General features: G+C 43.0%; 5 protein-coding genes across 13 annotated transcripts in view; 1 reads left to right on the forward strand and 4 right to left on the reverse strand.

Annotated features, from left to right (window-relative positions):
• Nucleotides 1–1,908: 1,908 nt before the first annotated feature.
• Nucleotides 1,909–13,203, reverse strand: micall2a (mical-like 2a). Its single transcript, XM_029438748.1, has 17 exons — nt 12,829–13,203; nt 12,479–12,527; nt 10,212–10,353; nt 9,887–10,053; nt 9,579–9,709; nt 8,987–9,496; nt 8,373–8,557; nt 7,625–7,679; nt 6,987–7,180; nt 6,704–6,811; nt 6,444–6,508; nt 6,137–6,260; nt 3,982–4,084; nt 3,656–3,729; nt 3,467–3,581; nt 3,304–3,350; nt 1,909–3,229 (listed from the first exon to the last, which is right to left on the reverse strand). The coding sequence occupies exons 1-17, from the start codon at nt 12,969–12,971 to the stop codon at nt 3,150–3,152; spliced, it is 2,292 nt and encodes a 763-aa protein (XP_029294608.1). The 5' UTR covers nt 12,972–13,203; the 3' UTR covers nt 1,909–3,149.
• Nucleotides 13,204–15,685: 2,482 nt separating this feature from the next.
• On the reverse strand, nt 15,686–17,460 carry LOC115011748 (visual system homeobox 2). Its single transcript, XM_029436968.1, has 3 exons — nt 17,226–17,460; nt 16,797–16,954; nt 15,686–16,120 (listed from the first exon to the last, which is right to left on the reverse strand). Exons 1-3 carry the CDS (start codon nt 17,458–17,460, stop codon nt 15,686–15,688), a joined length of 828 nt encoding a protein of 275 aa, XP_029292828.1.
• A 6,054-nt stretch (nt 17,461–23,514) lies between these two features.
• ints1 (integrator complex subunit 1) lies at nt 23,515–40,623 on the reverse strand. Of its 9 annotated transcripts, none has more exons than XM_029437990.1 (48): nt 40,465–40,623; nt 40,002–40,127; nt 39,337–39,621; nt 39,048–39,244; nt 38,820–38,957; nt 38,570–38,729; nt 38,355–38,460; nt 38,008–38,194; nt 37,649–37,794; nt 37,346–37,487; nt 37,056–37,232; nt 36,871–36,979; nt 36,638–36,758; nt 36,469–36,546; nt 35,974–36,131; nt 35,697–35,814; nt 35,526–35,617; nt 35,379–35,439; nt 35,097–35,294; nt 34,769–34,898; nt 34,403–34,582; nt 34,110–34,259; nt 33,854–34,033; nt 33,672–33,776; nt 32,978–33,145; nt 32,607–32,718; nt 32,373–32,531; nt 32,141–32,287; nt 31,959–32,057; nt 31,691–31,815; nt 31,338–31,592; nt 31,093–31,252; nt 30,881–31,012; nt 30,435–30,603; nt 29,726–29,849; nt 29,526–29,641; nt 29,351–29,438; nt 29,014–29,264; nt 27,580–27,709; nt 26,703–26,836; nt 26,301–26,493; nt 26,082–26,206; nt 25,876–25,985; nt 25,398–25,511; nt 25,237–25,307; nt 25,051–25,142; nt 24,583–24,692; nt 23,515–24,449 (listed from the first exon to the last, which is right to left on the reverse strand). In XM_029437990.1, exons 2-48 carry the CDS (start codon nt 40,054–40,056, stop codon nt 24,334–24,336), a joined length of 6,573 nt encoding a protein of 2,190 aa, XP_029293850.1. In that variant the 5' UTR covers nt 40,057–40,127; nt 40,465–40,623; the 3' UTR covers nt 23,515–24,333. The 9 variants fall into 9 exon arrangements, with proteins under 9 accessions (XP_029293850.1, XP_029293849.1, XP_029293851.1 ...); XM_029437989.1 differs by having other exon boundaries at nt 29,726–29,852; XM_029437991.1 differs by having other exon boundaries at nt 33,663–33,776.
• Nucleotides 40,624–47,530: 6,907 nt separating this feature from the next.
• mafk (v-maf avian musculoaponeurotic fibrosarcoma oncogene homolog K) lies at nt 47,531–57,888 on the forward strand. Its single transcript, XM_029437278.1, has 3 exons — nt 47,531–47,708; nt 53,366–53,444; nt 53,523–57,888. Exons 1-3 carry the CDS (start codon nt 47,548–47,550, stop codon nt 53,958–53,960), a joined length of 678 nt encoding a protein of 225 aa, XP_029293138.1. The 5' UTR covers nt 47,531–47,547; the 3' UTR covers nt 53,961–57,888.
• Nucleotides 57,889–57,907: 19 nt separating this feature from the next.
• The window catches only part of tmem184a (transmembrane protein 184a), a 15,647-nt gene continuing 3,502 nt past the window's right edge, over nt 57,908–70,052 (reverse strand). The window contains exons 3-9 of the mRNA XM_029437277.1: nt 68,692–68,857; nt 67,820–67,910; nt 65,603–65,678; nt 62,804–62,895; nt 61,396–61,565; nt 61,116–61,313; nt 57,908–59,225 (exon numbers count right to left, since the gene is read on the reverse strand). Coding sequence (XP_029293137.1) covers nt 59,008–59,225; nt 61,116–61,313; nt 61,396–61,565; nt 62,804–62,895; nt 65,603–65,678; nt 67,820–67,910; nt 68,692–68,857 — 1,011 coding nt within the window. The 3' untranslated portion in view covers nt 57,908–59,007. The remainder of the gene's footprint in view (nt 59,226–61,115; nt 61,314–61,395; nt 61,566–62,803; nt 62,896–65,602; nt 65,679–67,819; nt 67,911–68,691; nt 68,858–70,052) is intronic.

Here is a 70,052-nt window from a genome sequence, read left to right on the forward strand (position 1 = left end):
GCAGTGCCGAATCTCAAGCAAGTTGAAAGTTGCTGTGCCGTTAAGGAGAAAGTCTGGCAGAATCCTGCATGCCCGCTGATAACATGGTTGGATTAAGGATGTTTAAGGGAAGTGAAAATTATTCATTTGAGATGGATGAAAGCTGCACTTGTCAAGTCTACCAGTCATGCACTTTATACATTTCATTTCCACTAGCCAGCATGCATAATTTCCCCTCAATGCAAATTTCTACACACCGAAAATTGTGAGCATATTTACCCCGCTCCCTTAACACATTCTCTGACACAGAAAATGGATCATCTCTATTGAACAGGGAACAAAACAATGCAATTTTGTTTGCAGAGGTGTGAGAATCTAATTCTGTGCAGGAAGATAAAGTCACAGGACTCGGTAGAATACAAACAATAGCTTTCATTTCAAATCGCGCCTGAATCCAAAAAGAGACAATGTTTTGTTGCCCTCTGCTCATCACAATGATATGTACGAAAACGACTTTAGCACATGCCCAATTATCCAAACAGACGTCATGTTTGGAGCGTAATTACCGGTTTTAAGTCACAGAAGTCTCGGCCTAAGTGTTGGTTTAGGAGCCTTGTGACTGAGTATATATGTATATATATACACACACACACACACACAGTATATCTGTCTCTCTATACAAATATTATGATCTCTCTGATGAGAATTAAGTCTCCAGCCTGGATGGCCAATAAATTAGAGGCACGCTTCTCGTTTACTCATCAGAGCTAATGAGCCTGATAAAATTACCTCGAGGATCATAATTACAGGCTAGTGGCAGAGACTCTGGCAGGGACTGGAATAAGACGACACACACACACGCACAGAATTTAGATTGTGTTGCAAGTGGCAGCGTACAACAGCTAACCCAAAGCATCACAAAGCACTCACGTCTTATTAGTAGAATAACAGGCTAATATCAACGTGCACACGCAAAGATTATACATTTTCATTCCAGAAGCCTAAAACAATTCGGCTAATGAGACATATAGAAACCTAGAACGTTTGACATCCCCCACATTAAAAACCTTTGATAAAACACACCGGATTAACATAATGCAAAAGGTGCCGAACAATATTACAATTCCCACCTTTCTGTCAGAGTAGTTCAAACTGATTTTTACCACCGTTTCATAAAGATTAAGCACTTCATGGGTAATGGCATATTTTAATGAACGATGGCAGCCTGGACACAAGAGCTCACCTCAGAGGATTCCATTTCATCACACATTCACAGGATGAATTGTTTTACTTATGAATATTAATGTCCCTCTAATTTGAGGCTGTTGTTAATGCTTGTCGCTAGGAGCTTGGCAAATCAGGTCCCATTCCTGTTAAAACCATGTATTAGACACCCCCCTGACACTAAGCCCTCGCCTTTGATTCTTAATTGCAGAAGTGCAAGCATTTGCAGTAGATGGGGCGCAAAGCTTTAATTAACTCCAATATCACACATTCAGTCTCGACTGTCACCCGCATCACGCGTGGCATTTTGTACCAATATCATCCCCAACTCTGCTCAGCTAGAAACACTGTGCTCCAAGTTCATGATCACAATTTCATGCATCTCAAAATGAGGGATGTGTAGTTTGTAAGTAGCTGTAGTATATTGACGGCAGTGAATTATCTTTACGTCGTCCTTATTAAAAAAAATAAATAAAAAAATCCCTTATTAAGAAGCATACATTGATGCAGCTGTGTGATTACCGCTTTAATGCTTTTTAAAAAGGAGTTCGCTGCATTGTTGGTTTCTCATCTTGGCAGTCGTTGAATCAACAGACATGGCTGAAGCTCGTATGGGAAGTGGAGTGATAAAAAGTTCAAGGATGTGTTTAAATAGAAAGATGTGTGCCAAAGCAAGCCGTTAAGTAAATAATTCAACCTCTCATACACACTAATCTTCAAAGGATTTATTGGACTACAGATTTCAAGTTTTAAAAAAAAATAATAATATTATAAATAGGGAGTACAAGTACATTCAGGAACACTTAAAATGCAACGTTACAGTACATTCCTTACAAACACTGCGAATGCCATTTCCACACATGAGCGACTGCACACGACGTTGGAACAGCTCAGGTACGGAGCATTTCTGATGCAGATATTAGTAAAGAGTAATGTTTAATTAAACCCGGTTTGAAGATAAAAAGCTCAATACAACCTATAGTTTATAAGCCTTCCCCGGCCATAAGCTACTGCTCTACCTAATCCTCTTTCACATAACATTATTGCATCAGCACAGCTGAACATTTCTGCAGCATTTATAAAATTAGCAAAGAAATTAACTGTCCGTACTGTGGCAAATTGGATTTCCAAGTTCCTGCCTGGTGATACAGCATACCCAGGCTGCCACCTACAGTACAGAGTGAGAGAGGGAAGTCTGCAACAAGGCAGCTCAACATGTGTGGCTCTGCGTTGTTACACTCCAGACAACATTCAACCGGACAACTTCTCCTGCTAATATCCTTACAGGAAATTTGTTTAGAAACCCATTATTAAATAAAATACTGAAATTATTTCATTTTGGAATCAAAACAGTGGAAGATGCACGTTTATCCTCGTCCCCGTGTGCACGTGGAGCAGCCAGTGTTCCCTGTGTAATGTGTTTTTAACACCCAACATCCAATTTGTTTGACCCAGTGCAAGTCGATTTGCAACAAATTATTATATATTACATACTTCATTCCGATCATTCAATAAATATACAGAATCTTATCATAACAAGGCATTTCTTCTCGAGACGCCTCCTCGACTGAAGTCTAATCAATAAAAGGAGAACGCTCGCAGCTGCCACGTAATTAAACACCATTTTCTTTTGTGAAAAAACTGTGAAAAACAATTGTGAAAAAATAAGGACACCCAATGTGGGAGGGAAAAAAGACTGGATCATAAGCTATTTAGAAATTCAGCAAACAAAGAACCACAAAAAGTGAATATTAAATATAAATATTTTACCTGAACCTTATAATTAGAAATATTTTGAAACAACAAACATGATTTGATCCCCTCTGCGTCCTGATTTAACATCTCTTCATGTGCCTTGTAATAAACTGGAATATAAAAACCTTAAAACATTTAAAAAAGGGTGATAATAATAATACAATACAACAATAAAATAAGTTGCCGTGAGTTCATTGCACTCGTCTTTTACTTCTTCGTCTGAACAGTTTTGAGATGGAGGATTTCCTCTTGTGTTTGGCTTTCTTAACTCCTGTTCAGCAGAACATAGTTTATTAGAAACATTCATTCAAATGAGTAAAAAAAAGCCTCTGGTGCGATACTTACCAAGGTTTTGCATCATTTCATCCAACTGCTGATCCTCCTCCACTTCCCTGAAATGAATCAGAAACTCTAGTTAAGCATTTGGTCTTGTTTGCATATCAAGAGTTTATATATTAGCAGCATCGTCCTGTGGTGTAAAACAGAATGAGAGGACGCATCGTGTTACCTCAGCCTGTCTTCATCCAGACCCTCCACTATTGCATTTCTGCCGTCCACAATCTCCACCAGTCTCTGCATCAACTTCTTCTCCCGCTGCCGCTCCTCTCTGGACTTTAAATGATCTGTGACACCAAGTTGACAGACTGTTAGAAAAAGAAAGAAGTGACAGCGCTGATGTTGACGAGTGAGCTGTTACCTGGCTTCTCCAGCAGCCTGCGAAGTTCCCCCTCCACACCTGGCTGCTGCTGCTCCAGCTCCTGAGTCCTGGCTCTGACATTCAGTAATCATATATACAACAAGGTGAACCGCATTAATAATCACATCTGTTGCAAAAACATGTGTTTGTGCACTTAAAAAGTTTGCATCTTCATTTTCAGAGATGAAGGAAATGTTGGAGAATATTTCATTTTATATAATTAAAGATAAAACAGCTTTAGCACACAGTTAAACACAGACTGCAGTCAGACGCTCTGGAATAGAATCAATTACAAGCAAAGCTGTGAGACGTACGGAACAACTCACATGTACACGAGCTCGGACTCGTTCCTGACGTACATCTGCTTCTTTCGAATCAGGTGGAACCAGTCGACCATCAGCGGGTCCATCAATACGTCTCCGTCGCCCTCTGAGAAACACAACGCTTATTTAACGTTGGGGATATCATTTGCGCTAACGTGTGCATTCATACATGTAATAAACAACTAAGATGTGCGTCGACTTTCTAGGAATCTCTGGGAAAATGTGCATTTAGTAAATTAAATTCTGCAGGAACAAATTAAACAAATATTTAAATATACGTTTGTCTCTGTGCTCTCCTGAATTATTCACATTATATATTCCGGTTGTTTAAAATATAAATAAAAACATGTATTTTAGTTAATCTTCCAATCAAGATTAGTTACACAATAATGCAATTAAGGGAAATAATACATGAGGTGTTTAGATACGTTGACATGCAGCAGGACGGTGACACACATCCTGCGAACATAAAGGGACTGTGGCAGGCAATAATAAACCTGCATCTTTAGTGTCTAACTTTAAATCTGATACTTTAACTTAATGTGAACATTACCGTCATGTGCTGCAGAGCAAAGATATGTTCAACGCTTATGAATTTAATTTAATTTCCTGTACAGTTAACATTATTATTCATCCCTCATGTTGCATCGACGTCCACATGAAAAGCTTCAGTTACACTGCTTTCAATTTATTTTCTAAAATAAGACTGAAATTCTGAAGTTTCTCCACAACAATCATGCAAAACAGAGACTTTACCAGAGATGTGCTCATAAGTTTAATAAGAAATAAGTAATTAAAATAGACTAAATCAATCTTACTCGACTAAGACGACCAATTAACTAAAACTAGTCAATTAGAGCACCAACTATTTTAATTATCGATACCCAAGTTCCTCAAACATGAGGATTTGTTGATTTTCTTTAGTGAAATATAATATTGTTTCATTTCAATGATAATAAGTGTTCTCATGATGTAATCCATAGTAAATACACAGGTCCCAGCCTTCCCATCTGTAATATAATTCCTCATCTAAACCCCAAAACATGATCTTAATATGCACGTTTCTACATGCGGATGTGGAGCAACACCGAGGGAATACATGATGAAGTACACATTTGTCTTCATCACTTATTTAATAACGATTTAGCCAAAATCCAGAAGGGATTAGCTTTGATTTATTTATTTCACCAAAAAGAACAGTGAAACTTTGACAAAGACAAGGATTAATACACACATTTAAAATGTTAAAAGGCTGTTTAAATATTTGGTCCAGCGCGTTATTATGATACGTAACGCTCCACAGCTTTCTGCTTCACCAACTCAGACTGGCATACCCGAGTAGGTGGATCAATAGAACATTTGCCAATCCCAATTAGTGACTAATTCATAAAAAAAACACACACACACCAAATAAGGACAGGGAGCGATGACGAGACAGACTACATAGTGCCATCAAACAAACAAACATGATTTAATTCTGCGTTGGACTCGAGTGCCAGGGTTTAGTTTCTACGACCACAAGTTGAGAAGTAGATGATCTCCTAGGTGGTGTGCAATTGATGTCAAATCCTGGCCAAGCGATTGCATGCTCAGGCTTCCTGGGTGGCGAATAGGGGAAAAAAGTATGCAATCAACCAGAATATATATTACTATACCCAAGTCATGTTGACCTTGAGCAAAGCAATCAGGCCCCCTACTCCCACTACCTCAAAAGAGAAGCAACATCCCTGTGGGCTGTCTGGGCCTCTCACCTCATTTGGCTGCAGAGACAGTAATAGAAATGGCAGGTAAATCCCCACACACACACACACACACACACACACGGCGAGTGAATAGTGTGTGTTCCGTGTGAAGCGACCAGGACACAACTCTGCAGCAGAGATGCTCTCACTGTAGCAGCGGTGGGATTTAGCAGTTTGCACATATACAATGAAATATCAAAAAGCTCGAGTCAAGGTTATTCACTACACGAGAGCGAAGTGGTCGTTGCACCGGCATCTTCTGCCTCCGAATAAGTGAGTTTCAGGGAGAGTTTATTTTCAGAAATCGCACGGCTCGTTTCTGACACGTCGTCATTCAATTTCATGGGAACGTCCAAACAAGGAAAAAAAGGAAGGACGTGGGAGAAATGTGTCGCAGAGGAAGAGGAGTAAAGTACCTTCCTCACAGCTGCGGAGTTTCTTTTCCAGCTCCACACCCTCCTTCTCCAACTGAGCCAAGTTTGTCTCAATATCATCCAGGTCCCTCTCAATCTGCTCCACTGGAATATGATAAGGCTTCACCTGAGATAAAACAAAAGAACGTAAGCGTCTCAGTATAAGTAGAGATCATTTTAATTTGAAAATCCCGACTTTGGACACTTAAACGTAAAGAAGGTCATCCATTTTTTTTACTGGGAATATAATGAAAGCATATTTGTAGAGCTGTTAATTAATCTCTTAAGAGACTTAATGGAGGGAACTTACAGAGGTTGACCTCATTTCAGTCCTGGAGGCGTTGGTGGGTGACAAATACTTTCCCTTTTTAGCACCTAAGAGGTAGATAAAATAGGATTAGATCGTCCTTTCATGGCAGCTTTTCAGAAAAGCATTGTCACATATGACTTCACCTGATTTATTTTCAGAGGAAAATGTCTGCTCATATGATATCAACAAGACGGCTGAGGCCATGTATGTGTAGCTTTTATGATGGCATTTTAAAAATAAATAAAAAACTGGGAACCAACCTGGTGGATTTCTGTGATTGGCTGCGGCAGTCGTTGAAGAGCTAATAGATTCCACAGCTGGTCGTCTGGGTGGGGATTTCACAGTCGAGTGAGTCTCATGTTTAAAAGCTAAAATAAAAGGACATGAAGGTTTACATGCTGTAGATCTGCAGAGAGTTCATTCTGCTAATGCATGTTTCTGTTTTCTGCTAAAAACAAGATGACTTCATCTCATTTAACACTTTCGATTGTGCAGAAATACTTCCAACGACTCTCTTATTGTGACGTACAGAAGAGAACTCACCAAGGTTTTCAGAACCAAGCTGAGGTTTGCAGGGAAACGCTTCCCCAAAGTGTGCTGGATCAAACTGAGCAAAACTAAGTGGAGGTACTGCAGGTGTTGGAGCGGAGGGAGGCCTTGTTGTGCTGCTGGGGACATTAGAGGAAGCCGTGGACATAAATCCAGGCTTATGTTGCTCAGTAAAGGCTTCAGCATCTCTGCAAGAAAGACAAAATAAAAATGAGCATAAAAGCATAAACAATACAGCATTTATCTGACGGATGTAACAAACCTAGAACATGAAGAATGAAAATATAAGAGAGGTCCTCACCTTTTATTTTGAAATTGATTTTTAAAAAAAGGAGGAATCATCAACAGAGATTAGAAATGAGAGATTCTAGTGTTAAGAGTGGGAAAAAGTTCAGGCGCAGCACTCCCTGGGGCTTGTGAGGACGGGGGACAGAGCTAGCTGCCGCACTCTGAGCCAGTCAACATTAAGAGAGATGGAAGAAGCTCGACGCCGCTGCAGTCTGGAGAGTGAATAAGCTGAATGGTCAGGGAGCTTTAAAAGACAGATCTCTTTTTTTTGTCCACCCGTGTGACCTTCCCACTTCCACCTGAGTGAGTTACGTGGCAATATTAAGATGATTGAGGACACTTACTTTAAAGCTAGCTCGAATTTCACAGGTTTGAGCTTCAACTGCCCCCAGACTGGATCTGCAGACAAATGATTTATTTTAGACAGAAATAAAGAATTAAAGCATGACGGCAAAAAGAACGCTCATCACTACTTGACATCTGCTTTGGTAATAAATACTTTGCACTCAAAGTAGTTCAAGTCCCTGTTAACTGATCCTCACCTGCACGTCTGCAGTAAAAGACCAACGCTCCAATATGTGCATGAGACAAACTCTCTGTGAAACGTGAGCTGATCTTGATTTCTAAAACAAGTTGGAATAATGTCCACGGTCAATATGCGGTCCATATTAACAGGCGACATAATTGCTTTCCGTGATAGGGAGGCTTCTATAACAGAGTTGATGACTATTTATATTTTAAAAAGTAATTGTGTTTCTGTCTGAAAAGCTACTTACTGTCAGGATGCTGCACCCATGCATGCACATCCGTCCACAGAGAATGACAGCTCAACTATGAAACTTCATTAAGTGCGAGACAGAAATTAAAATGTCAGGATCCAGCATTGAGCCACCATCATGCTAAATGCACTGGCGGTAAAAAAAGAAAAAAAAAATAGGGCAAAGATGACAAAAGGTCTTTGTTTTCTATGAATGCGTTCGGAGACAGACATAGAAAATGGAGGGCGGGGGGGGGGGGGGAGGTTGGGGTGAATATTGGCTAGATGTCAAATAATGGATCAAGAACAACTGAAATGAATTTAGTTGTGCTTGCCTTTGGCGGTTGTGTGTACAGTTGTTGGCCTTGTGTTGTCTTTGTTGATGGCCTTCAGACATGGCGGTTCCTTATTGTTTGTCTGGCTGGTGGGGGGCTGTCCTGGCCAGTTTCCTGCTGGGCCTTGGCTGCGTTTATCTTTTCTCAAACCGGAGCCGTCAGCTGAACTTGGCTCATCTCCAAACCTGCAGAGAGGAGAAAAGCTCACCATCAGCCTTAATAACAAAAGTCATTACAAAACCATACAGACAGCGGGGGGGGGGGGGGGGGGGGGGGGAGAGAAATATCCAAATAAATAGGGCTGTCACCATGTCACATTTTCACACGGTTATTGTGGGCAAAATAATTCATGATAACGATATTATTGCGATATCTATAAAAGTGGGGTGAGGGAGAGGAAGGCAGGGTGGATGGACCCGGGTTGGACTCACGGGCCTCAGCGGTAAAAAGGTACGTGCTCTATCTGATCAGCTACTCTGTCAAAATTCATCTTTAACTTTATTGTGCATTGTGTCTCTTTTTTTAGCAAATTACTGACACAATAGTGAGCAGAGAGTCTGTAACCACAACACTAACGGATAGTGAAACTCATGAACCACAAGTGCAGCACTCACCGTCTCTCTGCTGAACGGATGGTGAACGGGCGTTTGTTGTTATTGTTGCAGTTTTCCTCTGCCAGCTTCTTTCCGATGGTTGTCCTGGTTCTGTTCTTCTCATCATCCGGACTCAGCGGGACCTTCGGCCTTCCTGAAACATTCGAAGGCTCTGTGGGCTTCCTGTTACCTGTTGAGGCCTCTGAGACTGGTGCTGCAGCCTGGAAGAACCTCTGCCGGGCCGTCTGCGTCCTCTGGGCTGAGGCTGTCCAGGACTGGGTATGTGGAGTAGGACTGACTGGCTTCAGGACAATATTCAGTGGGGCTGACAGCACCGAGGAGGGGCGTGGTGCAGGCTGGTTCTGGCTGGCACCATTTACTCGCCCAGCTGAACTGGCGGGTCTGTTTTTGATCCCGATCTCCGAGGAGGAAGGTTTGCAACCGTTCTGGTGGGCGTTGCAGATGAAAGTGTCTGGATTCTTCCCAGGTTTGTAGTCTCCTGAATGAAGTACGCTGGAGCATTCACTGCATCTGGTAAAAGTTTATTAACATAAGAACAATAAATGCAATAAAACAGTAAGAACGTATCAAAGCATTTAGAGTAAATTCTTACTTGAAACAGCTTCTGTGATAGAGCTTTCCGTCCACAAAGTGCCTCTGCACCAGATGGACATGGCTCTTGCATCCAGCACATTTGCTGTTGAGAGTCCCATTTTTGTTGGCATTTTCTGCCAGAACCACCTTCTGTGAAAGAAAACTAAAGCTGAGGCAATGCACCAACCTAAACCTAACAAGGTATTACACTTCTCTCATTAACATTTACCTAACCCACTGAAAATAAACTGAATCCTGCTTGTTCTTCTTGGTGAAAGAGAACAAAGATGTGTCGTTAAAACATCATTTCAAATGTTCAGCACTGACCTGAACAGCAGCTCTGGCCAACTTGGGGGAGGTCTGAGCAGTGAGAGCGGAAGGTAAACGATTCTCAATGGCGGTTTTAGACACAAAGGTTTTGGCAACCACTGGGAGATTCTTCTTCTCTGATGGCTCCTCCTTGGAGCCCTCTGCTGGCCTTTTTACACCTCCCACTGAGGAGAAGTGAAACACCATCAGTGTCAATCATCACAATAAAGCACAGGAGACAACCAATGCACTTCAGCCTGACACTGAAGAAGAAATACGGAAGAGAAAAGCCCTGAATTGAATTGAAATATGCGTTGTTAGGATATTTAAAGCATATTCTTACTGTCAGGCCGCCCTTTGAAGTAGTTGTAGTACTGGGAGACGTAGGTAAGAATGCTCAGCCTGTCTGGGATCCTTAAAGCCACCATGTCTTCTGCATCCAACAGAGCTGGAATCCCCAACTTCTCCTCTGCAACCTGAAAAGCCTTAAGACACAACGACACAGTTTATCAAACGGCCCTCGACTCATGCCGAGACCACATGTAATGGTAGTGTATGTGAACACATCCATATACAAACATGGTATTCACAGGGCTCAGTGATGTCAGATCCTACAATTACAGCATGTGTGGAAATGTCAGACAATACAATCTACTTTAAATAGACTGGCAGCATTCTGTGGCTCAGGTCTGGAGAGGCCTGCATAATGAACAGCACACTTCCTGTGAGCTTGTAGGATAAGAAAGGGGATGGAGGGAGCAGGAGGGAGCAGGAGAGAGCAGGAGGGAGCAGGAGGGAGCAGGAGAGAGCAGGAGAGAGCAGGAGAGAGCAGGAGAGAGCAGGAGAGAGCAGGAGGGAGCAGGAGGGAGCAGGAGAGAGCAGGAGAGAGCAGGAGGGAGCAGGAGGGAGCAGGAGGGAGCAGGAGAGAGCAGGAGAGAGCAGGAGGGAGCAGGAGGGAGCAGGAGAGAGCAGGAGAGAGCAGGAGAGAGCAGGAGAGAGCAGGAGGGAGCAGGAGGGAGCAGGAGAGAGCAGGAGGGAGCAGGAGGGAGCAGGAGAGAGCAGGAGGGAGCAGGAGAGAGAGGAGAGAGCAGGAGGGAGCAGGAGGGAGCAGGAGGGAGCAGGAGAGATCAGGAGGTAGCAGGAAAGCAGAGGGAGCAGGAGGTGCAGAGAGAGCAGGAGGGGAGGCAGGATATAGCAAGGTAGAGCAGGATGGACAGGAGGAGCAGAGAGAGCAGGAGGGGAGCAGAGAGAGCATGAGAAGCAGGAGAGAGCAGGATGGAGCAGGAGAGAGCAGGAGCGGCAGGAGAGACAGGAGGAGTCAGGAGAGAGCAGGAGGGAAGAAGGAGGGAGCAGAGGAGCAGTATGGACAGGAGGGAGCAGTAAGGGCGCCAGGAGGGAGCAGGAGAGACAGGAGAGCGCAGGAGAGAGCACGAGGGAGCAGGAGGGCAGAGGGAGCAGGAGGGAGCATGGAGGGAGCACAGAGGGAGCATGAGATAGCATAGGTGAGCAAGATGGAACAGGAGATAGCAGAGAGATGCAGAGAGAGCAGATAGCAGGAGAGAGCAGGAGAGAGCAGGAGGGGCAGAGGGAGCATGAGAGAGTAGGAGGGAAGCAGGAGACAGAGGAGCAGGAGGGAGCAGGAGGGAGCAGGATATCGGGGCATTGTTTAGGATCAGCCTGGACATGCTCATTAAATCGGAAGCAAAGCCTTACTGAATACCAAATCTGCTCATATAAGAAGACGAGCACGAAAGATAAAGAATGTGAGGATCTGTTTTGCTGGTTATCCTACGAACTCACACAAGGCACCACCTGTAAGAAACCTGACACTATTCATGAAATATAGAAGGGTGTGAATAACATTCACAGTCTCGTGTTTCGGTACAGGGAGCATCTTCAACAGTTCAGAACTAAAAACATGATTAAAAACACACTTTTCTGGAGCCACAGATCTGGTTTAAAGTTCTTCTTGCCTAACATTCAAGAATTATACAACAACTGTGGCTTCAAGTGAGCTGTCATCATGAGGATTGAGTGGCAGAGGATAGCGAGCCTCATTCAAAATGAATAACGTAGAGAGCCTCTCCCCTGAGCTCAAGTTTGTTGCTGACACAGCCAGGATCATCCAAGACAACAATGAAGTCGCTCAGAGTGCATACTGTAGCACTCTGCAGGGCCTGCGACCCTCAGGAGGAAGCTGGTAAAATGGAGACTGAATAATGGAGAAGACGGCCCCCAATGGTACTGCTCAGGTCATGTGGGGGTTAACAAAAATAAATGAGGTCAAGTGGACAGAGGCAGAGTAAAGATTCAGAAACTTTACGTTTGATAGGGGTCTAAAAGTGAGAGAGAGATGGAGACCATGCTTCTCTGTTAAAAGGTTGAAACAGCTAAATATTTAAACATCTGATGCATAAATGTGGAGAACTAATCCTGTGTGTGTGTGTGTGTGTGTGTGTGTGTGTGTGTGTGTGTGTGTGTGTGTGTGTGTGTGGACAGGCCATAAGGGGTTAATGAAGTGGATGTTTTATTCTACATCAGATCTTGCAGCTCAAGTGTGAACTCTGTCCCACTCGATGCAACAAAAGGTTTAACAACTTGACATCTCACCAGTCTGTTGTTCTCAAACACATCCTCCTCCCTGAGTGAGTCATAGTCTCTGGGAAAACAGAAATACAATGGAAGCACAGAGAAGTCAGACATGCTGTTTAACATTCATCTAACTTGAACTCGGAGGACTTCACATATAAATATAAAATATATTAAAGAGACTTTTTACACATGAGTTTCATTGGAAATAACATTTCTAACAGCAGAGCTGACGCTTCTTACTAAACTACAGAATATATAAATGGATTACAAAAAGAACTAGAAATAAAATCACTTTTAGGTCAATACTGAGCACCAAAGAAGACTATTTCCCTTACTTTTTAACCACTTTTCCAAAGTTAAATACTCACATCAGGTCCGGTCTGTACTTGTGTAAAAGCGCACAGAAAGCCAATCCGTTCCTGAAAGAGGTCGTCATGTTGGTGATGGCCACATCTCGATACCCATCACACTGCAGCCTACACCACTGCTCCAAAGCCTTGATGGCAGCCATGCTCCCAGCGCGACACACTGTGAACTCAGTGCAACCTGTGTGTGCAACAGGCTGCGGCTTCAGTGTGGAGGAGTCGGGAGGGAGGAGGGAAGAGAGACGCAAAACAAAGTGTGTCCGTTCGGGGTTTGACCGTGAACTGCGGCGCTGCAGCTGCGTCCTGTTTGCTTCTCTTACCTGAATGACAGCGGCGCGAGCTGCTGCTGCTGCTGCTGCTACTGTGCGTTACTCTGCGCGTGACACTAATTGACCCCGACTGCTGATTCGTCACTAATAAGAGTTGACTACAGCTCAGACAGTAAAGTAAACAGCTCCTCTGGTGCTCATAACTCATGCACCTTTGCAAACTGAACGAGGTCCGAACATTATTAACATATTATTGCAGTGTCCTTATTTAGTTGTCTGGTGATACACAAATGTGTTTATATTTTTCTTATTTGAGAAAATAAAGACAGATTTAGATGATTTATTGTTTTTGCTTCTGGTCCTTTCAGCTAATGTTGTTTATTTCTTATTAAATCCAAGTTGCAGTATCCACATGGTGTGTGTATAAGATTACATCTGATGAGGCAGAGACTGATTTGATAGAAGACAGCTGACTAATGAGACATTGTATTGTTTTGTGACAAAGGAAGTTGCTCCCTTGTTTATATTATATGTAAAAGGTCTATTGGAATCTCATCTTAGTATAAAAACTATATTTTTTAATTGAATGCTTCCCAAAATGAATCTTTTTGGGGTCCCAGTAAAGCAGGAAAATGCTTTAGGATTTCTGAAGTAATTAAACAGCAGACTTGTTATCTCAGCCAGCATATCGGGGTCAGTGTGCGCTATGAGAACCAAGAACACAATCTATGACATACATTTTCTTTCCCCCTCAGTCATCTTTGTGTGGGCCCTAATTGGGGACTAATTGAGGCCAACTATTGTCATATAAGGATTCTGCCCTAATTAGCCCAAACTATGGTGTCCCACCATATTTTAGGGAAAACTTGTAACTTGATTTCCCAGCAACTTTCATTATACTCGTAAAGTTTGTTAGATGCGGGGAAGTGTGAAGAGTCTTTCCACCTAAACAGGAAACAAAGTAACTCTTAACAATATCTCAATGTGCCTCTCTGAAGCAGTTTCAAAGCAGTTTCAGTTGGACCCGGAGAGCTCATTAGTGAGTGTGAAACCAGAGTTGAACTCCAGTCTTTGAAACGTGAGCGACTCACACTGACCACATTCAATGCAACACATAAATTGTTTATTTGTCCACAACATGTTCTCGAAAAATGCAAGCAGAGTTACACAGCTTGACAGTTTCACTACGGTCCACATTACACATAAGGACGTGTGACTTGAAAGGAAATGTATGCATTAGTTGGACTTTAAACACATACTGCAGGTCTGAGGACATGTTCATGCCCAGAAGGGGGCAGCGTTACTCTGCTCTGTTAGAGGACTGTAAACCAACCTTTGGTCAAATGCATTAATAATACATGCAAACCGACTTGTAGGACTTCAACTAGAGTCATGCCAGCACACAAACATTCAGTACAAGCACTCAATGCTATGAGTCTATTATCTAAAGCTGGTGTTATAATAACGTGTTAAAGCTTCATATAATAAACGCTTTAACCTGCAACTCTTGGCATGTATGAGTTGATTGCATGTTCTGGACCAGTGTCCTCGTATAATGTTGTATTTTATTTTGACTGAGTAAAGTGTGACGTGCAGAACTGTGTGCAGAAGAAGAACACACACCAGACTCACTGCTGTGTTGCTTTCAATAAGTTCAACATTCACCTTTTTTTATCACTTTGAATCATTTTGTCTGCAGTTTTAAGGCTTTCACGTCTTGAATTAAGTAATTTTAGTAGTTTAAATTGTTGGACCAGAACCAGATTAAGGATGTTTAAAAAACTAAATCCCCACATTATGTCACATTTTGTCCTAAAATGAACATTTTACACGTGTTGATCGTTCAAGTCTTTAAAACGAGCGCTCAAATTGTATTTACTTTTTATTTACGGCTCTTTATAGAATCCGTCACAATCTGTCATCAGTGAAAACCAAACAAAAAAAAGAGTGTACTATGTTTTAGATGCATATAGTTAAAAGAAAAGAAAAGAAAAAGACGCGTCTCGTACAGTGGACTCACTCATGATTTCATTTTTCAGCTATTTCCATTGTTTCCTGTGAGGACGTGCGGCTGCATGCAGACATCCTGCCTGTCTGTGACGGAAACCCGAGAGGTCAGGGTTGAGTTTGTTAGTGAAATCATTTAGAAATGATTTGACTGTATCCCATTTCAGCTGCGCAGCGATAGGCTAATATGGTGAGATGGGAACATTTGTCATTTGTCACTGTTATCTGTTCTGACCTGTGTGCAGTAAATGCCATTCAATCAGAACCTCAGTCGCACTCATGACGTGTTGAAAGCTGCGTTCAGGATATAGAGAAACATTAACAGCACATGCATGTGAGATAATCAATCACGTGTTAAAGGAATTAAACATAGGAAGAACTTTAAAAGTTAGAGTTAAATCGTTGGTAGTTGGAAGATAAATACTTGTTTATAATATGAGCGAACATCCTGTAGATAACTATAAGCTAAATAATAAAGCTCCTCGTCCCAAAGAGGTGTAAAAAGTGTGTTTTTGCATATGAATAGTGTCGATGCTGTTTTTTGTATTAATATCTGTACAAACAGGAAGAAGGAACACTCTCAATCATCGTGCATGGCGTCGTCTTCCTGTGTTTGAGACTGTGCAGTCGCCTCCTGACATGTTTACAGTGCTGTGGATCTCGGCCTCGTGCTCTCTGGCTTTGGCCCTCAGCTTGGCGATGCTGCAGGAGCGGAGCTCGTCTGAGCTCGGCCCCTCCGGCCCCTCCGGCCCCTCCAGCCTCTCCCACTTCCCCGACCTCTGGGTCACAGGCTGCGTGCGCACACTCAGCGCAGCACTCGCAGCTTTTGTCCATGGATAGTGTTCTCCTTCCTGATGTCTCTCCCAGTGCTCGCCGTCAGAGCTTTCTGTCTGCTGTTTCAAACTCCTGCTGGCTTTCTCAGACATGTCATCGTTGTCTCTTTTTACATACGGCCCTGCGAGCTGGCCCTGGAGCTTCAGCTGCCGCCTCATCTTGGCACGGCGGTTTTGAAACCAAACCTGTAAAGAAATGAAGGAATGCAAAATAGAAATATTGGGGAAATAGTGATAAACAAGTTACAGTTACAACATCTTGACAACAAAGATATTCTTCGAGGTTAAATTACTTTTCAGCACTTAATTAATAAAACAGACATGACTTTATGTAAATGAAAAGAGTTATAGGTTGCTGCCATCATTCCTCTTCTCCATAACACGTTCTAACATTTACAGTGCAGCCGTGTTCGGGAGGAATCTCTTCACAACCTTTATTTTGAATGGGGAATACATTGAGGTGCATGTACAATAAAAAGGCCAAATTAAAAACACAATAACAACAAATCCTAGGTACGCAAAAAAACCACAAATAAGAACTTAATAATTACTAAAACAATAACAATTGATGGTAAATTAATCAGCCCAAAACAAACAATTGGAAGTGAAATAGAAACGTTTGTTGCAGCGTCAGTAAAATCAGCCGGCAGCTGCAGCATGATCCGGGGATTTGAGCGTTTCCGATAAGGGAAGCATGTTAAGGAGTAAAAAACAATAAGGTTTTATAAATAAATAATGTCTTTGACATAATGCATCTGATTTAAATAATGTTGACACAACTTGGTACTGATGGACCTGCTTCATGTTCACACTGTACTTACAAATGAGGAGCAGTTGAATGAATGTTGGGTGTGCCAGTTACCTGTACTCTGGCCTCGATGAGGTCCAGTCTGAGGGCCAGGGCCTCCCTCATGAAGATGTCTGGGTAGTGGGTGGTCTCGAAGGCCTTCTCCAGCTCCTCCAGCTGCCAGCTGCTGTAGTTGGCCCGTGCGCGACGCTGCTTCACTGGCCTCTGTTCATCTGGAAAGCACAGCGCAAGCTCCAATTACACAATCGCCAACGGGTGACAAGGAACTAATGGCTCTAGATTGGATAATTAGCACAGCGATCATTAGGCCCACTTTAACACTGCTTGATAATTGATTGTTAGTTACGAGCTGTTAGCCAATCTTTTGTAAACATTTACACTGCGATCAGATGGTGCTCACTGACTGTCTTAGAGACTGAAGTCAAACTGTGCCAGTTTGGCTGCACACGTCCCGTATCATTGCCAGCTGTAGTTTGAACTCACCTATGCCCTCTGTGAGTGGCCCTATCCCCACCGTGTGTGTGGCCAGGAGAAAAGCTTCCTTGCATGGCTCTGGCTGCAGAAAATTCCTCAAGGATTCATAGCTGATGAAGGGCCCCGGGATCAGAATATGAGGCGGAGAGCCCAGTCTGGTTGGGAACGCAGGGAAAAAGTGAGCTGCAGGTGAGTGGAAAACTGCAGGCAGGAGAGTAGATACCAGCTGTCCTGGGCCAAACATGTCCGTGGTGTTGTGAGTCCGATTATAAGCGTCAGTCCACTAACAAGGGCCAGGTTGAATCCTACAGGGATGCTGAAAGAATGCTGAGATGCATCCCAATGTCCATGAAAAGAAAACAGTGAGGATCACATGTATCTGCCCAGGTGGTTGTTACAGCTGCTGCATGTGGCGGAGGGGCTCAGTGCAGGTATAAGGTGTTGTAGGTAACGCTTGAGTAGTGGAGGTGGTCTCACCTTAGCTTTCTGAGCTTCTCCTCTAAACCCTCTCCCCCGCCTCTCCCGGTCACGTGACCTCCAAACAGACAGCAGGGCTTGGTTTAAAGGACGTAGGTGAAGATCCAACCTGTGATTCATCTCTCAGTATTACTCCATCAGTGTTTGTTGCATTCGTCATTACTTTTTTTCCAACACCCACAATCTGTTTTCCTACATTGCGGTGATCGGGTTTGCGTCCCCTGGTTTTCTCTCTCTGCCTACCTGGGACAAGTTGCAACAACCTTGTGCTTGGAGCTCAGTGTGTGTGTGTGTGTGTGTGTGTGTGTGTGTGTGTGTGTGTGTGTGTGTGTGTGTGTGTGTGGAAACTCAGTTGTGAAGATGTGTGTGCTCATTTAGACATGTTCGCATAAGTCTTATCTGCACTGTCGAACAAATCAGAGCAAAGGAGACGTAATGAAAACACAATCCTCCTGAAAACAATGACACACACCTGGAAGCTCATTTTCTGCATGTTTACTTTATTGTTGATTTAATTCTATTGTTTTTTTATAAACTTGTGCCCTTTTTTTGTTCATATCACCAAGACAAGCTGTGCAAAAATGATCATGTCTGTCAACTTATGGAGCGTACACGCACAAATCCCTTCTCTGCACGACATATAGAGCCCTGCAGAATAACAAACAACTACATTAGTGCGCTTTGTTACTACAGTAGTACTGAAATGTGCATGTTGCATGGCATACTTCCAGTCCTTGTAAGACTTATCAGCGTAAACTAATATTGTTTTAAAGGTATTGTATGGCAGTTAGAAATTCCAGTATCGTGACATGACACATCGACAGTAGTCAAAGTGTTAGCGAACACTTACAGGATTCTCTCGCTCAGATCAAAGCGTTCACATCAACACATTAACAGCCGAGACAGAAAGATTATTAGCACTTCTTTTTTTCTATGAGCAAGGCAGCTGTAGCTCGGTGTTGATGGATCTCTGATGAGATGATCGCCAGCACTGTCTCTGGGAATTAAACACAGGTGTGTCAATTAATCCAAAGATACATATCACCTAACAACACATCTCGCTAACTGCTCATCAGCTCAGACGGCGGTGGAAACATTGAGCTGTCAGTGTTGTCACCGCTGAACTGGCAGGCGGAGGCGGCTTTGATCAGCCCGGGACCTCTGCAGCAGGCAGCTGGTCAGAGCCGAGGTGAGTCACGGGACGGTCATTCCTCTGCGAGCAGCGAGGACTGCAGCTCGCTCACCTGTGGCCCTTTCATCTGCACCTGTTTAAACACAGAATTAAGGCCTTAATGGAGGCAGTAAAGCGGTCAGTATTAGGGTTTGGATTTCTTTAAAGCTCATGTTGAGACTGAAAGAAGATATTTAGATCAGTTTAAATAAATGTTCTTAAGTCAAGAGAATTACAAAGATTCAGTATTTCACACCTGACATCGAGAAAACAATCTCTTAAACAGCACGAAGGACATCATTGAAACTTGACTAACAAAATGTTAAATGTTAAAAAATATAAATATATATAAATATATAATATATATTTATATTTATATTTATATTTATATTATATATTTATATTTATATATAAAATATATATATATATATAAAATAATATATATATATATATATTTATTTTAAATATATATATATATATATATATTCTGTATGAATGCATAATATACTGTTTATACAAAAGGGTAGTTAGAGAGAAATAAAAGTCTCTCTCTTTTTATTTACTCATGTTGGCAGAAGGGTGTGATTACTGTATGTATTTTAATTTGGGCTAAAACAGATTAAAACAGCAACATTATGCACTAAAATGCCCTCTAAAATTGTGTGTGTGTGTGTGTGTGTGTGTGTGTGTGTGTGTGTGTGTGTGTGTGTGTGTGTGTGTGTGTGTGTGTGTGTGTGTGTGAGAGAGAGAAAGAAATCATTTCCTGGGTTTGCGAGTTCTGCGGGGAAAAGCAAAATAGATTTAAAGTGTCTAGTTTGAGCTGTGGCTAAACAAACAGTGTGTGTGGTGGGACTGACGACTGAAGATCCGTTTGTCCCTGGCACACAGGTAGTTAAAGGGATTTCTTCTCCGTCTGAAAGTAGACCCCCTTCTCCCAACCCCACCCCAAACTACTGTGTGTGTCTGTGCCTGGCTCCCTTAATGCCCATTGATCCAGATAATCAGGGACAAAATTGGTGAAAAACCGGAGGGGGAGGTTCTGACAGTAGTTGCTCAAACGAGCTGCTTGTGGATAATTGAAGGAGGCATTAAGACAACAATAGTAATGGCTAATGCCAGGTCTTATTGGATTCTCAGGTATCTCTAGCTCCCTGGAAGACAAGACAACACTGGAGATCCACAGCTAAAATGGCAATCATCGTTTCATTAGCAGACCTTCAACTGCAGCGACAGAATGTGCATTATCAGTGGGTTTAGCAAGCCACCAATGGGATGCCCTGAAGGTGGCTTTCGTTTAAAACGGACTTGTTTGAGCGTGCATTCATTCATTGCAAAGTGGAGGGAAAGGGACATCTGAAATCCCTCCTCAAAGGTGTGTTTTTGGAATCTGAGATAACGTAATGATTCTAAATTTAACATTTACAATAAAAAACAAGTTGCAAGTTTGACGATAGAAGTTTTCACACGTATCTGCTGAAGAGGGGAAAGTTGCTCTGTGCTCAAAGGGACACTGAAGCGTTTTAAATCGTAAGGTTTTAGCAAAAACAGTCCCGTGTTCGGGAAGTAGTGAGCGTACGACGAGGTGTAGATGAGACTTGGATTAAACTGCACGAGTTGTGTGACAGCGTGAGGAATTAATATGCAAATGGTGATTTTTGTGGGTGAAGTATTCCTTTTAATCTGAACTACTTTGGGAGCTAATCATGGTCCAATATGCAACTTCCACAAGATGTGTAATGTGCAAACTTGAAGCCTCTCGTTGAATGATCTAACTTCTGGATTAAATGCAATCTGGATTAAATGATGCAGGTTATTTACCCCCCCTTTGTTCCTTGACGGACGTGTCTGCAGTGGATTCACCAGAACACTCTGCCAGTCAGTGTGATAAGATACAATCTAACATAATGGAGATTATTATTATTCTTTCTCATCCACTACAATGGCACTTTAGCTCATAAAGCAAGAGTTCTGCCAAATGTCACGCGGAGATGGATGATAATCGTCTGTCATGGGAATATATGTATCTGGTGTAATTTGCAGGCTGGAACAGCAATGAGCACAGATAAGATCAATATTTAATGAAAGTGTAAGTGAAGCTTAAGGGTTGTCACTTATGCCTCTGCTGTTAATGACACGTCACATTATCATACTTATCAGATTGGGTCAATCTTAACTGCAATTATGGGCCTCATTTCTTTTTAATTCATTACAAATGTTGAATCATTTCAGTCGTCCACTTCTGTGCAAACGCACGGCGAACGTGTTCTCTGACGGCTCGCATGTGTATTTTAGTGTAACAAAACTTCAAACTAAAATCTATTAATGGGAGCGTGGATTGATATAATTCAATCAACACACCTAAAACGTGTTTGTTACTTGGAAGAAAAGTGTATTTCATGGGTGAGGAAGCCACTATGCTTGGTGCCTCACTCTCCCTGGTAATAGTATCCCACAGTGAGGCTGCTGATTGTTTTAGTCCTGGATCACTGGCCGTGGGATAAACCTGAGAGCCCAGCCTGCTTTTCATGTCAAAACCTTCAAGGGAAAGCGGCCACAATCCAAGAGCAATCACACTTCAGACATCAAAGTGGCAAAAGGAGAAGAGAAGGCGAGAGACGGTCCACATTTTTTCCACGCAAGCCAAGTGCAACTCAAGCGTGGAGGAAGAGGAGATGATCTAAGGCAAGGGTGCCATTGAGAGGAAGACGGAGAGCAGACAGATGTGCATGGGCAGGTAGCGGCACATCGGGGCCCCTCCTGCAGCTGAGAGACACCAAGAAGCCTCCGCTGGTCACATTCCTGCTCGCTGCTCCTTCACTGTCCACTTTCACACGGGCAGGAAGACCCACTGACAACCACGGGCGTCTGAATGGGACATTCCTGTGGTCAGATCCTCAAATACAACAATGTGAACGCACTTAACGTGCTTAATACTTACATTTTATGTAAACGTGGGAAAAAACATCCCTAGCTAATTGTAATGGTTCCCAACCTAAGGGTCATGCTACCTGCAAAGGGTCACACGCTAAACGTTGAGATGAAAAGATAATAAAGTTCTGCTACAGAAACTTTAGAGATTTTAAATGTTTGGTTCTTGAATAATTATTTCACTAAAGTTCAGAAAAGTATGAAGTAGAATACAGAAGAAATACTTAAGTAAAGCAGTACTTGAGTACATGTACTCAGTTACATTACATGTTAGCTCAATGAAGGTGTAGTATGAAGATATTGTACAACCGTGAAGAGAAATGTTCTTCATTGACAAATGAGCGTTTAGCTCTTCGCAGCTGCATCACAGAGCATCCAGCCTGGCGTGATGAATAAAGGCAGAGGTTGTTAACTTGTCAGTGGTCCGTCAGACTATTCAGCAACAGTCCCCCCCCCCTCCTCCTCCTCTTCTTCCTCCCACCACTTCCTCGTTAGCTGTCATTCATCTCTGTTCCGCCTCACTGCTGCCCAGCCAATAGGATGCTGGCGCCTGACCAAGAGCTCAGGCTGCTAAGACTTGTGTTGTAAGTTGATAGATAACCATAAACAGAGCTTTCGGCTAGTTATAGGACACCACACAGGTGCAATTAACACATCAGACGGAGCCAGCGGAGAGAGATCAGCAGGTACGAGGCGTAATGGGTAGGACATGATTGGGTTTACATATGAACAAGTTAATTATGGGATTGGATGTGTGAATACATATTCATTAAAGGGGATTTGGAGGCGTCGTGAGGGTTGAGAAGACAAAGGCACATATATAATATATTCACAATGTCTAGGCTTAGGATTCTATACATGGTGTTGTTACAACTCAGCCTGCTGGTATCTGTTGTTGCACACGTGGATAAAAGAATCACGCTTTTAGTTTTAGATCAAACTTGAGAGCACTTTGACCTCTAACCTCGGTGACTGCGTTACATTTTAAAAGCCCTGTTATTTGTGAATGACAGATTCCAGTGACCCACCAGTGTGGGCATGTCTCACCCTCACTGAGGATCCTTAACCACACTGTGACTTCATCCTCAAGTCTCTCCCGTGTAACGAAACACCGGCAGCCTGTAAAATGGCCCACATCACAGTCTTCAAAGCACACTTTGTTCTGTGTGATTGAACAATTACCGCCATGGTTAATTTACCATCAATGGGGACGTCCACTTTCCCAGTTTCGCCGGCATGAACGACGACGTTGTTTACCTTAACTCCCATCAAGAGGTTTCCAGATGAAGTCAGCGGCACCGGGCAAAACGACACTTTCATGGCAAAATGGTTTCCATCGCAGCATGAGCATCACGACGTTAATGCGTCTGCTACACGCCAATGAAGAGCGAGCGCGCCTATAAAAGCCGTTTCCAGCGTTATCAGGATGCAAGAATTATTGGAATGAAATGAAAGGCAGTAAACCATGCACCATTTACCCCCCCCTCCCCTCCTCCTCCTCCTCTTCCATCTTGTTTGAGGTGCTAAAATATTATTCTGAAAGGTAATAATTGGTTTCTTGTGAAATTTGGGTTTCTTTACTATTTCAACATTAAACTGCTTTCCAATTAAAGAGTGATAAAACGTCTCCATTGACTGAAGTAAAACGGTTAACTGCTGGAATATGTTACGCTTTTCACTTCCTGGCAGGTTAAGCAGAATTAAGAATAAGGAAGAAGACACTCCAAAAACAAAAAAAGGTATTTTTATTCAGTTCACATCAAGGTGGTTCAGAGACGTTCAGGTAGCGGCACAGAGTTGTGAATTAAAGAGTTCTTAAATACATTTTGGCTTCTTTTTCTTAATTAGAAAATCAAAATGTAGACGGGAAATTCTATCACAATTGCTTCCAAACAGAAATATGTTTTAGTTCATTAAAAACAACTACACATGAAGCATACAGTCACCTTTTTGATCGTACAATAATGTTGACATTTCATATTCAAACTGTTGAAAATAGCGAGCTGAAAATAGTGTGGCATTATCTAAGTATACATCGAGCTCTGCACTTCGTAATAATGTACATTTGTAATTTAATAACTGCAGAAGTGCAAAAAACTCCCACGAAAAATGTGTGAAAATGCAATAAAAAAGTGATGTTTTAATTTCAATTTAATTTTAAAAAAGTTTTAAGAATTATAATATAACATTATATTAATTTAATAAATTAGGATATTCTGTAATAATATCACCGAATAATATTCCAACTCTTTAATTATTGGTTAATGTATTATTAAATAATAATCTAACTTTGCCTAAGAAGTAATGAATGTACTAATTGTGGAATTATTACGATTTTACAGTTTTAATTATTACATTTTCAACTCATTTCGAGGTCATTTTAATGCCTTCTTTGAAGTCACTAATTTATCCACAAGTCATTACATGAAGGGATTTAATCTGAAGAGCCACAGACTTCATCGTGACCCAACTAAACCAACTACAGGGAGTAACGCGACGTAAAAACACTATTTTCAGCTGGCTGCGGAGACGTACGCTGCGCTATGTTGTTGCTTCCATGTGCAGGACCTTCATGGACTCTGAGATCATCGAGCTCGTGTCGATCTGTCCGTAGATCCCCACTAAGAACGCTTTGTGGAGCAAAATGTCTGCGTGTTCTGTGGAGGGGAGCAAAGAGCACATGGACGCATGCGTCAGTTAAATCACTTTGTTTTAATAAAACAGTGGTCATGTGACTATAAGATAAGACAGGCACAGACGGGGGAGGGGGGGAGGGGAGGGGCTTCTTACCTTGACAGAGAAGCACATATTCTGGAAGACTCCTGAGCGCCGTCTGCACCACATCGAAGTTACCGCTGCCCATACAGTACATGAAGGTCGGCAGGAAGTCCGTTGCCAGGCTGCAGCAGAGAAACATTGAATACTACACAGTGACACATTCAACACTACAACATCCTTTATTTCATCTTCATTTGGGCGTGCAAAGGACTATATTTAGTCTTTTTTTCTACATATTTCATTATATTTAAAGGAGTCTAAATATAAATACATCTCAGAAACAAGCAGAACAATTAAGTATTTGGCATCTATGAATTTATAACAAGTTAAATATGTACAGAAAACGTCATATGGAAGACATTTAAAGAAGTAGTGACATACAAAACCACGGTGCAGAAGAGACAGCGACGGGAAAGGAGACAAAACAAGCTACAAACGATGATTATTATACACGTCAGGTTGCAGGTGCTGTAAACATACCAGGGATTATTCTGGATGCAGCGCAGGGCGAGACTGAAGGCCATGTTCCGACACAAATCCTCCGAGGACGTCATGAGTCTCTGCAGGTCGTTCTACAAACAGTGAAACCAGGTGGTGACTGACGTGTTACAGACTGACAGCTCCCTACCCTTGACCTTCCTTCTGTTTGTGTCGTTTGTGACTCACAATGAAGTACTGGATGATCTCCGGGCTCCTCCTCGACTTCTCATCCACCTCCGTCAACACTTCCAGCACGTCTACGGCGGACGGCAAAGAAAGCTGCGTGTTACTCATTACGATACAGGAATTAAAAACATGCGAAATTGCTTCAGCCGTATGTTCGTTACCCTCCACCGCTTCTCCTCTCGACATCTTTTTCAAGTACATGGTCATGTCCGCTGCGCTCAGTGAAACGGAGGCAGAGATGTTGACCAGGGGCAGGGAACCGGTGGACACGTCGTCTTGGTAAAGAGCAAAAGCAATTATTTCTGCAAAATTGTAGTTTACGAGAGTGCAACGTTGGATCTTAAGGCTTCATTTGGGCCGGCTAAGGAAACGTTAGTGCGGGCTTAATATCGTTGGAGGCGTAAATGTGAAGAAACCTTCTTGCTTTTTCTTTTCATACTATATCTTTAGTCTTTGGGCTCAAGGAACTACAGTTTTATCTTTACATTTCATTATGTTTAAAGGAGAAACAGGAGTCTAAATATAGTCAAATAATAAAGTGGTATCTGTGAACTATCAATAAAGACATGAAATGTTCCCGTGCATCTCTTCTAGATGATGCTTCAGGTGTACCACTCTGACAACTGGTCCTGTGCTCACCATCTCTCTCTTCTGGTGAAAACTCTGAAGAAGAGCGCCTCACAGGCAGCGTGAGTCCGGCCAGCAGAGACTTCAGTTGAACCAGGTCGGGGTTTTCTGCACACAGAACCCTGACGAAGGGAAACAGCACAACAGCATCTCTAACGAGTCCATTGATGCTTTGTTATTCAACTGTCACGGTGTTATTTCTACCACGCTATACTTACTGCAAGATACCAGAGTGCTTCTGTAAATACAGAATGGCGGCAGCTGCGTCGCGGGTGATGTACTTCTGCGTGAACTGCAAAAACTTGTTGATGAAGACGAACGGGGAGCGAGTCCTCTGGAAGTTCTAGGAGAGGAACGATGCACAAACAGACCGAGTGTAAATAAAGATCTCCCGTCCTACAGCTGTGAAGATCTGACAGTGTGTGAGAGCAGCCTACCCGGAGGACCTTCATGAAGGACAGAAGGCAGTCCTGAAGCGCCCTCTGGTGGTCGCTGTGGAAAACAAGCGGCTGCAGCAGCTCCAGGATGGCGAGCACGTTGGTAAAGAACATCATGTGGTTTTGCTGCCGAAACTCGTGAAAGTTCAGGTGAATGCGACCGTGCAAGAGACTCGCAATCATTGGCAGGTGTCTGAGAAGAAGAAGAAGAAGAAGGAGGAGGAGAAGAAGAAGGAGGAGGAGAAGAAGGAGAAGAAGAAGAAGAAGAAGAAGAAGAAGAAGAAGAAGAAGAAGAAGAAGAAGAAGAAGGAGAAGAAGAAGAAGAAGAAGAGTGTTACAGTGTTTGCAGACTAAATACCTCCGAACTCTTCTGCAACTACTGCACGACTCGTTGTGTTTCACCTGAGCAGAAGGACGGGATGCGACACAGCCAGCTTCCTGCATGCCAGGTTGGCGTCAGACACGCGACCTTCAACAGACTTTGAGTCTCCGATATCAGCGAGCAGGATAACCAGGCGATGCACCAGGACATCAAGCTGGGAAGAACACATGCAGTAAGTATTATACTATAATGAATATATAGTATCATGCTAACACACAGACAAAGCCTCTCAGTTTAGTGTGCAGCTCTGTGACTCAGGTTTGTCTTAAGCTATAGTATATGTATACTGTTTCTTCTTTGTAATATCCACATACATTTAGGAAGCTGCTGCTGCCCCTAACCTGGGGAAGTGTTCAGAGGGCTCCTCGTGACCACCTTCTAAGACGTTTCTCTGAGAACTTCCCCTTGGAGTTAAGACTACGTCCTGGTAAAGACAGAAGTTCTACACAAAGCCTCTCCGCCCTGAAGAGCTCCTGATGTGAGACAGTTAGAAGCAGAGCGCAGGGCTCAACGATGAGGAGGAAACTGCTTGTTTGTTGCTTTATTGTAGATATTTCCTCCCACACAAAATATAATAATAGGCGCAAGTAGACCCGTGTTTTCAAACATCTCGTCGGCTACTTTTAAAGTTATTAAATAGAATGAATTATATAAAATATTCATGTCTTAATAGAGACTAAACTCTATGATTAGGCCTTTCCATTGTCACTTTTTAAAAGCATGCATCAGGCTCAACCTCCTCACGAGGGTAAAGGTTTCTGTGGCTTCCGTGCACACAGCTGCTGAATGAGGAGCTCTTAGAGCGTTGGGCTCAAGATATTAACTCAATATCATATTCACAAGAAGAATAACCCAACATAACCTTATGCCACGGCAGCAGGGCAACACGTGTTTTACCTTGCAGCTGCTGCCGTCTGCAGCCCCCCCACTGCTGAAGGTGCCTTCGGGCAGCGTAACGTGCTGGATGACCTCCGGGAAGTGCAGATAGATCTGCAGCAGCAAGTTCTGGCACCGCTTACTCATCGCACTGTGAAACAGAACAAACAGGAAAAGGAATGCACATGGTGGGATCTGGTGAAGAGATGACGGCACCAGATATCAATGTGCCGTTCACTTTGGGACACACACACACACACACACACATTTTATTACTTGCTCAACTGTCCAGCTAGAAGCTTAGTAACAACATAATCACGCCTGTAATCCCTGATGTTGTGGAGTGGGTTAGGTTGAAGCTATTTAATTGACAGTGACTGGTTGACCAATTCTGTGCAGCGACAGAAAGTTTGTGGTTTTACTCACTAACATCATGAAGCAAACAATGTTCCCAGCGTCACAGAGAAATTACCATGGGGGGGGGGGGGGTACGAGATCACATATTAGAGCACCTTTCTATTGTTTCTGTCCACAAGTGTAATTAATGTACACTAATACAAACTAGGCACGCGAGTGGCGTAATGTAATTCTGAGGCGTTTGCCTTGAAGCTGCGGTTTTATGAAATCCTTTAAGGCTCTTGTCAGGCTTAAATGATATACTCTCTACTAACTGAAGAGTGTATTACAGCTATGAATTAAGCAAATCAGGACGACCTTGACCAAGAGCGAAGAGCCCCCCCCCCCCCCGCCTGTTGTTCAATAATTGGAATAAACACCAGCTTATCCGACAGCGAGGTTTCCCAAGAAGAATGCTCGACGTACAACCAAGTGTTTATTCAACACAAGGCCAGAACCCTTTACTTCCAGCGTGTTTTCATCCTGCCATATTTCCACAAGCAACAATTTTACCAGACGGCTTAGCTGTACTTAAAAATACTGTAATTCGGAAGCTAATTTTGCTTGACCTTGGCCAAAGTTTCCTCATTAAAGTGGTTTAATAACCAGAGACATATTCATGAAAGGAGGGTTTGCCTCCACAAAGAGTTGCACCCTGATCTCTGACAGCCAAGTCAGAGCAGGAACTCACAACACAGGCAACTTTAGAGCTTCAGCCTTAATCCTCTTGGCTTCATTATAATACACTGAGCTTTTAAAGAGATCACAGTACAGACGACTTCTGCTGGTTTTAATTTCACACCAATAGACCTAATTATGGAGTTTCCCCTGGTCCACAGCATTGTGGGCTGACAGAGAGGAAGTCGGAAAAGTTCATCTGCACAGAGAAGGAAAATCTAGTGCGATTTACCCCCAAGTTTTATCAGCACAAGCAGAACAGGGAGAGAAAGGACTTTCTGTATTTGGGCTAATTAGAAAGAACAATACGATGTGTCAGAGATGGATGAGCCGAGCACGTTGGTGATGAGCACATATTGAAATGTCTAACGTACACCTTACCTGTCCTCCCATTTCTTTGTGCAGTTGATGAGGTACTCGGAGACCTTCTTGATGTTTTCCAGCTCTCCGCTGCAGTAGGAGTGAAGGAGCGGCAGTCGGGACTGGATGAGCGAGCAGGAGGCCTGGTCCAAGCTGCTCTCGTCTTCGTGGGGCGAGTCCCGACTGTTGAGCTCCGACTCGGACAAGATCAGGTCCACCAGGCTGATGAGCTCCTCGGAGCTGAGCCGCAACACAAACTTCTCCGTTTTCTTCTGCACGGACGGAAAAAGAGAAACGCACGCGTCAGCACAATGAACTCTCTTGACCTTTTGTCTGTATGCGGGGCTTCTGATTTTACTTGAGGGATCTTCTGGTCGCGTCCTTGCCAGATACGCGGGATGTGGCTGCACGCCCACAGGAAATCCAGCGCTGATGATGGGTCGAGCCTGAAAAGAAGCGTGACAGACACTTAACATAATCTCTCACTGTGAGAAACACGTGGCTGACTAAATGTTTTGGATAAATGAGCGTACTTGTAGTCTCTGCGCTTGCTGAGAATAGAAACGATACACTGCAGGAGGGTGGACCAGTTTGACTGATGTGTAAGCAAAGCTAAAAGATAAGGTCTGTAGGCGGGGGTTCCTCTCGCCTGGAAGAGAGACACAGTGAGACGCATCAGGAACGCTCGGTGTGACACGACAAGAGAAGCATCTGCAGGTAAAGCTCATCTGACCTTGTTGAGGGCAAACAGCAGCTTCTGTTGAAGGTCCGGACACACCGACGTGACCTCAGGGTCCAGATGCTCCAGCCAATCAACGAGCAGCCCAGAGCTCAGTCCGGACTTCGTCACCTCGGAGCTGCTGGGAAAAGGTGAAACTGAAAGGTTACTCTATAGAGGTGTACAACACACGTCTATTTATAGACACACAACCCTAAATAAGGTCATCATAAGTCTTAAATCTTAAATCAAATATAAAAATAGCAACTTTGTGAGTCTGTTCTTTCTTACGGGTCACAAACATCGAGTGTTTTTTATCCTCATCCTCGATAACATCCTGCATCGTCCGTATTCAGAGTACAGCCGAGCTTAACACGTGCCCAATGCGCCGTTTCAACCAACAAATCAAACATCTGACCTTTAGCGCCGAGTCACCTGACAAATCCCTCTACACAGTAGTAACATGACTCCATCTCCTCGTCTCCGTTTGTTCCTGCCTCGCACTGATTCTGTAAAGTCTTCTATGATGTAAAGCCAATGCAAAGCTGCAAAACCAATTAAACCAAATCCAAAACGCCGTTTTTCCCCCCCGAGTACAAGGCCACAGACAGCGAGCGCCTTGCTTTGATATCATTATGTTTTTGTCACAGGCAGCAGACGTGTTGGTCACATATGAACGTTTCCCTTGCATGACTTGAGAGGGAAATAGAGTTGCGGCGCTCACTTGTTAGAATCCACTTCCTTTTTCACCGCTCGCTCCTCGCTTTCCTGAAGCAGCAAGGAAATCACCGTGGCAACGGGGCCAGCTGTCCCGTTCTGTGTGGCAACAGTCATCAGCAGAGACAGGAGCTCCTCCAGATACGGAGACTTCACCTCCATCAGCCCTTGTAACACTGGAATGCAATTAAAACAACAGGATTAGTTTGGATGCATTATGTGACCAGACTTAATGCTACGTATGGAAACAGCCTTTAGTGGCGCTGTGTAACAACACGTAGTTTTATTAGCTTCACCATCACACGAGTCGCTGCACGTTTTCTCTTGTGTTATATATGCTGCTGTGAAAAATCTAAAAATGTTTCTGGGAGAGATTCAAGTGTCAAAATGTTTATAAATAAATAAATAAATAAATAAATAATGCAACACTGAATCTGAGCCCCACGTTTATACCTTTCCCAATGACGTCTGCTTCTGCGTTGCATCGGTCTCCAGCTTTCAGCATCGCAATGACGGCTATCAGCGGCACTTCGATATCTCTGCGATACGCCAGCGCCTCAGCCAGGTGGAGGAAACCTGTACGCACTGCGGGACAGACGCTCGTCACTCTCTGGCTACACAAAATGAATTCAACGTTTGAAGAGATAAAGCGTGAAGGTGCTCACCATCATTGTGTCGGTGCTGGTTTGAGCTCTGACCGGAGAAGGATTTGAGGAGAGTCTTTAGCGGCCCCGCCTCCACAGTTGGGCTGTCTAACCAGTTTAACACCTCAACAATGACCTTAAGGAATAGCGAGGAGAACGCCATGTCCTGGGACACGAGACGCTGGAAGCAACGAGGAGAAAAGCTTTATATTACAATGTTTTAGGACTCAACGTGACGTTACGCACCGATTGTCAGCACGTCTTACCTGGTAGAGGTGAAGTTGGCGCATGAGAGGACAGGACAGGGCGTGGCTGTGGTGCATTGATACGACAACAGGTCCTGCGTGAGCAGAGGTCAGCAGGGCCGCGATGGCCTGTAGGAGCTGAAACGCCAGCCCACCCTGCTGAATTTGGCCCTGCTTGGCCCGCATCAGCTCTTTAGCGAGGGCCTGCTGCAAGGCCAGAGAGAGCTGGCTGGGAGGTGGGCCGTGCCGGCGAGGGTCCACCTTCAAGGGGAATATCTGTGAAAGCGAGGGAAACAGAGAGGAAGTGACTCAACAACAGCTTGCGGACAAAAATACTTTTGTTAAGAGATGAAATGACAGCGAGTAAATCCCACCTGGAGCAACATGCCAGCGAGGTCGTCGTCCGGCCCGACTGCAGGAAGCTGACTGGCTGCTCGCATCTTCACAGAGCTGTGGGGGGTTTCCACGGTCACTTTGGCCTTACTCGTTTCCGCAGAATCTGTCGGGAGAGACGCAGTCAGGACTCGTGGCTCTTTACATTAAAGCCCGACAGTATGTCATTGTATTATATTATTATATTAACACCGTTATATATATATAACCTGCAACACACACAATCATTTGGAGGCTTAAGTCACCAACCTCTGTTTGGAGGAAGCGAGGAGCTGAGTAACGAGTGGAAAGTGTGCCCCCCCGTGGCTCCTCGCTCATGCTGCACCTCCACCAGGTGGGCCATGTAGTCTATTGCAGGAGAAATAATGAAGGAGATCAATCATAAATATGTCAAACAATGTAGAAAAGTAGGATGTCTGCTGCAGTCTCACGTTTGTCCATGATGTTGTCTTCCAGCGCCTGCGTGTCGTGAGAGACGGCCTGGTCCAGGTACTGCAGCAGTTTACTCATGCTGGACACAGGAATGCCAAAGGACTGCACAAACAGCAGCAGCTGCTGAGGCTCCAGGTCGTGTAACGCTGAGGGACAAACACATTCTGTGAGAAACTTTATTTATTTACATGGTGACCAACACATATCTGTGAACACTATGGCAAGTTGTACCTGCATCAACCAAGCGAGCGACCTCTGATCGGATCATCCTCAGTTTCAACCAATCAGGCAGCAGAAGGGCCTCCTCTGAGGTGTCAACCAGGAAGGCAGTGGGTAGAGGTTTCTTATCGGGAAACCAAATGTCCAAAAGAGCGTAGAAATCACTCTCTCCTGTAAAAATGCACAATGGTAAACATGTTCTTCTTCGGCATTGTAAACATTGAACCCCAGAGTGAGCGGGACTACCTTTAGGTGGCCCCAGAGTCAGCAGGATAACCATGGCATGGACTACGAGGATGTGCATCGTAGCAGTCTCTCCTGTGGTCCAACGCAGAAACACCTGGTCCTGAGACTCTGACTGGAGACAGAAGAAATGTTTCATCATGCAATTCCCCCCCGATTAGAGACCATCATATTAAACTGAACATTTCTTGCAGAAGTTTCAGTTGCAGCCTCAAAGCATCACTTTCCAGCCTGCTCATTGGTTCCTGCAGTATTTATTTTGTCTGGCACTCACCGTAAAGATCATTCAATAATTAGTTTGGCATAATATAAAGAACGTATAGAGGAGATGATGATGATGATGATGATGATGATGCAGCTCAGTAACAACTCACCCAGCTGTAAAGATCCTCGCCCTCCTTGGTCTTCCTCATCCTCTTGATGTATGCTGAGAAGATGGTGAGGAAAGCACTGAGCACAGCGTTGGACTCCGGTCTGCAGGAATGTTTAGAGAACAGGCTGTTCATGATGGTGGAACGCTCCACGATAAGCCGGGCGACGTCCTATAGAGAGCGATTCAGATGATTCATGTCAGCACTGCTCCATTAAAACAGAACAGATTAAAGGGACGGTTTGAACAGTTTGAAGTGGGTTGTACGAGCTACTTATGCAGTCTGTGTACTACCTACCTTACTTTACTTTCAACGGTAACACTAACTAACTGGTCACGGCAGCGGCGGACCAGCACCTCCCGTGTTCTGCCAGGTTAAATCACTGTTTTTGTCAATGGAGTCTGGTGGCTTTGAAGAGAACGGCTTCCGTTTCCTGTCACACAGGGCTGTCTGATGGCAAGGTAAAGCAGTACAACTATTCTAAATATAGCTGCATTTCCCCCCCCCCCCCCCCCGTCCACAGCAGTGCTTTGCTCCCGTGCCAGTACTCCCGTCAGTTTCTCCAAACTGCGGCGTGCCATCTACTGTAACACACTGACTCTGGATAAGTACTCTTACGACCCCACTAAAATCCAAACTATCCCCTTAAAAGAAAAAGCATGTAATGTAATGAATTTAAGCAACTCGCCGTGATTACCAGGGCCAGGTCATTGTGAGACGCCTGCTCCTCCACTGGTGCATGCTGGGATAGGTAGATGAGATAGGCGCTGATCGTCTGTGGATCCGTCTCCATGTGAATAGCCTTCAAGAAAGCAGACAGACACCCGTCAAACTCCTCCTGAAAGGTTTACGCGTCTTTCCGTTGAGCGAGACACTGACCTGCTGCAGGGCGGTGGACGTCATGCCTCTGACGCTGTCAAACAAGGGCAGCTTTGGGAGGTCTTGTAGCAGCCACTGGTATCCTGGCAAGAGCTCAGCATCCGCAGAGTCTTCTTCCATGGGCTGCTCCCGCTCGTCTCCATCTTTCAAGCCTCCTTCACTCAGCACCAATGCCAAACCCTACACACAGACATCATGTAAAGGGAATCGATGTTTAAACGGCAACACAACTTTCTTTCGGCTTCCAATATGGTACCTTCATGGCGAGGACTCTCGATGCCACCTGAGAAGAGCTGAGACGACGCAGGAAGTAGTCCAGCACTTCACATGTTGTCTGTTCGTCAGCCTTAGGACCCAACAAGAGATCCTGCAGCCGTCCCAGTAGCTGCCTTTGCTTTTGCTGTCTCTAACGGGAAGAGAGGAACCAGTTCAGGATGAGTTGGTAATGAGCTGCACATAAGTACCATGTTCGTTTGAATCATTAAGAATCATTCACACACAATCCTTTCTGCCTGCCAGCAGTAAGGTGTGGCGTTATAGTCAACATACTTGTCTCTTCTTGGCTTTCTGCTCTTTGCTCTCTCCCTCGTCGTCATCCTCTATTGGCAGATTGTCATCCGCAGCATCATGCAGCAGGAATTCACACAGGCACTGCACAGGAAGCACGTCCAGGGAGCCCTCACTGGACTGGACCAAATCAGCCAGCCACGGCATGGACTGAGAGGAAGCCTGTAAAAGATTGAAAATGTACCATACAGGATCCAGTATGCTAATCCAAAGCTAGTCCAGCATCGCACCAAGCTAATGTGTTACACTGTGCGTGTTGAGACACAACCCCTCATCTTCACCTACAGCTGCCAAGTGTTTAGTGAGTCAGAAGGTTGTACTGCAAGTGGTAGTATAAGTTGTGTGTACCTGTCTCTGGATGATGTTGAGGAGGAAGTCTGGGTTGCGACTGCGGCAGAGGAGATGTCCAAGACGCAGGGACTGGTTTAGGGTTTTTACCTGCTCCTGGATCTGAGGAGGAGGTCGACGAGGAGGACCCCTGAAGACAAACAAAGAAACGTGAATCTGTCTTCCAGTCAAAGCTGAAAGAACTTGTTTAGTGTTAATACAGATTCTTGCAGGACTTCTTATGTTATGGACGGTTGGCATACGTTTACTGTCCTCCTTCAATCTAAAGTGGAAGTTGTTTCCTTTGAGACTACACTCAAGTAGGTTGCACGGTGCTTAAGGCTCTTACTGTGGATCCAGACTGGTGAGCTGAGACAACAGCAAGCTGTTGCTCTCTGTGATGGTCTGTTTGGTGGAGGCCGCTGCCAAGTGGCTCTCAAAGGCCAAGATCTCCTGTTTCTCTCTCTGGGAGCTCTGCAGCTCCCTGTTGATCATCTCCGTCTTTGTGTCCTCGTCAGCGACCGTGCACGGAGGGTAGGTGTAGTTACTGCGGAAGCACAAGAGACGTGCGTTAGTTGTTGGGCGTTGTTATCCTGGAACTCTTCTGTTCTAAATGTTATCCTTCACCTACTTTGTCATAACCATCTCCATGAGCATTTTCAGTGTAGGATAGCCGTCCCAGGCAGCCAGACCTGGAGCACAACATGTCAGAGAATATGAGTAAAGAACATTTATTAGCTGCTCTTATGTATGCAACACAGAACGATGTGTGCTCTACCTATTTTCTGAGGATTAAACGCAGCCACGACGAGCAGCAGCAGCCACGCCTTCCAGTACAGAGCGGAGATCGCCAGATTTGGCGCTTGGTACCTTCAACATAAAGAGTCAATTGTTATTTTAGACTGTAAACTGTATGTCAATTGTTTTTAATAAAAGAGGATCGCAGTACCCTGCAGGCAACTGAATGTTCTCCGGGTGGTGGTATGTACACAGATTCAACACGGCGTCGATGAGTTGGATCCGTTCCACTTTCAGAACCTCCAAATCTGAGAAACAGTCCATCAGCTCTATGGAGGGAAAAGAGTCCAATCACAACAATATCTCCTTTGTTCATACTTTCCTAACATTCAAACGTCCACATATTGTGCCAGAGAGTAACACGCACGACTTTAACTGAACAGTTACAGCCTCAGTGGATCTTCACACACACACACACACACACACACCATCAGACTGAACTCCAGCTGCTCTCTTCACCAGGTGATCGGCGAGCTCCATGGCGTCGGCCGGGCCCAGGGGCAAGTCACGCGACAGCCCGATCACCAGAATGCGCATCAGTGTGTCCTCCAACAGAGGCACCTCGGAGCAGAGGCGAAGGAAGAAGCTGAGGAATAACACACGAAGGATCTTCGTAAGTTCACTGCAGAGTTACTGAAGTACCGCTGCGTGCTGCGTGTCCCTCCAACACACGTCTCAGACGTACATATCGGACTTTCTACTCTTCTTTTCATCCACTTCCTGTCCAGTGAAACCCGTGTATCTCCAGGTGTGGGGATTTTTAATGTTTGTGATTAACTGAAGCAGGAAGTGTTCCTTTATGGGATTGGGGGGGGGACAACTCTTAAAACTTGGATCAGCTGGAAAATACATGTTTCTTACAGTACAGCAACATTTTCTACTTCCAGAAGACAACGTGCTGGAATAACAGAAGGAGAACTCACTTCCTGTCGCTCTCTGGCGGCCAGTTGTCCCACTTGTAATACGTCTCAGGTTGCTCTGTGAACAGCACTTTGTGGAGGCTGCGGACATGAAAGAGATTCATAGATGTAGCAGCTGAAGACAGGATTAGCTTGTACAGTTAGAACACATGGGATACACGCAGGAACCGACCAGTGAACGTAGTCTTTTGCGCCAACTTTGCTGATGGTGGGAACCACGGTGTGAAGCCACCACACGGCGTCTCTCTGGATGGAAGCGATCTGATTCTGAAACGACCTCAGGCTCTCCACATCTGAAACAAACACATCTTGTTTAAAGCAAAGCTGATCGTACAGACACAGAAGCTGCAGCGAGGAAACACAAGCCGGGTGTTAGCATCGCACACACACGTACACAGCACTCACTCTTCTTCTCTCCTTTGTCCCACGCAAGGCCAGACTCTTTGACCTGAGCGGTGATGCCCAACATCATGGAGACGGTCAGCAAATCTGTCACCTGGATAACAAAACGCTCCTGAGGGAGAGACACCGATCATAAAGTGTCCAGAGTAAAAGCATGGACATTAAAGTGTCTTCGTATATATACATACTTTGAACTCCATGTCCACATAGGTGGTCTCCTTCCTCTCCTGCATTAACCCGAAGCAGAAGGGCTGGAAGTTAATCTCATGCTTGGTCTGTTTGATGATCTCTCGCAGCAACGCTCGGGACGCCCGGAGGTAATCGTCTTTATTGGTGAGCAGGTCCTGGAACACCATCGCCAAGAACTACAGACACAATGGAAGACAAGGGGAATGTCCATTTAAAGAAAACAATACACTTCAAAACACTAATGCCATGTCCACACTTGTTCAAACTATTCAAAAGTGTGTAGTTTGACCTTGGGCGCCTGCTCTGGGCTGTGCTGCAGGACTGTGTGGAGGACTTGCATGTTGTTGGGGTTCCTGGCATTGGACAGCTCATTGAAGATCACCAGCTTCACCATAGTGGCCAGGTTGTCTCTGTTAGCATTCAGCAGCTCCCTGCAGAATCACACCCAAAGCAACAGTTAGTGTGAAACCCTTTCTCCACCAGAAGTACAACGTGTGTATCTATATATGCAGGTTTTTAAGACGTGGGACAACACTATTGACCAAATCCCTGTTGATTTGCACACAACAACACGTTCAGAGTAACAACAGACCTGACACACAGCATGTAGTGGTTGAGGAGGACTTTAGGTTTGAGCCGGATCTTGATCAGGTTGGAGATCACCTCCATGTCATCGGCTCCCTGGGTGATGCAGTTCATGCACAAAGACATGAGGAGGTCTTGAGCTGGTCGAGTCAGCTGTGCACACAAAACAAAGACAGTGAGTTCATTGCTTACAGTAATCAACATTCATATTCACGATTACGCAACAAAGAACACTGAAATATATCACATCCAGAAGTTTGGCTGAACGTTGTTGCGTCTCTTGCATTTAAAGAGCAGTACACTGGGACCCATGTAGCAAGAGAATGTCCCAATGCAATACTGATAATGTGAGGACGTGTTCCTCACCTTTGGGTTCTGGAGCCACATCTCCAGCCTCTGCACAGCCATGAGTCGTGCCTCTTTGTAGCCACACGTGGCCGTGAGCAGACGCAGCAGGTTTCGGGAGACGTTGTCCATCGGCTGCCTGCGGTTCAACTGATCCCTCAGGACGTCAAGCACGTAGTCCTCCACGCTCTCCGCCAGTTCATCGTACCTGCAGTAAGCCAGAGAGGAAGACAGAACGCAAACGGTCCTATTTTGGCCTTAATTTCTAGAGTAGAAAACGCAATTCAATCCACACACAAATCTGGCAATTTCAAGTTGTGTCTCTGGGACTGCAGCGTCCCTCACATCTAGATGGGTCGTCTTCTTACCTCGGCATAATCGGCCCTTCGTCCTCGGGGCTGAGTTTCTCCTCAGCTATCAGCAATTCAGTCTGGCAGTCGTCCTCATCGGGGGTTGAGGGATGAGGGCTGCTCCCTGAAGACAACATGTGAAAACCCAAAAGCAGCGTAAATAATCAGCACTTCCTGCATCAGCAATCCTAACACCCAACAGGCTAGTGTGTGTGTGTGTTTACTCAATGTACCTGCGCTGAGATCTCCCCCCGAGCGGCCAGTGTCAGCCTGCAGCAGCATACTCTTCGGGGGCATCTTTGTACCAAAAGCAGTCTGGATGTTGTCAACAAAATTCTTGCAGTGAGAACTGTCCACCCAGATTCTTTCCCCCAGAGAGTCCTCAATGTACACCTGGAAATACATTTTATATGAACAACCTGCAAGACATGGCTGAAATAAAACACTCTAAATTAAATCATTAAGTGTTCGGGGAATTCTCACTTTTACAAAGATCTCTGGCCAGTTCTCGTCATCCTCGTAGGCAGCCATCAGCAGATTGGAAGCAAGCACAGACACAAGGCTGTTCCCCTTCGCTTTAAAGTTGATGGAGGCGTCCCGCCGCAGGAGGCTGCACAAGGCCTGTGAGTGAGACAGGTGGAAAGTCCAGTCAAATTCACGTTGGGGGAGAATTCTTTGCAAGGCCGACACATCATCACGGAGAAATCTTACCTCAATAATTCCTTCAGTAGCAAAAACGTTGGGCTTGATTTTGGCGAGGAACATGAGACTGAGGTACAGCGTTATGTCAGGCTTGGCTCGGTTCAGCTTCAGTTGTTTCACCGCGCCACACAGCAGTCCCTCGATGCGGTCGTCATTTCCTTCAGACTCTGCAGCTTCAATCTCATCCAGAAGCACTGCCGGTGACACTACAATAAAAAGGACTTTTAACTTTCTTTGCTACTTTTCTGAAATCCTTTCCAAGTAAACAAGAAAAACATGGACACAGCCACTAATCTACCTTCAATAGGTACCACTGACGGCTCCTTTATTGAGGGTGATATCGCCCTCTTGTCCACAGCTGCGACTTCAGCAAGTCGTCCCAGAGCACTGACGGGAGGGGTGGTGGATAGTTTGGGGCGCTTGGTGAGGCCGGACAGACCCGATGAAGAGGGCAGAGTGGAGGAAGTCTCTCTCTTACGGTCAGCAGGTATACTTGTGGATGCTGGCTTCAGCAGGACAGCGGGGGCTTTGGTCTCTCCACCCTTTGATCCGAGAGCAATGAAATCTCCTGGTGGAGGGTGACCTAGGAGAAGCAGACATTACAGTCAGCAGGCATTTTCTTCTGCTTTGCTACTAGGGCTAGGCAATATGTTGAAAATCAAATATCACGATATGTTTGAGCAAATACCTCGATATCGATTGGGACGATATTGTATTGTTGACTAATGTTCATTTCACAACATATTTACAAAATGAGATTTTAATAGTCAGTTATGAGTAATGGCAAATATTAGAACAGCTCAATTACATCACTTTACTGTAATACAGCCTTTAAAAATAGGAATATGGTCTCATATGAATCAATCAATTAAAGTTTTGCTTATATAGCTTAAGATCAACAACTCGGATCTTAAACATAAGGAGTGAAGCAACACTAAGGTTGCTCTGGAGTTAGCTTTATACCTGATGGTTTGGCAGCACTGGGGCGCCTGAGAGTTGTTGGCTTTGGACGATTCATCTTGACTAACAGGCACAAGTCAAAGCCAAATATAAAGCAGGTTAAGAAGGTGACATTTCTTAGCTTGGAGTCTGTGTGTGAGAAAAAGATGGAGAATCACAAGATTAGCAAAGCTAGCTAAGATAACTTAATGGCTAGGGCTAACATCAATTAGCTTTTCAGGACTTCAAATCGCAAACAAATATGATTTGGCAAGGACAAATACATCAGCGTTACAGACTAAAAGTAGCTAAAAGGATATATGTTGTAGTACATACTGGACATAAACTGCCAGACTAACGACAACAAATACGGCTAAAGCTACATATGTGGCTGTTAGCAACGTTAGCTAGCTTAACGGTGTCAAACGCAGCACTGATAGTGAACTACCATTAATTAACTTGCAAATTTAAATTAAACGTGGCTCACATAGCTATTTGGTGTCGTAAAACTGGTCGTGGTTAGCTTGAAAGATGCACTTTAAACTAAAATGAACGTTAGCCGGCTCTGAGCTATGAGACAGTCTGAGCCATGACGGCTTCTTCTTCTTCTCTGTATTAATGTTGTTCGCTAACAAACAGCAAAGTGCACAGCGCCACCTAGTGCCGTACCAGGAAGTGTCAGACGGTGATGTTGTTGTACTTAAACGCAGTCTATACGACACAGATCGACTTCTTTAAAAGCATAAGTAAGATGTGCTTCGCTTCAAAACATTACGAGACCTCGTTATTTCTGTTTTGAGTGTTATATCGTTATTCTGCTTGTCACTGCATATAGCTACACACAAGTTTTACTTTGAAATTATTCACCGGAAATTGTCACTATGCCATTATGTCAAGCTTTATGCTTTATTAGTACCGCTGTAGTTACTCACTATGGCCACCAGATGGCAGTCAAACCCATCAATATAAATTAGCCACAACTTTCTATGAAGTATTGCTATGCTATGCTAACTTAACAATAGATGGAGATGTAGTTATGTACTGTGGCCACTGGAGGGCAGCATGTACACTGTAAGTCTATGTGTGTCCCCTCTGGTGGTTACAATGGGTAACTGCAGTATGGCATACTAAACTTCCGGTCAACACTTTCAAAGTAAAGCTTTTAAATGAGACCTGTAATTACGTATGTTGACCACTGTGTGGCATTAACGACTATTTGTTTTTCTATTACTGTGCACTACATAAAGTAAGCTTCAAACTGATCATACCAGGGATATAACAGTATTACAAGTAATTAAAATAAATTACTATAAAGAATATCACCTTTACTAAAGAGAACACGACGGATGATGACAGTGAGTTCACTTTTACACAGTTTTCTAATAAGGTCTTGCATTTAATCCATGCATACAAAGCAAATACCAAAGAATTATCCAGCAGATGTCATCATTTTTGACTGTATTGGCTGTAGAAAATGCTTAATTTCAAGCACAATTACTCTAATGTGGTTCAGTCAGTATTTGGAAAAGTTTCCCCCCATCACTAGTGTCAATGTCAACATATATTTTGCCATGTCATAACTATCATTATTTCTAAAAGAAAATCAAATATTTTATATTACATTTTGGATATAGTCCTAGAAGAAAAATGCAAGCTACCTTTAACTAAAATAAACTGATAAAAACAGCAAAATCATTAAATTTCTTGCTTTTGCACCAACAGTTTTAGGAGCTTTAAATTGAATTACAAGGCTGGAAAAACTCACCAACAAATCTGATTCAGATAATCACAACAAAAGAATCATTCCTCAAAAAGGTAATGACTTTGAGAATGAGGTTATTAATGGTGTACCTTATCTCCATATATATTTAGACTTTAGGATGAATCAGTAGCTGTTTTCCTTGCTCGCCAAAATAAAAGCACATATAAAAGAGAGAAAAGATTAAACATGACGGCAAGTTATTACATTTTTTATATTTATATATCTCTTATATCTATTCTTTTTCATATTAGTACACTAGATTCACTTTCTTGCCTAAAAAAGCAAAGTAGACAACTTTAAACTTGCACGCTTCCTTTAAGCCCCACTGATTTAACACAGGGTGGCAGCAGTTTCTATTGTACTAAAATGGTAACATTAAGGTACCGTGGTGGGAGGCTTTTTTTTTTTATCTTACCAGAATAAACTTTTATCATTTATGTAAATAAATAAAGATTAATGAGAACATAAAAAGACTTAAATCTAAACAGAATAATCGGACATATCAAGGCCCACAAAAGGAGAATAAGAGCAACTTCATCATAACTTTACTCGTTTCAATACAGATAACACAAAAGATTAAAACACAGCAGCCACCATGTGAAGCAGCAGGTCCAAAAGGAAACAAGATGCTGTTTTATATCTAAGTACTATGTGATGGTGAGTCACACGGTGAAGCAATGTAGATGCAAGGTTTTTTACAGTATGCAAATGTTCATCCCGACAGCTGTTTTCATTCTTTAAAAAGGTCCATGCCTCAAGGAGAACAAAGTCTGAGCATCAAAGCTTTACCCCCTTAATAATGTCCATATTTAGTCCCACCCATGGTCAGCGGCTGTGCTTTGTTCATTCCTTAAACATTACGAAGCACTCTCAACTACTTTGTGAACAAGCTGCACGATCCTCGCTGTCCTCAAAATCCCAAACTTTTATTTTGATAATTAAATAGTTTGAAGAGAATCTAACAGAAGTATTAGACTTCAAACAGTCCACCATGGTCTGCCCCAGCTGCTGCCATCACTACTACTGTGACTCCACCATGTTCCTTTCCATGCAGCTCCAACCTGCCAGCCGGGTTACGTAAAGTGTTTTCATATGAAACACATTTTGGTGAAGTCAGTGGAATGTCCAGTCAATGTTCCAAATTAAATCTTGTCTCATAAGGGAAGTCTACGAATCTGCAAAAACAATCCTTTTACTTCTTCAGATTACGTACGGTCCAAACTGAGACTCAGTTATACCCCCACACGTGTTTATAAAAGAAATGTTTTATCAGTGTGGTCAATATCAGCCTTTTACTCACTAATAACTTGGAGCATTTTTAAGAAAAGAAAAGGATCCCTTTACGACAGGGGGCCCCTTTGTGCCAGATCACATTTCTGAGTTCAACAGTCTGAGTCACAAAGAAGCAAGTTTAGTTACTTCCTGTAATCCAAAACTGCCTGTAAGAACTCAGACCCCACAGCATGTTGATCTAACGAAAACCCCGACAAGTCTGCCGCACATGGTCCGCTGTTTTTATTTTGTTCCTCTCGATGGGTATACTTCAGGTCATCTACACTACACTGCTGCCAGATGGACAGTATTCGGGTGGTACGGCGTTGACGGAGCAGCTGAATATCAATGATTAATTCTCTCTTTTTGTCCACTGCTGACACACAATAAACCTGAACTATGTTCTCATATCTCATCAATCTAATCTCATTCTAATCTAAATCCCTGTAATCTCATCTCTAATTTAATGTAATATAAAATAATTTGACCTGTAATATCATTTTATTTATTCTCACATTAGAGATACAATTAGATGTAATCCAATTCCATCCCATTTCATCAAATGTAATCTCCAATTTAGTTTGATCTAATCTCATTCTCATCTCATCTCATTTTGTCGAAATTATCTCTGTTCTAATATAATCGTATTTGATCTAATCTCATGTAACCCCCTATCATCTCATCTCTAATGTAATGTAACCCCCATCATCTCTAATCTAATCTAATGTAACCCCCATCATCTCTAATCTAACCCCTATCATCTAATCTCTAATCTAATGTAACCCCCATCATCTCTAATGTAATGTAACACCATATCATCTCATCTCTAATCTAATGTAACACCATATCATCTCATCTCTAATCTAATGTAACACCATATCATCTCATCTCTAATCTAATGAAACACCATACCATCTCATCTCTAATCTAATGTAACCATATCATCATCTCTAATCTAATGTAACACCATATCATCTCATCTCTAATCTAATGTAACACCATATCATCTCATCTCTAATCTAATGTAACCCCCATCATCTAATCTCTAATCTAATGTAACCCCCTATCATCTGATCTCTAATCTAATGTAACCCCCATCATCTAATCTCTAATCTAATGTAACCCCCATCATCTAATCTCTAATCTAATGTAACCCCCTATCATCTGATCTCTAATTTAATGTAAACCCCATCATCTAATCTCTAATCTAATGTAACCCCCTATAGACGGAATCGGAGTTTCGGGCTTCCGGTGGAATTGCAATGCATGCTGGGGTGGCGGGCGTAGAATAGTGAGCACCAACTCTACAAGGGCCGCCATATTGGATTTCTTCTCTACGTGTTTACATTGTCTTTATCTTATTCTTCAAGCGTGTTGTAAACAAACCTACTGCTCTACAATGAGTTCTGAACTCCTTTCTTATGATGAGGTTCAGATGTGGAAAGTTGAAGCTTTGAAAGAATTTTGCCGCAAGCGGAATTTAAAGGTTTCAGGAACAGAACTGGAGCTTATTGCTGCATCAGAGATGGGCATTGAGGAGCAACCAACAGCTAACGAAAGACTTTCAATCACAGAAAAAGAAAAAGCTTTTGGTTATGCCGAGTGGCGTTTCAGTGCCTGATCCCTTGACACTTGCAGGATGGCCGGGTCAATGAAAACAACAGCATGACTTCTTGGCCGCCGATATACCTCAGCGATATAACATTATGTTTAATGTCTGACCACCCAGGGAACCATGTCGAGTTTCATAAACGAACTTTGAACGAATACAAAGAAGGCAAAGCATTTAGATTTTGACTCTGGCTGGTTGAAACAAATATCTTTCAATCCTCTCGCAGATTCTGAGTTTTGCTTTTTGAAAGCTAAATGTTACTCATTCAATGAAGATTTCCCATAACGTCCACATTCAGCATGGATCTGCGCAGTCAAGAAAACTGGCGATATCATAAGTGCTTATTGCAGTTGTGTTGCAGGGTAAGCTATTATACATATATACCTAACTTGTGTTTGTTAATTATTATAAAACTCAATATATAGAAAGTACATTTGTCAATATATAAATCAAGTAGATAGACTACATACCCCAGGTCGAGTTCAGGATCAGGGAATTCATTTGTTGGTTTTCCTTGCATGAAATGCTCACTGCAAATCCGCAAAGATTTATTGGGCTCCCAAGACTTCCCATTGTAATCCTGTCTCTTTACAGCATTGGTCCATGCTAGCCTTCTGTCTTTGTTCTTTAGTGCTGTTGGAAATGGAAATAGTTCGAACCACACAATGTCGGTGTCTAATCTAATGTAACACCCTATCATCTCATCTCTAATCTAATGTAACACTTTATCATCTAATCTCTAATCTAATGTAACACCTTATCATCTAATCTCTAATCTAATGTAACACCTTATCATCTCATCTCCAATCTAATGTAACACCATATCATCTCATCTCTAATCTAATGTAACCCACTATCATCTCATCTCTAATCTAATGTAACACCATATCATCTCATCTCTAATCTAATGTAACACCCTATCATCTCATCTCTAATCTAATGTAACACCTTATCATCTCATCTCTAATCTAATGTAACACCCTATCATCTCATCTCTAATCTAATGTAACACCCTATCATCTCATCTCTAATCTAATGTAACACCATACCATCTCATCTCTAATCTGATGAAATGCAATCCCATCTCACGTTACCTCATCTCACGTTCCTGCCTTGTTGCATTACAAAGCTGCTTCATTTAAATACAGAAGCAAAAGAGATGCTTGTGTTTAACTCATTACACGAAGGCTTCACAGAGAAGTATGGCGCAGAACACAAAGCTGGTTCTTCGTCCGACAACGTTTATTTGCTTTTTACTAGAATGCTCCACTGCAGATGAAAGCACCAGTTCGTCACCATCTCTAGTAAGTAATTGATTCCACGTGGGATTCAGTGGAAGAGCTCGATCTGTTGAGTCACTAGCCGTAAATGATTACATGAACACAAATCTACAGCAATCTGATGATTATCTGGCACTTAGTCTCGTAAAAGAAACGATTTGTCACGAGTTAGTCAGTTTTGTGACGATATTCAATGTTTCCTGTTTGGAAAAAGAGTACAAGCAAAGAGAGACGTACAGTGCGTGTGCAAAGTTTTCATTTATTTTGGTCTGAACATTCACATTAGGAACATTTCTTATCTATTCACTCACTTTATCTAAAGGTCAACATTGCATCATGCGAGACAATGTGTGTGTCTGTTATTTGTGTCTCTGCTTCCTCTTTGGTCTCTGCAGAGGCTAAACATAGAACCCTTTAAACAGAAACCATCATGGAAAATAAATGATTCAATAATGAAGCTACTTTTGGCCTAAAATGGTCAATTAAAAAGCCTGACGTCTGAAACCACGAGTCCTGAATTCAACTTGACGATGATCAAGTTTGATTATGATTTGTCTGTCAGTCTGCGCTTTTTCAAAGCAGGTATTTCACCGTATTGGCTCCATTAATTGCTCAATTTGATAATGGACGTGCCTCCTCATAACACTAACCAGATTACAAATCTACATGAAGCATTTCTGCCACACCGATGTTTACCTTTCCCGCGCATGTGTTGTGATCAAAACTGTTTCTCAAATCTGTTTTACATTTCTGCAAATTCCACGAGGACTCAACATATGCCAACACTATTATTACTCATATAAGCTACAATTTACCAGGCAGTATATCCTGCAAGAGACTTCACAAGATCCTTTTAGTCTTTGAAAGAATCTGCTCTAAGTCACGTTGGTCCAGTCAGCAGAAAAACATGTGAAAGTGCATTTTCCTCCTGTTTTGAATCTGTGTTTGAACTGTGCTGCCCACAGTGTTTATAGTGTAAACACATGGCATCTGTTTTTAACAGGCACTACAGTCTGAAGCAACCTCAGAGCTGAGGTCTTCGTATAGCCGATAAATGAACAGGGGAAACCCATGAGAGTGCAGCAGCCCCTTAAAAGGCTACTGACTTAACATATTTACATTCACTACTTAATTACCCAGAATAACCTGTGACGGTACTGGCAGCAGTGCAGTTCAAATAAGAGAAATCCTGCGACTGCTGAGCTACTACGCCACATACTTTCCCCAGGAAAGGAATGCTGCTGCTGCTGCTGCTCCAGAGTCAGACGGAGGGAGGAGGAGGTCGCTGTGTTCTCTCAGTTAATGCACATTTTTGAATACCTTGTAGTGTAGACTTGACCACAACAGAGTTGTCTCCTCGGAGAGGACCATTAGACTGACAGAGTTTATGACTTCCTTTGGAAACTTTAAGTTTTTCTCTTGGCTAATATAGAAAATGAGCTGACTTTGTACAGATTAGTTTTGTAAAGTAAGCAGAAGCAGTCGCCAGCAAATATCTATCTTCTATTTCTGGCATCCCCCCCCACCCCCCTCCCCTGCATCCTCCCCTTGCCAGACTGACGTCAGCAGAAAGTTATTTTCATGAATGGAGGGGGCGGTCACGAGGAATCGGTGACGTGAGTGCTTGCGGAAGCAGAGCGTGGAATGTTGGTACATTGTTGTTGTTTTGTAGTTAATTCAGTCCGAGGATACACCGCTGCTGGACGCTTTATACCAACTGTGTCAAGTTACTCCGCCGCGCGTATCGGAAACCTACTCCGCCACTTTTTACGCATCACGGTCCACAGATATCCGCGTCCACAGAGGTGAGTTTGTGTTTTGGTTTTTTTTTCTTTGGGAAGATGTTTTGACGTCTATTTCTAAATTGCTGAAGTTGTGACATATTTGCGCATGCAGACAGGATTATGATGGCCGCACACGCGCTCGTCACGTAGGATAAATTGTTGATCCAGGTTATGAAAGTTGATGTTGACTTTGTAGATTGTTTCAGTCGCGTGGACACGTGTTTTTTTTTTAGAGTAACATAACACAATGCCTCAAAAAGTGGCTCAGAGGTTAGTGTAGTCGTGTGAAATAAGTGAGAAATAAAGCTGAAACAGTTATTATTATTATTATTATTATTATTATTATTATTATTATTATAATAATAATAATTTGAAATTATGTTTCCAATTTCTTTTGCCGAATTTTAGTAATTTGAATCAGCCTGGTAATTTATAAATTAATTGAAGGGGATTAATTCTCTAAATGAGTAAAATTATACAGGATATCTCCTTTTTTATAAAACTTAAAATAAATAAATATAACGAGCGCAGAAAACGTGTATTCAACACATTTAATAAATACATATTATAGAAATCACACCCTTTTTTGCCGAAGTAGTCTTAATATTTCCGTTATAACGTAATTTAATGTTGTTAAAGTTACTGCTCATGTAAACATTTTCTTCTTTTTGTTTATTTATAGCCGAGGCATACTTTATGTCACTCGATTGAGCTTTTTGTGGAAAATAGAAGTGAAACAAACTCACAAACTACCGAATTCATATAAAACATTCTCACATCCCCTTTTTAAATTCTGCCACTCTTGCTCATTTCAACGCGGGATTTAATGTAGGCTGCTATAACGCAACATACCAGCCTACTTTTGACATTGGAAACAACACGTGGTCTGCATTTTAGACATGTGGGACAAAGGGCACGATGAGGACGTGGACCACCGGGGCTGACTGGCCTCCACAGGAGAAACAATCAGTCACTCCACAGCAGGAGGAGCACATATTTCCACAAACAATAAATCACTCTGGAAGAAGAAAAGGCTTTATCTTATCTTCCTAACAGTTCTACTCTAAAGATCAGGAAACTATGTCCTAAAAGTGCAATTGATTTTCTTTTGATTGTTACCTAGTAATAATAATAAACCACAAGAAATAACACTGCCTTTTAGTTTGCACTTTGTTTTTAGTAACTTGGACTTGTGAGCTTTTAATGTAAGTGTGATTAATATACGGGGAATATTTGTCTTTGAGTAACTTGTTTCACTTCGAGTGTTACAGGTTTGTGTCTGCGAGGCTTTAGTGATTCACTGTTGTTTCTGGTGGGTGCTTTCAGACAGGCAGTGGGTGCACTCCTCTCCTCTGTCATGAGGTTAACATGTGGTTTAATCACCAAAGTGATGATGTCTTCCTTGGATGGAGAAGCACCAGGGGCTGACTCATTTTACCACCACAACAGTCAGTGACATTAACAAGATGCATGGGGAGAAGTTCCCCCTGACACACAGGATATATACAGTGTGTGTTGTTGCTGGTCAGTAGTGTAGCAGCGTAGCAGAATGTGAGATGTGTCTGTGGTGGAGTATTGTGAAAGTGAAATAGCTGTGGTTTGTGATGCTGTGACTCACAGGGAACACCTCACCATGATGTTTTTTTGCTCCTCTTACTGGAGAAAAAAAGATGTCAAGTTTTGATTATTGACTTTGGAAGCCAGTGATTTTATCCACAGCTGAACCTGCCAAACAAAGTGTGTGCAGGCAATAACAGACGTGTGAACAGGCCTGTGATGCATCTGTCCAAAGTGACTCCTTGACAGTTATATGGTGTCTGAGACCACTCACTCTGCCCCCCACTGGGATTTGCATCCTGCCTAACGCTGCTGTTCTGTCAGTGACCGAATCTCAACCCACTGCTTTCACCTCATTATGTTCAGAGGTGTTGCAAGTATCAGGATTACTCATTTATTTATGTCGGGGGGTGGAGGGGTCGTGTTATTTGGGAATTCCTTGATGGTGCTCACTGGGGCTGACTTGCTGATTCCATTGTTGATCTTTTCCCCGGGCAACTTCCTGATTCCACCGTGACTAGAATTGCAAGTTGGCAGCAACACAAACACTGTATAGCTCCACAGCATTATATATATATACACACACACACACACACACACACACACACACACACACACACACACACACGTGTGCTCTGCTGTCACATCCTGTCTGTCCATGTGCAAGTGTCTCAGCTCATTGTTTTAAAGAAGAAACAAAGTGATGCTCGTTTAAAGCAGAATATGTTCCTATTATTCACATATTATTGCTCTCCATGGTAGTAAAAGTGGGACAGGTACATCCTTGTTTTTTGTGCATTCTTGACATATCTTTGACTCCCAGCGTCCCTGGTTGGGAGGATATCTTTGCTCAGATATCTTTGCGAGTTCCCCTCCCTTTTCCGCACAACACTTCTGGTGTTAATGCCAGCCAGCCATTTCTAAAGCTCTCTGTACTTTTCCTTCCTCCCCGTGAAACAACGGGATTTTCCAGGAAACGTCAGATCGGGAGGGTGTGATTCCCTGCCGCTTTGGTCGTCGCTTTTACCAGTAAACAGCATGACTCACCGCTCAGCTATGCTCTCCATTTCCTTCACATAATATCCCACCAAATGTGCTGCGCTGGAGAAAGAGCAGAGAGCCGCGCGCACCGCTCTGTAGAGAAGTCTCTCCACCTCCCCTACATGAGGCTGTCAAAGGGCAGCAACACGTCGGCTTTCTGCTTAACCTGCTCCCAGATTAAAACAAAAAGAAGATAAACAGATTCCAGACAAGCAAACTCTGCATGTATCACTGCTGCACAAGCTCATAAGTCTTTGATATGCTGTTTATTCTAGGAGTCCGGGCCCCACAGTGACCTACTGTCACTGAAGTGCAGCCTGAACTTCACCAGATGCCCGAATGTAACAGTGTAAACAGTGAACAAATGGTACACAGCTTTATTAAACAGACTGTTTAATTAAAGTGTATACAGTTTATACTTTACACTATTTTATGAATTTTCTCTTGAAGAGCTGGTTCTGTGTTCTTTAGGCGCGGTCAGTTCATCTTTAAAGCAATGTGGACACCCACAGAACAAAGTAGCAGGTTTACCAGAAACATTCGTCAAATAAGACACACGCTCAACACACAACCATCGCCATGACACGTGTGTGTGTGTGTGTGTGTGTGTAATGTACAGGTGGGTAGTTAGGCTTTAATCTGCATGTATGTTAAGTTCATCAGTGGAATGCAACATGTTCTGTTGTATGAGACAGAGAAGGAAAGTCAAATGAAAGATGGAGAGGGAAGGCAGTGGAGTCCCGAGCTCCACACATGTGCACACAGGCTGCCTTTTTGATTTGTTTGGGCAAGTGCACGAGTGAGACACTTCTGAATTCCAGACATTTTGTGGATCTCACAGCCGTTTGTTTTACAAGTGGGATTGTCCGAACTCCACCCCCGCCGTGGCCGAGTGCATCGCAGGACATATTCAGAGCGAAGATTCTCCCGTGTTGTGCATGTGAGGGTTTGCACATGTGTGAGCTCTCAGGAATGTGGTTTTGTTCTTTACCCGCCATTCTCTGGCTTTTCTTTGAGGTATTTTCCCAGACTCCTCTTCTTACTGCTGTGAGAAAACCTACTAAGAGTTGTTTTCTTGGCTCCGCTGTGACGCTGTGACTTGTTGTGAAATGTCTCGTCTGAGTAGCAGAGTGGATTCGGCTGTGTAACGTAATTGCCGGTTTTTTTTTTTGTTGCTTTGAGGAAACTTTGGCATTTTGAGCAGGAAAACATCGTCTCTCTGCGAGTTGCAAAAACATAAGCACATGCCTCAAGAATTTCAGGGAAACAACCTGGCCTCTCGGTTCAAGCTGGAGGCCTCTTGTATGCAGAGAGGGAGGCCCCACATTGCTTTTCCATGATATATACCCAGGGACCCCTTCTGATGCAAGACCACTTCACTTACACCGTGCGGGCCAACTTGCTGTTGAGGAACGCTGCATTTCAGCTCTTCATCTTTATTTGATGCTTGTGAAAAACTCAATTATGCAATCCTTTGCTGCGTGTTGTGCAACATGTACAAAGGACACCAGAGGGAGCAGCAGATGTTCCCTAAATGTCTAAACATAAGTTTGGTTGGAACATGTATTTCTCACCAAGTCTTTGAGGTTCAGCTGCTCGAGACAAAAAACATTCTGTAGACGGGGATGTTGAATTTAAGCTATTTTAAGAACAATGACTAATGTTCAAGTTCCATCAAAGACAGGGAGTCATACAGTTGTTTTTCGTGCCGACATGCACTATCTCAAAGTCCAGTATTAGCAATACACCTAAATATATGATGTAAAACGTGATAAACATCCCAAAAACAGCAGCCACACCCAGAGAATGTTCTCCCATGAAAGCTGCAGCTAACAGGACTGCAGAGAATATTTGCCCTCCTACTGAGGTTTCACTTATCGCATGCTCACTTAAATTGTTTAGTTGGCAGAAATTTGTGTCAGCACTGTGGGCTAAATATACCCTGCAGAGTTAAATAAGGGCATAGAGCAGCTCAGGAAAGCCCAGTGTAAGAGGATCCAACCAGCGAGACACAGGCCTAAATCCACAGACTACATTGTCTCACATGCAGCAGAAATACATCAGTGACTATAAAGGAAAGTATTTCTCTGTGACACTCTATCTCCAGGAATTTTCCACATGCGTATCAACTGCCTTGTAAAGTTCAGCATAACTGTAAATGTTATGCTGAGGTCTGTTTTTAAAGTGCGATGAGGAGGCAGAGTCCCTGTGGACAGCGAGACATGAGATTAGGGGAATAAACAATCCACGTTGGACTGGATTTAGCAGGATGAAGATGAATTGAAGCCGTTATTAGCACAAGTTAGTGCTTCTTATTCGCACTATGAATAGGTTGTGCTGTGGTTATGAATGAGACTTGTTTACCCTTTGGGTGACCATGTGACTCACACTCCCACGCCCATTTGCAGGGCGTTTCCATGGCAGCAGTCGAGCATGGAACAGTGCACTCGTAGTCAGGCTGGCCTGCAGGTTCTGAAATGGAGCCTTTTGGGGGGGGTGTGGGGGTCGGTCTCTCTCTCTCTCTCTCTCTCTCTCTCTCTCTCTCTCTCTCTCTCTCTCTCTCTCTCTCTCTCTCTCTCTCTCTCTCTCTCTCTCTCTCTCTCTCTCTCTCTCTCTCTCTCTCTCATCAATGCAAAGCTGTATGAAGAGAGAGGCAGCCTGTTTCTAATCTCTCTTGGTCTGGTGAACTGCACTGTCAGGGCCATCCTCCTCCAACAAAGTAAATGTAGGCGCGCTCCAGTGCTCGAGCTCAGCGGTGTCATGCTGCCCTCTGCCGGCCTCTGTGGCTGCAACACGCACGCATAAATATTGACACATGACGTCATCCTAGGAATGTTGTTGTGGTGCCTTTTTATAGAGAATGTGTAGAAAATAAACATCTAAATATATTATTACATATTATATTATTGAATTATTATTACTGATGCATAAAGATGTGAGAAGCATTTTAATGTAAAGTGACTATTAGCTTAAATGTAGTGGATTCAAATATTCTGGCAATGTGTCTGTTAATTGTATTTAAGTACAGCACTTGAATAAATAAGCTTTAATTTACACTGTTTTTTCTTTTTACCTCTCAGTGTGTCTTCTGTGAGACTCTGGCCAGTTGTCTGCATGCAGGGAATGACGACTCATTTTAAGACGAGCAAAGCTTTAAGGGTAAGTGTTTGAGAAATGTAGATTGTTGTTAATATTCAGACATGGAGCTGTTCTTCATCCACTGTTCACGCCCTGCAGGTCAAGAAGGAGGCGGGTGAGAATGCCCCGGCGGTCAGCGACGATGAGTTAGTGGCCATGTCCGTGCGGGAGCTCAACCAGCACCTGCGTGGGCTGACCAAGGATGATGTTGGGAAGTTGAAACAGCGGCGAAGGACCCTGAAGAACCGGGGCTACGCCGCCAGCTGCCGGATCAAACGCGTCACCCAGAAGGAGGAGCTGGAGAGACAGAAGATAGACCTGCAGCATGAGGTGAACAAGCTGGCCCGCGAGAACGCCAGCATGAAGCTGGAGCTGGATGCTCTACGAGCCAAGTATGAGGCCCTGCAGTGTTTCGCCCGGTCCGTGACCCGCGGGCCCCTCTCGCCGGGCAAAGTGGCCACGACCAGCGTCATCACCATCGTCAAGTCCGCCAACCGCAACAACTCCAGCCCGAACCCGTTCTCAACTCTTTCCTAGTGTTGACAGGACTGGGCTCTCCTACTCCTGCCTGGTCCTTCCCGGTTCTGACCCAGCCTGAACCCACTCCTCCTGCACTGAGAGGACGCTCAGTAGTCAGACTAAAGGGATGGAATGGGGTGGCATGCTGTCTGTGATGTTACTCTGCTCTCACGACTGTCTCTCTCCTTCTGTCTCCCTTACACACTGTCTGTCCACTGTGCAACCCCCCCCCCCCCCCCGACCCCCCCAGCACCGGCAGGGTACTGGGCCTCTGTGACCTTTCCTCCATGACTGTTAGCAGAGATTTACTCCAGTGTGAACAAGTCTTTCACATGCCTTAATGTGGCAGCACTGGCCCGGGCCTGCTCTTTAAGTCACACACATGTGACAGTAAAGCTGTTTGTAAAGCCGACGCCAAATCACATTATCTTCACGTAGAAATGCCTCAATGTCAACGGAGAATTCAAAGTGGTTTCCTTAAAACAAATGACCTTTAAGTGATCAATAGGAATTATTATAGAACACTAACGCAAAGAGGATTGATGCTTGGAGGTCAGTTAGCCACTTCTTTACAGACACAACAGGCGTTATGGTAAAACTTTATGTCTAGTATGCATTATGAACATACTTGTAATGCATCATCTGCTTATAGCATATTCGTAATGCTTCATAACTTAATTGCTGATCACTCACTGACTTTATAAACATACTTTTAATGTTAGAATTATACTGCATATAGTATTATATGGGATTATAAAGTCAGAGAGTGACCAGCTGTAAAATGTGTTGCGATTATACTTATAAAGCATTATGAATATAAGTGCTTACAACTTTAAATATACAGTGCTATAAGCAGATTTTAATGCATTTTAAGGATGTTTGTAAAGCATTATAGACATCATAGAAAGTGTTCTTCTAAGAGTACAGCAGTAGGTTCCATACTTGTGCAAATGCTGCTCTAATACAGGAACACTTTTCATTTGTGTTTGAAAAGGTTAAAACTCTCATCAGGCCTGAATTTGTATGCAAACCTTTGCTGGACTTTATTGACTCCACTTGTAAACATATTTGTAAAAGGTGCCCATTTGTGCTTTAAAAAAAAAAAAAAAGAAATCTATTGGCAACTGCAGCAAGTTGTCTCACCTCTACATGAGGTACATCAGCGTTTAAAGAGGCGTATCTGATGCACCTTTGTGTCGCTACAGCTCATCCGTGGAACGCTTGACGTGCGAGTTTGGTCAGAGAATAGTGTCGTGTAAATGGTTTAAGATATAGGAGTGGTTTGTGCAGATGCTGCAAGGGATTCGTTTGGTATCTTTGTGACTCTTTGACTCTTTGAAAGATTCACTATTTGTGCTGAAATGCAAAAAGAGGTGAATACTTGTTTTCCACAAATTCAAATGGCTATTTGAACAGGTAGATTTGGAAAGTGATTTTTGGGCCGGATTTGAAATGTAACATTGCCCAGTGTCTATTTTATATACAGCACTTAAAACTGTAACGATGCAGTATAAAGAAAACAAGTCGCAGGGCAACAGAAAGAAGCTATTTTTGCATTTGTGAAGTGAGTCGGTGGTTAAATGTGGAGCGTACTGTAACGTTAAGCCTGATGTAACTACTCTCTGATGTGTATACCACAGCACTTACTTGTGTTGCCTCTTCCCCTTGTACATGCCACTCTTCGATAGGTAATCCATATTGGATATAGTGATAATGAGAGCGGTCCTTAGAAGTGAAAAGCAACTTACTTCCTGTATATTACAGACTACCGAAAAGAATAAGCTCCCACTGCCTCCATTGTCACTTTACAATCGAGAACTCCGTCCAAATAGAAAATCATTCCTACTGCTGGGTCACGAGAAGTGCTGCTGCTGGAGTTGGTAACTCTGACACGTTTCTGATACTTTATATGCATATATAAATATATATATTACATATTTTTCTATATTTATGTATTTTACTATCCTGGGAGTGGTGTGGTTATGTAATCATTCTTAAGCAGTCAAATTACGTTGATGCTGACCTTCTTTTGGAAAACGTTGTATTCACATTTACAATGAGAAAAGTTTTTTCATAACTTAAAGTCTTCTTTGTTTATACCCCATGAAGAAATAACATTTAGTACACAGCGTGCCCAGGGTTACACACAGATCTGTAACAGTGGAGAACTGACTGACTGTTAGTGAAGAGCACATTTATCATCTTACTTCATGATGATGTGATTAAGAGAGAAGTTGGAAGTCAAACAGAATTCAACACATCGTATCTGTGAATGTTTTAGCCTTCGTTCAGGTCTCCATTAGTTTAAGGATAAACGAGGACACATCTTATGTGTGAGTGTTCACCTGCGTGTAATCCCAGTCAGCTGTTCTGGACATAAAGACGATATACTTTTTCTAATGATGCCATTTTGTCGACGGGTTAAAACAGGGGTGTCAAACTCACGTTAGTTCAGGGGCCACATGCAGCACAGTGTGATCTCAGGTGGGCCGGACCAGTAACATCACAGCATGATAACATGTAAATAACCACGACTTCACATGTTCCCTTCGTTTTAGTGCAAGAAAGTACATTCTGAAAATGTTCAAACAAAACTTTATGAACAACCTGACATTTCTTAAGAACAAAAGGAGCAAATTCAACAATAGTGTCAGTTTATCATTTACACACGTGTGTTACAACTTACAGATCAGTGTGTCTACAAAGGCTTTTACTTCATGATCAAAATCATTTTTACACTTTGCACAGTCATCCCGCGGGCCAGATTGTACCCTCTGGCGGGCCGGTTTTGGCCCCCGGGCCGCATGTTTGACACCCCTGGTTTAAAAGACGATGGTGAGGCTTTTGTAACCTTTACCGGAAAATAATTCCAAAGCTGCTAAAGACTGCTCACCCAGACTTCTCTACGTGTCGCGCCTCGAGTTAAGTCAGAGGAATATATCGATGCATATAACATGTTTACAGAAGTCCTTTTCCAGCATGTTATTTACGAGACAATACAGCTTGAAGCGTTTCCTGACAGCGACCTCTAGTGGTGAAGCGTCGACACTACATGCTGTAAAGTTCATTATTTTTAGCACATATTACTGTATTTGGATCAAAAGGTGGATTCTTCCAGGCAGCACACCTTTACAATAATACTCACAGTATAAGAGAAGACAAACCTCTCTCCAGGTGAATTAAGTACTTTGTTGTTAATCGTAGGCAGATCTTTCCCACACTTATAATTCATATTTTCTACAAGCCATTTCTTTTCTTGTTTGGTTTATGGGTGAAAAGAGGTAAACGTTACCTACCGTGGAGGTTTCCTTCCTACAGTTGAAGCGACCGCAGCAGCACCACGGAGCTGTAACAACTGTTAACGATGTCGTGGTTATTTAACATTTTATTTGAACCATAACAATGCAAATGTACGTATGGAAATGAGTTTTCTTGTATATCTCGACTAATGGGTTTCCATCCAAACATGTTACCGAAGCTTTGCCAGTCCTACAAGCTACAGTATTTAACTTTAGACATGTAGAAAGTTTTGTAGATTAAAAGGAGGAGACTATAAATTCGGAAAAAGGAATGGAGAACGTTTATGGATGATAGGGTTGTGGGTGAAATAGTTCATGTTAGTTCAACAGCGGCGGCTTCTATGTTAAGTTTGTTGTAGTCTCTTAGCATCATGTTGAAGCTAAACAATATAAGGCAGCATAAACTACGTATGTACCCATCACAACTTGACATTACTCTGCTCATATACCGTATATTTTATATTTATTTCATTGAATTTTGTAATTTTATTAAAAAAACAAAACACCTAAATTATTTTTTTATTTTCATTTATTTACATGTTTTCTCCTCATGTACAAATAAAGTCTGTATTTGTTTCTGCTGAAGTCTGCTGAAGTGTGCCGTGTCTGTTTTTGTACCTTTTTAAATAAAGCTTTTCCCTCGTAAAGAAGTGCACATTCACTCCGTTTCAAGTTACACACGCAAAAACAATCAGTTTAATTTGTGCCACAAAAAACAAAAACGCACTAAAACACACACAAGTCAACCGTTTCATATAATTTCAAATATTACTTTGTAACCAACTGTAAATTAAAGTTCTGCTTTCCCAGAAAGTCAGCTATTCTTGGCACAAGAAGGTTTGGAAATTAAAACAATGACTCGAGACACAAAAATGGTCTCCAATAATTAATGTACTCAGAAAGCAAACGCATCATTTCTGCAGAAGAAACTAAGTCTCTTAAAGCACACAGAGTTTAGTTTGGTCTGACTACGCCTGAACTGCACACATTATAATCCACTTTTACACAAATAGAATATAAACACCACAATTTCCACCGATCACATTCTGTGCACATTTCATAATCTCTGCAACATGTAATTATAACATTAACAGTGATGTGAACACGTCAAAAGCATTTACAATAGCGCAGACGCTGCACAAATATGTATCGTTAGCGTCTGTTGTACGGCTGTCTAGTTTAAACTCTTTAGCGTGCTGGGAAAATTAATGAGAAGAATACAAGTCCCACTTTGTAGGAGACAGGTTTATCCAATTTGTCCATGCTACGGTAGATACAAAGGATTGCAAAGTGCTATAGTCTGCAGTTTGAAGTGCCTGCTCCAAAACGAACGTGTCTCTGAATAAATCTTTCCATTTGTCAGGAACCCATGCAGAGGAATGCTCAGCAAATACTTCAAACAAGCAGATGCGAGAGACGGTCCATGACGTGTCATTCGCAGCCATCGCCGCCTTCCCTGCTTCCCTCCTGGAGTCACATATTAATCATCTCCTCTTTGAAAGTGACATGAACCAGAGGGAGCGCACTTCAGACGGCCAGCGAGTGAGCACTGACATAATGAAGGAAACAGAATCAGGATTAGGGGTAACCGCTCAACATCCAGCAGCTTGAAATAAAGGACATGCGTAGCTCCAGATGTCTCCGATGCAGGGAAGTGATTATTACTGCCACGATGAAGAAAAGCTTCTCATAATGTCGTCCTCCTCTTGGTGCTTAAATGATTCATGGGGGGGGGGGGGGGGAGAACCATCTTGCTGGAGAAATGTCTAGAACTCGTCATCAGAGGCGATCAGCATGATCTTGTCAGACTTGCGCTTGTTGGCTGCGGCCACTTTTCCGTTGGGCTGCACCACCTCCTGTGTGGACTGCTGCGTGTACTGCTGGTAGGCTGGGGAGAAGTTGTGGATGGCGTCCTGAACCATGTCTCCCGGGTTTATGGTCTCCTTCAGACCGCTAGAGATGCTGTGCATAGGGGGGATGTTTTCTGTATGGAGGAACAAGGACATGGGGAGATTAATGATTAGACATTCATGCATGTGACAGCAACATTAAAGAGACTAAAAAAGGAAATAAAGTCTAAAACTAAAGTTTAGAGCAGCTTTAAGCGTCCACAGATCCACAGCACTACACCTCCTCCTCTACGTCTCATTATGTCGAGGAACAACCAACAGACCCTGATCAGAGCACCTCAGAGACCTGCTGCAGCTCTTTAATGAAGCATGCATCCGACCACGCAAGCTTTTAAACGTCATCACAACAAACTTGAACTGGATTATAAATTAGACTTTTGACCACTTGGAGGGGATTTAGGGAAATCTTGCTAAGGCAGCTGAAATTGAGATTCAAAAAGTTATTTCTAGCTCAGCTGTGGCACACAATTAAGCCTGAGTTTAGTAAAGTTCCTCAGCTGCTAGAAGCAGGAGCCGAGCAAATAACAAATATTACAAACAAACGCTGGTTGAGACACAAAATTTAACTAATTTAACCATCAGCAGGAGAGATTAATGTTTTTCATTGAACTAAAACTACCTTTAACACCCTGAACCAATCAATCTGAGCATCAGAACACTAATAAGGGGTGAATTTGACCAAAGAAAGCTACTTATGCCTGCCATCCCACTGGTTTAAGGATTTGTGGAAGTGTACACAACTAACAAACCGTTATATTAATTTATTCCACCGTCAAAAGTATGAAAAATGCCCGTCACACGTTCCCAGAGCCCAACGTGACGTCCTCATGTTTCTTTTACAAAGCGTACAATCATGCAGCGATCACTTGGTAGCTTAAAGTCTCCACTGTGTGACATCATAGCGGTAATATTAGAAAACAATCGGTTACATTTCTTTCTTTCTTCGTGGCGTCTCCACAGGCTGCAGACTATAAATGGAGAGAACAGTCAGAGCCGCCGTCTTCACCGAAGGTCCCCGAGCACCCAGCTGTGAGCCAGGTCGAATCTACCTCACAACTAAACGGGTGTTCAAGGAAACAACAAAAAGGAGCGGGCAGACATCCACAGTCTTGTTTCAGGGTCACTGACAGTGCTGTCTGGATCGGCTTATGGATGTGGCAAAGTGAAGGGCAAGGTGGGGACGGTGAGGTGGGGGGGGCACAGGGCAGTTAGGCACGGTCTGCTGAGTTTCTCCTGACTGCCTGCACGATGCACAGAGCTGAAGTGGAGGAACTGCGAACACCTTGCAGCAGCAGATCTACAGTGTTAGCGTTGTCTAAAGGTTCAGCTGTCGGCGGGGGCCGACTGAAGCAATACAACAAAACAATATCAAATATGTTTGAAGCTACATCAAGTGTAGTTTTCATTTTATCCCATTCCCTTCTTTGGTTTCCATCTTGTTGATACAGAAGTGTTTTAATTGTACCCCCACCTCCAGTACTTTAGGGAACAGAAGGTTTCCTACAGGATAGCAGGAAGGAAAATTGCGAAATGATTGATATCGCCGCGGAAGGCTTGTCCCATGGCTTCCATTTCTCTTTTACTTGAAAGCAGCACTGACGTCAAAGAGGTGCCCCCCTGCTAGTCACTGTACTGTGGCTTTTCAATTCCTCTTCATCTACATCGCTTCACCGACGATCCGATCCTCTGAGCCACGAGCAACTGCGTGTGCCCTCGGGCCGATGAACGCTTCCAGCCTGACTGACAGACTGATCGCGACAGCGCCGCACAAATGTGCAAACATTCCAGCTGGTGTATCCGTTAAAATAGAAATCTAAACTTTAAAACTTGCTGGACTTTGCTGCAAAAAGGCACAAAGAAAAGCAATTACTGTTACTGCGAACACGTTCAAGCCTGCGTCCTGATTCTGTGAGGGGGAGGGTGAGCCCGCCTACATGTAGAAGAGGTATTGATGCTCAGCTCACCTGGCACTTCATTTTTTTTCTCCTGGTAGACGGTGCAGGTGAAGGCATATCGGAGGGCGATAGCGGCAAAGAACATTTCGATGCAGATGATAAAGTTCTGCCAGCCTGCTGCCACGGTGCCGGCGTGGACCTCATGTCCTTCGATGAAGAGCGCGTTGGGGATGACGCCCGAACGCTCCAGGATGGCGAGGACCATGCCTACAGAAGCAACACTTCCGTCAGCAGATTATACTTTTAGACACGGGTTCTGATAGCACAATAAGTAGATGGAGGAACTCACCTTGCCAGAAGGAGAGGAAGATGACAGATTTGATGGTGAGGAATTTGAGCACCGGTTCAAACGGCCTGAGCAGGTCACTTGTGGCGAAGAAAAAGATGAAGAGAGCGTAGAGAGCCAGGCTGACTGAGAAGTTGTAGATGATTGTGATGTATAGGTATCCGCCAGTTATGCTGCACAAGAAGAAGAAAAACACATCATTACAAATTTGGAGAATTGATAAACCAGGTGACATTTTTCCATCTGTGATGATATGAAAAGCCCGTGGACGGCGGATCCCTTACGTTTGTTTGACAGCAGCGATTTATTCCTGTTTTGAATCCATTTATTACTTCGGGTGGAATGAAAAAGACTGGCAGCCTAAATGTGATGAAATTTCCCCACATATTGCGAGAACAGCTGGAAACGCAGCCGTGTTGTCCTCCTCTTTGAAGCAGTTAATGAAGCCTGTTTGCACATGTCCTTCTCATTTCAGGATGCATTTGATAAAACAGGCGGACTCGTCTATATTTCATTGTCAGGCTGCCTTTCTACCCTCTTTGCATTCAAGGGAGCCACTCTGAGGCCTCAGCTGTGACTGCACTAAGTACTCCCACCCAGCGTAGAGCGCATGGTTGGCTGAAAGCGTACAAGTAAACAATCTGTGAATCATCATGTCTCGCTACAGAGCTTAGAGAAAAGACATGGAAAAAAACTTCTGCCTGCTCATTTTGCTGTTGAAGTATAGAGAGAAATAAGCAGGAAGAAGTTAATGACGTCAATCCTTTAGCTCGACAATAAGAGGATAATGATCGACCGCTGATTGGGAACGTCTGCCCTCGTTGACGTTTGTGCGTTTTCCGAGTAGTTTAGAAAAGTGTCGTCACAGCTGAGTCTTCAGAAGGAGACACTGAGCGGAGAGGCGGAGCAGAGCACCTGAACACGCGTCTGAAGAGAGTTTACGGGCCGCACATTTTATAGCTTTTGATTACACGCAATTTTATTAAGTGCATTTCTCTCATCGAGACCCTTAAAGGGCTCATCTGGTACTCTGCATCACATCCACAGCGTGGGATTAAACAATACATCTGCGCTCCACTGAGTGCAACACGCAAGAAGAATTAAGTGTCTTCATTTCTTACTACATGTGAGGAAAACTTAGAAAAGAAATATAAATTCTTTAGTTCATAATAAATAAATAAAAACTTGAATTATTTGCAACACCCAAAGGGATGTGATAGCGGACATGACAGCATGCAGTGAAGAACCTGCACTCTCACAGGAAACTTTCATTCTAAACTTCTTCATTGTAGCAGCTGCGACGAGGTGATACAATTATCTCCATTTGCAAATTATTTATTGCCTGCTGGCGATGACATGGTATACACAAGATGCATGCAGAATGAAATGGAAAGAGGAGGTGCTTGCTCACTTAAAATCTCCATCATGATATTTGCCAAAGGCCTGCAGGATGATGGTGATGACTGCCATGATGGGTTTGACAACGCAGAACTGGAGAGTCGCCTGGAGAACACATTACAATTCAGAATGAGACACAAAACAGGCAAGGACACCATGGAGGAGGAGGAGGATGAAGGAGGACGTCTGAATTACCTGAAAAAGATCCGTTACTGCTCACCGACGACAAGCGAGGCTCACTAAGAGGTTATATCTTTATATCTGCACGTTAATCAAACTCCTGCGAGTTAATCAGTGAGTTTTAAGGTGCCCCTCCCATCTGTGCTAAGCTAAGCTAACTGGTTGCAGCCTTACATCTAACAAAGCAAATAAGAATACTTCCTAAAATGCTAATTGCAAAGACTTAAAGTGAAATAGAAAGAATGCTCCCTGTTGTTGATGAGAGGGACTGGCTGGAGACCTGCATGCACTACAAGACTGGAGGACAGGTGTCCTCTTTGTTGTTTCTTGAAGCCTGAACCAACCAATTTGACATAAGCTACTCTAAACTCCCATCATCGCTGCAGCACTTGAAAGCAACAGACCGGCAGTGTTCAACTTGATCAGCCAGAGGGAGGCTTCTTCAGAGCGGTCAGAGTGGGCGGTGGGATTGACACAGTGACATCAATAACCATTTAGATTACTGATCTGCTTTGAGAATATTCAGAATGACAAGGTGGCACAAGAAGAAGGAAAGACTGTCAGTACTTAAAGCTTTAAAGGAAATCATTTTGCATGATACTTCCTGACATGCTTGATATTCACAACACAATGCAGGTTCATAATACCAGTGGATTAAAAGTCAAATTCATTTGGTTAGTAACTGCATCCATACAGACAGACTGCGTACAAACCAAGTAACACACTTTAATACTAATGTGTGTGTCGGTGTACACTGCACGATAACATGTGAGAGGATGTGTTAATTCATTACTTTAATAACAGCTTTATTGCAAACTGGTGCATTAAATGTGAATTTAGGATAACGTGCAACATCTGTTATAGTAATCATATTTGACTCTCCCATGTTTTTGTGAGCAACCTGCAGGCGTTTTGCATCACAATATGTAACATGTACAATGCACAGCTGCATTAGTTCACTCGTGGCATCAACAGAAGTCAGTTTGAACCTATTAAACAGCAACTCCTCTCCGCTCTGTGTATTATAATATGGACAGCTGATCTTTCTGAACTGATGATTTAATTCACAAATCTACGTATCGGACCACAAAGCCGTTGTTTTTATTGCCTCGCACTCTTCTCCGCTGCAGTGCACTCTTGCATCTTTGATGTCTGCAAAGTACCTCCCTCAAGCGTTCCTTAAAGAACCTCTGCCTGACATTAGGGCTGCACAATAATCGAATATTCATAGCGATCAGGATTTTAGCTTCCCACAATTAACTGAACATGATTGAATGCAGTATTGACGTTTAAAAGACGTGCTCGGCTCATAGAAATCTTTTCTGAATGTTGCAGCTGCAGAGAAATATTCAGAGCGCAGACGAGCAAAACACGAATGAACTGAATTCAGACGAACAAGAACTTTATTTCACGTCTTATTTTGATACAAATATTTGTTTATTAGCAGGAATGAAGCAAACGTGGACGTGAAAGCCGTGCTCTTTTGAGATCATCTGGATTCATCATTCATTTGTGCTCCTAAGAGATGCCGTGTGAATAAGAAGCGCTCACAGATTTGTATATTAGTAGGAATGTAGCACATGAAGTGAAAGCAGCGTATTCTTGCTGCTGTTCTTCCATCTAAGGAGAAACACCAACGCTACATAAATACATCTGGGTGGTGAAAGAATGTAGAAAAGCTAAATGTGTGAAGGATGTTGCGCCGGTAAAGCAGCTGCCCCTGGGGTCCAGAGGAACATAAGACCCTAAAGTGTCCAGCGATATGACGAAGGACTCAGTTAGAGATGAGGTTAGAGGATACGATGCATCCCAAAGAACCACAATCACTCGGCCTTTAGGACATTGTGCTCCATCTGCGAGTTTTAGTATTTGACTATAAAGAGCTGCTGCAGATGTTTCACCTTGAAGTTTTCTCTCAAAGTCGAACGCGCCGGTGTTTCCCCCCCGAGTGACACCAGCGTGTGATCAATACAATCGATTGCTTTTGTAATCCAGTAAAGAATAAAGGAGTAAATGTGGCAGGCAGTCTATCGTTACTCTGAATCCAGTTGGTCACGTGGTGGAAGTTCACCTGCAAACCAGAATGTTTTCTTGACTTGTTCGATATATTGATTTCATGAATATTAATGAGGTCGACACGTTTTAAAAAGCAGAATAACTCCGTGCTGAGCCGCTTCGCTCGAGGTCAACACACTGAAGCCCGGACGAGTCCAACAAAAGTGATGTTCTCACACAAAGCTCGACTGTGCTCATCATGCTGTCAGATACGTCAGCATACAGAACTCGCACAGTTTTGCATTTAAATCAGAATCCTGTGAAAGCTTGCAGCGTATTAAAAAAGGTATACATCATAATGCATTTTGTTTTGAAGACATATCATCATCAGGGTTAGACTGGGAGCTTGTGCAGCGTCCCATATCAGGCTGCCTTCACCTTCACGTGGCTTTAATCGCTTTTGTTTCCCTCTTTTTTAACCTGCTAATGTTTTCATTAGTCCGTTATAACAGCTGTCAGGAGATGAGGGTGATTTACAGCGCAGTATCTTTTGTTTTTCCAAGACAATTTGATGTATTCTTCTTTTTCAAATGTGTGCAAATGTATTTCTATAGATAAGAGGAGGATTAACGCTCACCTGTTTGCAGAATCTTAAAAAGCCGATGGAGTAGCTCATTCCACCGAGGCAGCAGGTGCCATACAGACAACTGGACCTGTGAACACGACAGCACCAACATCATGTGTTTAACATGTGATAACAGAAGCAAGTTAAAGTATGTAACGAGTAACACGTAAACTAACACGTGTAATACAGCAACCACACTAAACACTTGCTTTAAAGGTTCAGTTCTTTTATTAATTCATTATTAATTGATGATCGCTTGAAGGCAAATATGAGACTTTTGCTTCTTCCAGCTTCTCATTGTCAGCCATCTTTTCTCAGTTTTATGCTGCAACTGTAAAACATAAAAACAAATCTGCAGATCATTTGATAATGCAAATTGTTGTTCGCAGCCCGAGTCGACAGAACTGCTTTAGTTCTATGTTGATTTGAGGTTTGTGGTTTGTTCATGGTGCTGCCATCATTAACTGTATTGTATTGAAAGTCATCATGTAAACTGAAGCTGCTTACACCATAATGTAAATAATAAACTTTATTTTCCATTTATTTGTACTGGTATTTATAGCATTAAAGGAACACAAGACGGTAGATTAGAATTGTTCTTGAGAAGCTTTCAGTGTCAGTACTTTCTTTGTGTGTTGTGTTTAAGTGGCGGTTTACGGTGTGGCGAGGGGGTTCAATAAATAAACTGTTGAGAAAGACGAGTTCTGCTGTAGGACTGAGCCTGGAGGCTGCTGAGAGGAAGATTAGGTCTGAACTCTGCCTCGCCCTGAAACTAACGTCTGCGTCGTGGAACCTCTTTGTATTTCAGCGGCCCCGTTAACACATTAGAGCAGAGTAGACCGTCTATTGTTCTCTGTCTATTGTCTACAGAAATAGACAGAGAATTTAATCTTTTGCTACATTACTACAGTTTCAATGTAAATATATCTGTAGAATATGTCACAGACACAGAAAAGTAGATCATTATTTTACCACTTAACACTTCCTATCTCCGTTTCAAAATAAAAGCCCTTTACTGTTTTACTGTGAACAGAATACAAGCTTTTATTCTGAAATATTTGGAATGACAGTGACTTGCACGACTCCATTAATTAATAGGAGTACAGGCTTTCAATTGTGGAATATTATTATTATTATTATTATTATTATTATTAACAAATAAGCACACCCTACTTAACAGGGAACTCAAAGTAGAAGGAGAAGGCTGCAGCAGCTGCAGAAACGTCTGCGTGGACTCTACGCACGTTATGAACGCAGCAGTTCAACACAGGCAGAGTGACCCGGGTATGATGTCTGATGATTTTAATTTGCCTTTCCTTTTCTTCTTTGTAGACGGGTTACTAATGCAAACACTCGACTGCATCGTCATCACTTGCAAACGAGAGCGTAGAAGTCGAGTCAAATTGAATTTGAGAAACAAATTGGGATTTGCCTGCAGAGTGAAAGTAGTGCAAGTGTTAGTTACGCTCTGTGTTGACTCCCACAGACCCTGTTAACATCTGCCGTGTATTATTTAATAACTTAATCTAGTTTATTAATGGGAACATGACTTATTAAACCGAGTCTAATATTGATGTGCAATATTAATTAAAATAGGAGAAAGATTAATGTGATACTAAAGAGCCGTGACCATGTTTATAACATACCAACACAACTACATGGGGAGCATGGTAGTTTTATATATACACATAAACTATGTGATCTAATTATCTGCCAAGCGTCTGATTACAACTCGAACACGCTGCGATATTATCCACAGTATTGGATGTTGAGGGGCATTCTAAAGGACGTGTAACAGCAACGCGGCGCAGTCTAAAACAAGATGTCGAATTTATGCCTCGTCTCCAGTGCCTGGTGTTGAGCAATGGCTCCATTTATCAGGGCTCAACATTAGTGTCTCCTCCGTCTTAAGAACCTGGCAAAGAGCGGCTGCCCTGTGGCTGAGTCAGCCATAAAAGACAGCCCGTCTAAGGCTGCTCAAAAGCTCTGAGATAAAGGATAAGCGTCACAGATTAACAACGCTGGTTGATTACTGCCTGCTCTTTCTCGGTGATGTTCAAACTAAATGCTAATTCAAGGGCAGCGAGATGCACCATGTGCGAGTGTAAACATTTAAACGAGCTGAAGATAATAATAGGTGATACGTCTGTCGATTTACATGAGAAAAGTCTCAAACCAAAGCGGCGTGCGCACGTATGCCACATCTGACAGCACCACGAGAGCACTCACTGTATGGACTTCCCCCGGATCTCCGACATGATGGCACTCTCTCCTCCCAGATACTCAAAGGACAGGCTCAGGAAATTGTAAATGACAAATGCTGCAACAGAAAGAACAGGGTTACTTCCTGAAAGCCTGCACCACACACACACACACACACACACACACACACACACGATGTTAACTGCAGAATCATCTCCTTCACGTACACCTTACTCAAAAAGGTCAAATCATTTTAGGAGGGGAAAACTTCCCCCATGATAAAAACATATAATTAGTGCCACAATAAATGTTGTTTCAGTCCTTACATTAAGAAGCTTCCAAGGGTTCTGTGTCTTGGAAATCCCTTCCTAATCCTTTGTTGCTATTTAAGGAGGGATTAAATGAATCTAATGCAGATGGTGTCCAGTCAAGAGAAGGTTCATTATGTTGTCGCCGTAGCTGCTGGTCCAGTCTCGCTGCTTTCTGATGCGCTGCACTATCAATCAGCCACAAAATTGGCCTGCAAACTGGAAACTAATCTCCTGAATAATGCATTTCCTACTTTCCCCCCCCGTTCTCAAATGACTTGTAATCCATTTTGCATATGATTCACCTTTGCACTGGTGAGGAGACTCGGTCTTAAAACTTACAATACAAATACACGATTACAGTTACATTTGAATAAAATTGTTTCCCCCCCCCCCCCCCATTAGCAAACCAGTGCACCCAAAAGGATGCTCCTAAAACGACTCCTCCTAGAAAGGCAACACCTCCAGTAATGAGGTCTAACGTGCACAACAACAATGACTGCTGCTGAAACTCGTTTGGTCAGTTTCTGGTCTTTGCTTTGCAGCCACGTGAGGGCAGATCATTTCAAATGGAGCGCTTGTGACGCTCACCTTCGTAGCAGTCTCGCACAGAATCAAAGTACACATAGTACTGGTCGTTGCTGATGAAGAGCAGACTGAGCCAAGAGTCAAAGGAATAAACTGGCACGATAAACAGGATGCGGATGATGTAGCGCTGCTCGTTGGGGACAGTGTAGGATCGCAGGTGTGTATAGATCTGCAAAAAACATGAAACAAAAAGCAAATGAAAAACATTAGGAACATGAAAATGCCAATTCCCTGATCTCTCATGGAAAATAGTTATTAATTAAACGAGGAAACGTAGTTTCTAATCATGATGCATGAGATTAAAATAGATAAATTATCAATTAATCTGCAGATTATTTTCTAAAATGTAGGAAAATAGTGAAAGATTTCTCACAATCCAACATCACGTCTTTAAACGTCTTGTTTTGTCCCAAATATATTCATTTTAATAGGATTTAAAACAAAGAAAAAGCAGGAAATCTCCATATTAGAGGCTGAAAACATATTAAAATAACTGCCAATTATTTTCCTGTCGATCGACCAAACTGTTGCCAACAATGTTTTCCCATCGCATCGACCGTGAAGCCGCGTGCATGTGATCAACATCACGCCAACCACAAGCAAATATCTCTTTACCTGCGTGACGTTATTTATAGTTTCATTTCATCTCGCAGCGACTGATCCGTCACGATGACACACAGCAGCGAGGGACACTAGAATACAGAGAGATCGCCCAACTCCCACTTTAATGAGCGTTCAAACACATTCCAGCTTTAACTCACTGACCACACCTTCCTGATATTGTTCTGCTTCAGAAGCTGACAATATGATTAGTAAATAAACCTTTTTCACCGAGCTGATAAAGGTCTTAACCTTTACTTATCCCCCATAATGCCTCCATAAAGGTAACGTGGCGCAGCGGACCATATTTATAAGAATAAAAACACAGCGTGTGGCAGACGATGTGATAATCATTCTTCCCAGTGACCTTTAGTTTCATATTCATGGCTTACTTTTCAAGACATGCCAAAACTAACACCTGCTGTAACAGTTTAACCCACATGAGCCACATTCAAATGATGAATTACATTTTTGAATCCCTAATGAAATGTCCAATGTGTGAGCTAAGTGTTGGTCTATCCAATCTAATGTCAAGCAAACACAGCACTTTGTGATGTGCAGGTCAGTGGAGGGAGGTGCGTTTCCGACAGAGTAATTAAAGTAAAGTTAAACGGCCCTCTCAGGTGACGCCGGCAGGTTGGCTAATCTCACCAATGTTAACAAATATAAAACAGAGCTGTTGCAACATAAAGGCGGGAGTAAACTGCCATAACCACAACGTCTGTGAACCAACAGGGTGGATACTAAATACATCAACAGTTTGT

Source organism: Cottoperca gobio, chromosome 8, assembly GCF_900634415.1.
Source record: "Cottoperca gobio chromosome 8, fCotGob3.1, whole genome shotgun sequence".
Classification (NCBI taxonomy): Eukaryota; Metazoa; Chordata; class Actinopteri; order Perciformes; family Bovichtidae; genus Cottoperca; species Cottoperca gobio.

Bases quoted from the DNA above. Each gene is read 5' to 3' on its own strand.
- micall2a (XM_029438748.1), bottom strand. From the start codon at position 12,971: ATGGCTGCCATCAAGGCTTTGGAGCAGTGGTGTAGGCTGCAGTGTGAT. The intron at 12,528-12,828 runs GTGAGTATTTAA...CTGTTTTCCCAG, and splicing joins AAGTACAGACCGGACCTGAT to AGACTATGACTCACTCAGGG. The intron at 9,497-9,578 runs GTAAGAATTTAC...AACTTTTACCAG, and splicing joins TATCACAGAAGCTGTTTCAA to ATGCAGTGAATGCTCCAGCG.
- LOC115011748 (XM_029436968.1), bottom strand. From the start codon at position 17,460: ATGTTTGGCCCAGGACAGCTGGTATCTACTCTCCTGCCTGCAGTTTTC. The intron at 16,955-17,225 runs GTGAGTTCAAAC...TGTGCTTTCCAG, and splicing joins GCCACTCACAGAGGGCATAG to ATGAACAGAGGCCAGTGAAG. The intron at 16,121-16,796 runs GTAACTGGCACA...ATTTCTTTACAG, and splicing joins TCATCGAGGCCAGAGTACAG to GTTTGGTTTCAAAACCGCCG.
- ints1 (XM_029437983.1), bottom strand. From the start codon at position 40,056: ATGAATCGTCCAAAGCCAACAACTCTCAGGCGCCCCAGTGCTGCCAAA. The intron at 38,958-39,047 runs GTAAGATTTCTC...TCTCACTCACAG, and splicing joins CTACTGAAGGAATTATTGAG to GCCTTGTGCAGCCTCCTGCG. The intron at 33,777-33,853 runs GTCAGTGTCTCG...GCTTTCTTGAAG, and splicing joins CGTCCACCGCCCTGCAGCAG to GCTATTCACATGGAGACGGA.
- mafk (XM_029437278.1), top strand. From the start codon at position 47,548: ATGTTGGTACATTGTTGTTGTTTTGTAGTTAATTCAGTCCGAGGATAC. The intron at 47,709-53,365 runs GTGAGTTTGTGT...TTTACCTCTCAG, and splicing joins AGATATCCGCGTCCACAGAG to TGTGTCTTCTGTGAGACTCT. The intron at 53,445-53,522 runs GTAAGTGTTTGA...CACGCCCTGCAG, and splicing joins AGACGAGCAAAGCTTTAAGG to GTCAAGAAGGAGGCGGGTGA.